The 72089-nt window shown below is 37.2% G+C and overlaps 1 protein-coding gene and 1 pseudogene across 3 annotated transcripts; both read right to left on the reverse strand.

Annotated features, from left to right (window-relative positions):
- Nucleotides 1–3284: 3284 nt before the first annotated feature.
- Nucleotides 3285–6895, reverse strand: LOC107804437 (ankyrin repeat-containing protein At5g02620-like). Of its 3 annotated transcripts, XM_075221362.1 has the most exons (5): nucleotides 6690–6852; nucleotides 6402–6446; nucleotides 5460–6032; nucleotides 4766–5175; nucleotides 3285–4293 (listed from the first exon to the last, which is right to left on the reverse strand). In XM_075221362.1, exons 3-5 carry the CDS (start codon nucleotides 5791–5793, stop codon nucleotides 3424–3426), a joined length of 1614 nt encoding a protein of 537 aa, XP_075077463.1. In that variant the 5' UTR covers nucleotides 5794–6032; nucleotides 6402–6446; nucleotides 6690–6852; the 3' UTR covers nucleotides 3285–3423. The 3 variants fall into 3 exon arrangements, with proteins under 3 accessions (XP_075077463.1, XP_075077462.1, XP_016483816.2); XM_075221361.1 differs by having other exon boundaries at nucleotides 5460–6446; nucleotides 6690–6895; XM_016628330.2 differs by having other exon boundaries at nucleotides 5460–6895.
- A 3585-nt stretch (nucleotides 6896–10480) lies between these two features.
- LOC107763674 (nudix hydrolase 9-like) lies at nucleotides 10481–44190 on the reverse strand (annotated as a pseudogene).
- Nucleotides 44191–72089: the final 27899 nt, after the last annotated feature.

Consider the following 72089-nt stretch of genomic DNA (forward strand, 5'->3'; position numbering starts at 1 on the left):
ATAAGGCTATTTCTCTCCAAGAATCACATGCAAAGATCTCTTTCCATATTTTTAAGCGTGATTAGCAATATTACATGCAAGATGAAAAGAAAATTTTCATGGATGAGGTAGCAAACAAGGTGATGAAAAAGAATATAAAAACCTAAGCAAAAATGGACCTTTTTCAATGGGTATGATTGAAATTCATTGAAAACATATAGGTGAGTCAATATTTAGTTTTGAGGAGGGTTGGAGGTGATTTGAAATTCTTCTGCGACAATGTATCACACACACAGATATACATGGATATACATGTGATACACATTTGGTACAAATATAATACATATGTGATACACAAATGATACACAGTGTGATACACAAATTATTTTTTTCATGTTTCATCTTCTACTTCGAATTTTCAATTCAAACCACCTCAAAACTCCGCCAAATCATCCCAAAACTAAGATTCAAATTCCTTAAGATGTACTCAATCTATTCTAATAACACCCACTCAAAAGAAAGAAAATTTGACCTTTTTTTGGTTACGAATAGTTAAGTGACTAATATTGATAACATTTAGCTAATATTAATCTATATCTATATTATATTAAAAGCATGAAGGCCCTTAGCGAAATGTCGTTCGCCTTTTTTATCCTTTTAAAATAGAGTTCACACTTGACAAAATAGTCATTTTACTATTTTCTTAATATTTAAGAATACTCATTTAAATATTCCCTACTCTTTAGGAATAATCATTTAATTAATTTCCTGCTATATAGAAATTGTCATTTAATTACTCCTTTAATATTTATAATATGGATCTTCAATTCTTTTTGGTTCTAGAATTTCAAGCACATATTGTAGGAAAGATTATCGGTCACGACATAATAGGAAATTTTCCGTCCAACTCCATTAATATTTAGGAATATTATTAAAATTATCCTTTTAACGCTCTTTTTTTAGTTAATAAAATTTTATTTCATTCGCACAGAATAGGAAGGTTTCGGTTCTTTTTAGTTAATAAAATTTTCACTAATTCACATACACTATGAAACTTTCGATACTTTCAACTATATTCAAATTTAGAAGTATTAAAACCGGAAAGTTTTTTTAGTAAACAAAATTTTAACGAATTCACATTTCATATACATATACTAGGAAAGTTTTGGTATAAATGTTTGACACTAATTTTTTATAAAATATATTAGGTGAAAACGAGCTCTTTCTGAATTTCTTTTATTAGAGTCTGTTGAATAAATTTTTAAACTATTATATACACAAGTACTTCTATAAAAGAAGTTATAATTATACCTTTTCATCATTATGAAACTTTGCCTTGTTGAAGCAGCAACTACAAAATTAAGGCTTCCATATTCTCTTTTCTTGAGTAAGTTTTTCTATTTTTTATTTTTTTATTTAATATTAGTAGTTGAATATTGCACATATATTTGTATTAGTAGTTGAATTTTGCTTTAACATATTAGTACTTGAATTTTGCATGCATGTATTCAACCCATATATCTTTATTTTGATGTTCTTGATTGTGAATCTTGATTGCATAGTCGCCTTTTTGCATTAGAGTGTATGCTTCAATTTTTTGTCAAGTTATTTCTTCTACTATTTTTTATGCTCTTATTGGGCCTTTTTCTCCGTTTTTAACAGCTTTTAATAGATTTTATATTAGACAAAAAATTATTTTTCTTAAAATTAACCAAAATTTTAGTTATTGGTTTTTTAATTATTTGAACTAAGTAAGAAGTAATAATATTTAATACGTTAAAATCAATTATGATTTTGCTTTATATAAATTCTTTCTTTGTTTAAACTATATAAAACTTATAATTTATTTTTAAAATCTTCATTATTCAATTAATAGGATAATGAAATGCGAATTCTCCACGTACTCTTCTCCACGTACTCTGATTTATAACAGTATGTGAATAAAATCTTTCGCTTATTTTCCGATAGCTATGTGACTAATGATTTTACTACTTCGAGTTCATACATGATTCAAGACTATTGCCGAAGAAATATCAAAAAGAGGATAAAATGTAGTTTTTCATTGGGATATTAAATCTTTTACAGAATCAAAGTTCTTTAAAAATAGCTTTTAAAAACTCTAAATCTTCAAAAGTTATGTGTTCTTGCTGAAACTTAAAAGAAATATGGCAACTTGTGAAACTTAAATTGAATTATAAAATTGGAATTAATTTTAAGTTACATATTGATTGAGATAATTTAGTACTTTTATGGGATAAAGTTTCAACCTTTATTGAATAACTAAATAAAACTAATAATTGATCATTTTAGAACGTAATTTTTTTTGAATTTTATTTTATAACTTAAATACAAATTCTAATATCGAGACTAGGCACACGCGCAACGCGCATATTCTAAGACTAGTAATATTTAATAAAACGAACAATTTTTGTAATATGCTACTTATAAATGGACATGGCTGATAGTTTCTATAACAATAAAGAGGATTTATTATAGTTAGATTTTATTTCTTCACTTTGAACATCAACCTACTACAAACCAGTCATTCGTCCGAATTTAGATCATCCATGCTCCGGAGGAGTATAGTGGACATAACATAATATAAAAATTAATTCCGAAAAAAACTTATCCTTTATAGTGAATTGTTGTTATATAGGGATGCTGTTATAGAGAGGGCAGAAAGGTCTGACTGTATGTTAATATGATTGTGTATATGATAAGTGAAAACATTAAACACATTAATACACTAGTTTGATAAGAAAAAAGACATTACAGCAAAGTTCATCATTTAACAATTATTGAATAATATTCATGAAAGTTTCAAAAGCCATTTAAAATAATATTATGAATGAAATGATATTGAACAATTTACAATGTCCCAAAATTGATAACGTTATCATATTAATTACACAGAAGGAGTCACAACTGACCCTTGCAACAACAGTTTTCATCACCATAGAAATTTCATCTTCTAAAAATATCTGGTAGATTATGTACCACCAACCGATAAGTTGAAGGTTCGCGTCGTATGAAGTGTCACGAAAGTACCACGATCAATACTCCCAAGGTCGGAAGGGGAAATAAATTGGGCAAAAATTATTTTTAGCCCGTGATCGAAACTATTTATATTCGGTAGTCGCAAAAGTATATAAAATTTATATATTTTTGTATATAACATACATAAATAAATACACACACACACACACACATATATATATATATATATATATATATATATATATATATATATATATATTATTTTTGTCGGCTATTATTTTGAGAGCGACTATACAGTATTAAAATAAAAAAAAAAATACAGCCTCAAAATTGTCTACAAACTTGATAAGTAGAAGTGTGGTTGTGTTTTTTTTGTTTTTGTTTTTTAAAAAAAATTTCAAATCCCACCTAACTTGAGGGGGAAAAAAAGGAAAAAAATACAATAGTTTATATAGCATATATTTTCTTGTATTCATCATTGTCATCAGAGAGGACTGAATCTGATAAATCCAATGACTTGCTAGCCATAGAGTTCTTTCTCATGCTCTTCTTGTTTGATGACTCAATCCTATGGCTTATAACCCAAAATAACATTACTCCAATTGTTGAAATCATTATAACTGCTCCAAGAATTGACACAATAATTGCCATCAGCCTATAACGTGTGCCAACAACAACAAATGACAGTGCCAAATATGCCACTGAAACAAGCACACAAGCCACCCACATTAGCTTGTTTATAATTGACATCAACTTCTTCTTTGCTTTGCTTTCAATGACCACAACTGTTGTCTGAACAACCACAACTGCAAGCGAGATGAATAACGCGATAGAGTCGAAGATAAAGAAAACGAGAAATACAGGGTGGTTCGATATGTTTGCTTCTCCAATTATATGGCCAGGTGGGAGGTTATCTGGATCCATATAGTATTGCCCCGGCACTTGAAATATTCCTGCAAAGGCAACTGTGGCGATTAGTACAGCAACGACAGTTGTTGAGTTGATCGCGTTGTTAAGGCCTTCTCGATGCATTTTGTGGAGGCGTTTGGCAATGCCTTGTATGCGTTTTTTTGTCTGTCGTGTGTGTTTTAACTGATCGTGCACCTCGTGTTTGATGTCACTAACGGTTTGCTTCAACTCTCTTGCTGGATTTATTGCCTGTGGTTTGAGAACTCGTGCACTTTCAACGCCATGTTCCTGTAGGATGGCTACAGTCTCAGCCTGTGACATTTTCTCAGCAGTGTCGAGAGCTGTCTCGTGGGACCTATTGATCACTTTTTTATCTGTTTCATTCTGCCCAAGTAGCAATTTAACAATCTGCAATATCAGTCAAAACAAGTCAGATCTCCATATGATCAACAATTCCACTTCAATTATCAACAATTTGGTTCATATATGAAGTAATAACTGGTACAAGTGGCCTAGCTATTTTTGGAAGAACATGAACATTTGAATATTCTGTCAATCGCGCAGCCCGGTGCACTAAGCTCCCGCTATGTGCGGGGTCGAGGGAAGGGCCGGATCACAGGGGTCTATTGTATGCAGCCTCACCCTGCATTTCTGTCAATGATATATAGATTTTTTACACTTCGTTACTAATAAGCACTAGCAGCATCATGCTCAGAGATGAAGCAACCAAATATAAAATTAGTCGAACATGTCTGTCAAAGTGATTGAACAATGTTATAGACTCTAACTAGAAACTGTTTTCATCTCTTTTTTTGGTAAACAAAGGACACTCATTAACTAAAATATCATCAATACAGCAGGAGTTTTAGATGAAACGTACCTCAGACCTCCCTTTCCGAGCTGCAATATGCAATGGCGTATTGCCCTTATTGTCAACCATGTTAATTAATGAAGGATCAGTTTTAATGAGCTCCTCCACAACCTCAAGGTTTTGTCCTTTGACAGCCATGTGAAGTGCAGTCTGTCCTTTATTATCCATCCGTGTTGCAATCCCTGGCTCCTTACTCAAAAGAGCCTTCAAAACCTGCAAATGTCCATTCCTTGCAGAAGAATGCAGTGCTGTTTTCCCGTTACTTTTAGCTATAGTGGCCAAACTACTCTGTTCCTCCAAGAAATAATTCACCACCTCTATATGCCCTTGGTTCGCTGCAGTATGCAAAGCTGTTGTATTTGCAACATCAACTGTCATCGCTAGCTCTGGATGTGCTTCCAGTAATACCTTCACCATATCTGCAACATTGCCAAAAATGAACAAACAACATCGACAATAACAACAACGCCTCAATCTAAAGCAGGTTGGGCTAAGCTATATAAATACTTATTGATCAGGTCGCTCCATTTAAGGTCATCACTGTCCAATAAATATTATACAAAATAAAAATAAAAAGTACTAGAAAGTTCTCTATATATAATCTCGAACAAACAAGTTCATCTAAATCTCATAAATTTGACATCAGAATATTGAAAGGCTAAAGTGATACTAGCAGTTCATATATAAATCATCAAAAGCTTACCTAAATCTCCTTGTTTGGCAGCAATATGCAATGCATCAAACCCGTTCCTCGCTTTGATGCCAGCTGTGACAAGATCATAATACATGATCATCTCCCTAACCACCTCATAATAACCATATTCAGCTGCAACATACAAGGGGGTCTCTCCTGCTGAATTTTGCTTTATCAACAACTCCGCTAATTCTTCCTCGCCCGTGTTCTTTATAGTCTCTCTTATTGCAACAATATTTCCAGCTCTAGCTGCCGAATGCAAGGCAGAATCATCACGTTTCCCCGTTAATTGTTTCGTCATCTTTTTCCGGGGTGTGGTTGGCTGAGCTGTTGGTGCCTCCATCTTATTAAAAGTGCCCAAAACCCCACTTCCTCTTCCCTCTCTATGCTAATCTTGAACCACAATCCTTTTTTTTCTTCCCTCAAACACTCAAATCAACAATCATATTTTTTAATTCTAATGAAGGCTCAAGAGCCAACATGAAAAACTTTATTCTATAATCACACTTCCCTCGATTCATCAAAGCGAAAAACTTGAATTTCACTCACATTCCTTTTCAAGTTTGAGCCAAAATCAATACCCTGGTAACAACAACAACATAAACAACAACCAACAACAACAAACCCAGTATAATCCCAAAGTAGGGTCTGGGGAGGGCAGTGTGTACGAAGACTTTACCCTTACTTGGAAGGTAGAGATGCTGTTTTCGATAGATTCTCGAAACAACATAAACAGCAAAATCTTTAAAATATTTCTTTTTCCACATGAAGAAAGGCATTCATTTTCAATTTTTGACCTTCAATTCATGATTTTCAATACACTATCTAGCCACCAGTAAACAAAATTGAAGCTTTGTTATCATATGGCTATTGTCTTCTCCTTCCTAAGTACATGCATAACACAATCAAAAGATTGCCAATTAAGATAAAGAAAAAAGGGAAAATATTTACCTGGATATGAATAAACTTCTGAAATTTCCAACTTTTTCCAGCTTCCTGATAAAAATTCAAGAACCCCACAATAACAAAGAATTATTTTTTTTTGGGTGATGAAAACAACCAATGTATATTGCTTTTAATAAATGGAAGAAAAGCTTCTAAAAAAGTATGGGGTGTCTATATAAGTTGGAACAAGGAAAATGTGTAAAATATACAATTGCTAGAGAAAAAGGGACATTAAAATGGCACATGCATTCAAAAAACAAAATTTCTGTATATATAATAAGTGAGAATCACTACCCTGAGTTCTTGAACAAAAAGAAAAAAGAACCACAAAAATGGAACTTTTTCTGAAGTTGGTGGTGATGATTTGAATTTTGAGAATCACATTTGAAATATTAATGGTTATTTTTTATTTTTTATTATTATAATTTTCTTTCAATAATTTGAGATGAAACAGAAGAAAAAACTAATCCCTGTGGTTGGTGAATAATTTCACTAACCATATTACCAGAAGGTCTAGAACCACACACATATATATTCTTTACAAAAGTAAAGTGCGTACCACGCGCTCTCAGGAGCTAGAAGCAATTTGTTTTACATTTGTGCATGTAATTTTTTTTTAGACATATCATTCCAGAAATAGAAAGACAGAGAGATTATGTTTTTCCAAAAATTGAAATACTTATCCTTAAATGGGGTTTGGCTTGATATTTTTTTTTTTGGTCGGAAACACAGAGAAAAGTTTCACTTAAAATTATTTTCACTCTCTTTGAAACAAATGCGACCAAGTTTTTCAGCTTCTTAAAAACTGAAAAAAAATAATCTTCTTTCTTAATATTTAGTTGAAATTTTTCTTTTGATTTTTAAAAAAAGTTTGATTGAGATACTTCTTGAAATTTTTTAAGCCAATATAACACAACAACAACAACGACCCAGTATAATCCCACAAGTGGGGTCTGGGGAGGGTAATATGTACGCAGACCTTACCCCTACCCCGAAGGGTAGAGAAGCTGTTTCCAGGAGACCCTCGGCTCAAAAAAAGCAACAGGAGCCGATATATTAGTACCATAAAAGTGCATAATAAAATAACAGCAATATAAGAGATATGAAATACAGAATACGAAATACGACATAGATGGCTGGTATAGTAAAACTAACAAGTAAAGCCCTGCATCAATAGACGACCAATGACATTCTTAGTCTAACTCCTAATTGGCTAGTCTCACTCTATTGTGCTGTAGAAATATTCACAATTTTCCACTAACCTACAACCTTAATGCTCGACCTCCATAATTCCCTGTCAAGGGCCATGTCCTCAGTAATCCTAAGTCGCGCCATGTCCTGTCTGATCACCTCTCCCCCATACTTCTTAGGTCGCCCTCTACCTCTCCGCGTGCCCACTACAGCCAGTCGCTCACACATCCTCACCGGTGCATCAGTGCTCCTCCTCTGAATGTGCCCGAACCATCTGAGTCTTACTTCCCGCATCTTGTCCTCCATGGGGGCCACGCCCACCTTCTCTCGAATATCTTCATTCCTAATCTTATCCATCCTTGTATGCCCGCACATCCACCTCAACATCCTCATCTCTGCTACTTTCATCTTCTGGATGTGTGAGTTCTTTACCGGCCAACATTCAGTTCCATATAACATTGCAGGCCTAATCAATGCTCTATAAAACTTATCTTTTAGTAACGATGACACTTTCTTGTCACACAAGACTCCCGACGCTAACCTCCACTTTTTAAGCCAATATAAAACGAACGAAAATCTTGAAAGTTTGTTCTTCAAGTTACTCGCTTTTTTTAAGAGGAGCTACCGGCTTTGAGCTCTAAAAATAAAACAACCTTTTGATATAAGGCACTTTATATCAAATCATCCGTTCGTTTACATTTAGTGGGCGTTTGGACACAAGAATTATAAAACTCCCAAAAAAAAGTGATTTTTTTTTAATGAAAATGGTATTTGAAAATTAGAGTTATGTTTGGACATGAATATAATTTTGGATTGTTTTTGAATTTTTGTGAGTGATCTGAGTAAAAATTTTGAAAAACAGTTTTTTGGAGTTTTTCAAATTTTCGAAAAATTCCAAAATTCATCTTCAAGTAAAAATTTATGGCCAACACTGATTTCGAAAAAAAGTGAAATTTTTTAGATAAAAATGTCCAAACGGGCTCTAAAACTCTATTTTCACAATATATATTTTCACTCTTATAGCACTACCAACTCTGAACATAAATTAGGTCAATAGTTCCTGCTTATCCAGTCAAATCAGATTCATCATTTGTCTTGATTTACCCTTCTAAAATAAAATACTAGTCATAGTAAATAATATTCTCCTGATATAATATTAAAACGAGACTAAAACATGCGTATAGCTGATAGAACGTGCATGAACGGCACAGTCAATGGTGTAAATAAGCTAAAGCATTTGTGTTATCCCTAAAGCAAGGGAGAGTAGATAATAATGAGAAATTTTCATAAAGCAGTATCTTTTAGTAGTAATTAGCTATCTATAGATACCGTTTGCTATATTACGGATTATAGATACCTTTTCTGAGGTTATAAGATGTATTTGATATATTTAAGCTATCGTATTCATGAAAACAGTAGCAAAAATAGACGTGAATCAGGGAAGTCCAGCTAATCAGTTGTTGTATTCGACTGTATTCATGGAGTGAAACATGAGATTACAGCTTGACAGATTATTGTATTCGACTGTATTCATGGCGTGAAATAGGGGATTACACTGTTTTTAAAACGGAAAGCGAATCAATTAACATAATATACTCCTAATATAACTCAACAAACTCAATTATAACACACAAATTTTGTATTTTTCAGTTATAAAAAAAATTCTCAACCGCAAAATACCCAAAAAATATAGCAATCTTCAGAGAAATTATATAATACATCTGAATACATAAATTATATTAATTAAAAAAAAACACATGAATACATTCATGGCATATAGCGAGACAATGGATACAATGAAATAGATAGAATACAGAGGGATACATTGAAATACAATGAGAAAAAAAGATACTGAATACAATGAAATACATGGAATACAACGAGATACATTGAATTACAATGAAAAAAAGATAGTGAATACAATGAAATACATAGAAATACAACGAGATACATTGAAATGCTCTTAAAAAAAAGGCAACAGAATCTTCAAATTGCTCAACCCCAAACTTCAGACGAACTATTTTAGTCGACAATTTTCCGACGACCCATCGGATTCCGACCATGATTCCATAAGCAACGATGAGAGAAAGACTAAGAAAACGAGAAATCACAGAAATCAGAAATCAGAGATTCCGATTTTGATATTCGTGGACATGAATAATACGCCAACTCCAGTATGTTTCTTCTTTTTCTTCTTCCTTTCCGATTTTGATTGTTTTCGTAAAATTCCGATTTTGATAAACTCCAAGGCTGTGATTTCTCCTTAATTAAATAGCATGCGGTTACGCCAAAATTTAGGCTTTTATCTTCTTCGTCTTCAATTACTTTGTTTGTGCATATTTGCAAGCTGGCTTATTAAGGTTTGATGGATTTTTGTTTCGTACTAAAATGCTGTTCCAATAATTAATATCAGTATTGCCTTTATTGGAGTTATTTTGGTTAAGAGGAAGAGATCCACGAAATTTTGGGAGAATGGAATGTATCAAAGTAGAGAGAGAAAGAAAAAAGTGTAACTGATTAGCGTATTTAGTAGCTTAGGGCTAGGGGGAAACCATAATTAAATATTTTGCTATAAACCTTAAAAGGTATCTATAGAATATAATTTTTTTAAATAGTATTTATTTAAAATAAATAAGGTGTTAACCTTTCCTATAGGAGGTAAAAATTCCGATAATACACAGGCGCATTAATATAGTGAGCCACACCTTTCAAACTAAGCTTTTATGCTGATCTATGGATTATAGTTAGCCATCCAATAAAAGGATTATACAGCACTATGTGCTTTATATTACTATATGATCATTATGAAAATGATATTTCGTATTCTTTTAACTCTCTCTCTCTATCTGTGCGCGCAGGGGGTGGGGTTGGGGAGGATCAACAAGCTATACGATGCAAGCCAATTATTGAACAAATCCAGAAGTGACAAAAATAAAACTGATCCAGCTCAATACATAGTAAAGTAAAGAAGCAAACTTGTGGTTCAATATGACAAAGAGAGTGTTTGGATTGACTTTTAAGATGGTCAAATCAGCTTTTAAGCTCTTTCTAGTTTTCTTTTCGGTATTTGATAAAGTTAAAAAGTACTTAAAATAAGTTAAAAACTGCTTAAAACAAGCCAAACGCAATAAGCTGAGCAACCCCAACTTATTGCTTTTTGGCATAAAAGTTATTTCTGCCGAACGGCTACTTTTTTAGCTACCATTTACGCCTTGTAACATTAATTTGTAGAGTGCAAAGCCTCCTCTGTGGCAGCCGGGCATTTTAGAAGCCATGTTCTCCAAATCACTCTGACAAAACCATAGGATAGATTTGCAATTATCACTTTCTATTACTCTCAGGCACAACAGCTAGTGCTATAGTTGCATATAAACAAAAGATTCTGAGAAAAATATAGACAGAACTCTAATTAATTAGAAAGAAGCATAATATGATTTATAGACTAGATTTTTTTCTTATTCCAAAGATTCAGTACACCAACTCAGAAATAAACTTCCTTGTACCATTAGTGTATTTATCGAGAAATTCAAAATAGAAAATCCCAATAAAATTGGGATGAATCAGACATTTTCAGAATGTTCCATGAACGACAGGAGTTCTGTACAGTTGCCAAGATGACGCTAATGCTAAAATTAGGGAAGGGATGTAAAAGAAAACATATAGTCCAAAATTAATTATTAAATTCAGACTCCAAATTTAACCGACTAGCTTCAACTGGTTCCAATTTTAACCAACTCCTGTAGCACTTACATGCCTTGTTAAGACAATTTTAGTTGCATTACATTGCTAGCATTGTGTGTTAGACCACAACCTCATGCTAGATGGTCCCTTTCCCTCCACATGGGACTCCTGCAAGGCTAAGCCATAGATTCCACAGAGCTCAGCAAAAGTGGATCCATATGGCAACTGAGCAAAAATTAATATATAAGACAAGTCACTAGAACTACTTTAACAATTTGTAGAACTAACCATTGAAACAGCATAAAGCTGAGTTGACTCGAAGCCATTTTGTGCGCTAGAATACAATTGTTGAATTTCATCCGACTGAAGATTGCATTTGATGAAGAAGAAAGCAATTGGCCTAACATTCAATACTCTTTGGGATATACCAATAAAGATGGGGCTGGACTGATATAACATCAAAGATAAAGAATAAAGAACAAGAGTTAGGTGTCTTCTACAAATATGATTCCTAAAACGATGCAATCTTATCAGAAATGAAACAACAATCTAAGGGTGCATGTAAAAACAGCCCCCTCAAGAGTTGCAGACTGTTGAAGTTTGGCAAAATGCCAAAGTCCCACATTGGTTGGGAGTTAAGTTTGGGGGGGATTTTTCCCCTATAAAAGAAGGCCTAATGTTTAGGATTGATACACACCTCTCATTTGCCTTCTCATCTGTTTAAGGCATTTGTATCTTCTCTCTTTAGTATTATTTCACTTGTATTTTTGGAGTGGAATAAAATATTTGGTTGTGTCCGAGGAGTAGGCAAAATTAGCCGAACCTCGTAAATTCTGGTGTTCCCTTTATTATTGCTTTATTGTCTTATTTATTATTTGGTGGTTGTCATAATTTTTGGTATAGTAGTTGTGACTTATTCACACTCTATACATTTGGCTTCCGCAACAATTGGTATCAGAGCCAAGGTACTGTCTAAGTATGCTCTGTGGTTGCAGCATAGTCTGATCTTCCACATCAGAAAAGATTTATCTTGGTAACTGAGTCAAGGTTCAGTCTGAGTATGCTCTGTGGTTGCAGCTCAGTCTGATCTTCCACACCAGAAAGGAAATAATCTTGATTTGTGTCGTCAGCTATTAAATAATATTTGTGTCAAAGATGGGAGACAATAAACAAGAAGAATCTACATCAAGTGTCAACAATACGTCATCATTGGCATCTTCGCTTATGACAAGAATTGTGTCAAATGCGAAATTTGCGGTCGAAATATTTGACGGGTCCGGACATTTTGGGATGTGGCAAGGCGAGGTTCTAGATGTCCTTTTTCAACAAGGGCTAGATCTGGCCATTGAAGAAAAGAAACCAGATGTTATTGGAGAAGAAGATTGGAGAATTATCAACCGTGTTGCTTGCGGTACCATTCGATCCTACCTTGCTAGAGAGCAGAAATATCCATACACAAAGGAAACTTCTGCAAGTAAATTATGGAAAGCACTGGAGGATAAATTTTTGAAGAAAAACAGTCAAAATAAATTGTACATGAAGAAGAGACTGTTTCACTTCACCTATGTTCCTGGTACCACGATGAATGAACATATCACCAGTTTCAATAAGTTGGTTACAGATTTGCAAAATATGGATACAACTTATGATGATGGTGACTTGGCCTTGATGTTGTTGGCGTCACTTCCTGATGAGTACGAGCACCTTGAAACTACTCTACTCCATGGAAATGACGAAGTTTCTCTCAGAGAAGTTTGTTCGGCTTTGTACAGCTATGAACAAAGAAAGCGAGAAAAACGGAAGGGCGGAGAAGGAGAAGCACTATTTGTGAGGGGTCGTCCTCAAAATCAAACGAGGACAAAGAAGGGAAGATCCAAGTCAAGATCCAGACCCAGCAAAGATGAATGTGCCTTTTGTCGAGAAAAAGGGCACTGGAAGAAAGACTGTCCGAAGTTGAAGAATAAGGCCAAACATAACAATGGAAAGGCCATTATGGATTCAAATGTAGCTGATTGTGATGATTCAGACTTCTCATTAGTTACAACAGAGTCATCAACATCATCAGACATATGGTTGATGGACTCGGCTTGTAGCTATCATATGTGTCCCAACAGGGACTGGTTCATGGAATTTCAAGAAGGAGAATATGGAGTCATCCACACAGCGGATAACAGCCCTCTTACCTCATATGACATTGGTTCAATACGATTAAGGAACCATGATGGAATGATCAGAACATTGATAGATGTTCGATATGTACCGGATTTGAAGAAGAATCTCATCTCTGTGGGAGCCCTAGAATCAAAAGGGTTCAAAATCATTGCAGAAAATGGAGTGATGAGAGTATGCTCCGGTGCACTAGTGGTAATGAAGGCTAATCGGAAGAATAATAATATGTACCGCTATCGTGGCAGTACAGTTATTGGGACAGCGACAATAACATCCAGTGACGACAAAGAGGCAGAAGCAACCAAGTTATGGCACATGCGCTTGGGACATGCTGGAGGAAAATCCTTGAAAACTCTATCAGATCAAGGATTGTTAAAAGGAGTAAAGGCTTGCAACTTGGAGTTTTGTGAGCATTGTGTCAAAGGGAAACAGACAAGGGTTAAATTTGGTACAGCGATCCATAATACTAAAGGCATTTTGGATTATGTACACTCTGATGTTTGGGGTCCTTCCAAAACACCTTCATTGGGTGGGAAGCACTATTTTGTAACCTTTGTTGATGATTTTTCTCGAAGAGTGTGAGTGTATACAATGAAAAACAAAGATGAAGTGCTGGGAATTTTTCTCAAATGGAAGACGATGGTGGAGAATCAAACAGGCAGGAGGATCAAGTGTATTCGCACAGACAATGGAGGTGAATACAAAAATGATCATTTCAATAAGGTCTGTGAAAATGATGGCATCGTCCGACACTTCACTGTTAGACATACACCACAACAGAATGGAGTGGCAGAACATATGAACCGGACCTTGCTGGAGAAGGTACGGTGTATGTTGTCCAATGCTGGCTTGGGCAAAGAATTTTGGGCTGAGGCAATTACATATGCATGTCACCTCATTAATCGTCTACCATCTGCTGCTATTGATGGCAAAACACCATTTGAAAAATGGTACGGAAAACCTGCTGTAGATTATAACTCTTTGCACGTGTTTGGCTCAACTGCATATTATCATGTGACGGAGTCAAAATTGGATCCAAGGGCAAAGAAGGCTATTTTTATGGGAATTACTTCTGGAGTCAAAGGATATCGCTTATGGTGCCCTATGACAAAGAAAGTAATATTCAGCAGAGATGTTACCTTTGATGAATTTGCTATGGTAAATAAGGTAACGGAAGATACCAAACAAAATGAAGGTGCTTCTAAGCAGGTGGAGTTTGAGGGAAAATTTATTTTTCCTACACAAGAAGCAGAGGAGGAAACAAATGAAGATTACCCTCTGGAAGGAGAGCCAGTAGAGGAGATTCCAACTCAGGAATCTCAACAACAACTTGAATCAATAGCAACCAGCAGGCCAAAAAGAACAATAACGAAACCTGTTCGTCTCATAGAGACGGTTGCTTGTGCAACCTCAATTGTAGCTGATGATGTTCCTACTACTTATAAAGACGCTGTCCAAAGTTCAGAAGAAGATAAGTGGAGGATTGCCATGAATGATGAAATACAGTCCCTTCATCAGAATCATACATGGAGATTGGCCAATCTCCCGAAGGGAAAGAAAGCAATTGGGTGCAAATGGGTATTTGCAAAGAAGGAAGGATTTCCTAACCAAGTAGATGTTCGCTACAAAGCAAGATTGGTGGCCAAAGGATATGCTCAAAAGGAGGGAATTGATTACAATGAAGTGTTTTCTCCAGTTGTAAAACATTCCTCCATTAGAATTATGTTGGCTTTGGTAGCACAATTGGATTTGGAACTAGTTCAGATGGATGTAAAAACTGCGTTTTTACATGGAAACTTGGAGGAGGAAATCTACATGACTCAGCCAGAAGGATTCAAAGTTGCTGGAAAAGAAAATATGGTGTGCAAACTTGAAAAATCGTTGTACGGATTGAAACAATCTTCTAGACAATGGTACAAGCGATTTGACGAGTTTATGTTGCGGCAAGGGTACAAGAGAAGCAAATACGATCATTGTGTGTATTTGCACAAGCTTAAAGATGGTTCCTTTGTATATCTTCTCCTATATGTTGATGATATGTTGATAGCTTCCAAGAATTCGGAAGAAATTGATAAGTTGAAGATTCAACTGAAGAAGGAGTTCGAGATGAAGGATTTGGGTGAGGCAAAGAAAATTCTTGGTATGGAGATAATTAGAGATAGACGTTCAAAGAAACTCTGTTTATCTCAAAAGGAATATTTGAAGAGAGTACTTCAACGTTTTGGCATAGATGACAAGACTAAGCCAGTTAGTACTCCACTTGCTTCCCATTTTAAGCTAAGTACTACTATGTCGCCAATGGATGAAGCTGAACGAGAGTATATGTCAAAGGTACCATACGCAAATGCTGTTGGTAGCTTGATGTATGCAATGGTTTGCACAAGGCCTGACATTTCACAAGCTGTTGGAGTTATTAGCAGATATATGCACAATCCAGGGAAGGAGCATTGGCAAGCTGTGAAGTGGATTCTATGGTATATTCATAATACTGTAGATGTCGGGTTAGTTTTTGAGCAGGAAGACAATCAGTTTGTAGTTGGATATTGTGACTCAGATTTTGCGGGTGATATGGACAAACGAAGATCAACTACTGGTTATGTGTTTACTTTTGCAAAGGCACCAGTTAGTTGGAAGTCTACTTTGCAGTCAACAGTTGCTTTGTCTACAACAGAGGCAGAGTACATGGCTATTACAGATGCTGTGAAAGAGGCAATTTGGCTTCAAGGATTGCTAAAGGAGCTTGGTGTTGAACAAAAAGGTATCACAATTTTTTGTGATAGTCAAAGTGCTATTCAATTAGCGAAGAACCAAGTTTATCATGCAAGGACGAAGCACATTGATGTTCGGTATCATTTCGTACGAGAAATCATAGAAGAAGGTGGAGTCACGGTGAAGAAAATTCATACTACAGAGAATCCTGCTGATATGCTGACAAAGGTGGTGACTGCGGTCAAGTTTCAACATTGTTTGGATTTGATCAACATTGTTGAACACTGAAGATTGAAGATGAAGACACAACCAAAATTTGTTATTGAGAGAGAATTGAAAATGTGGAATTTTGCCAAGGTGGAGATTTGTTGAAGTTTGGCAAAATGCCAAAGTCCCACATTGGTTGGGAGTTAAGTTTGGGGGGATTTTTCCCCTATAAAAGAAGGCCTAATGTTTAGGATTGATACACACCTCTCATTTGCCTTCTCATCTGTTTAAGGCATTTGTATCTTCTCTCTTTAGTATTATTTCACTTGTATTTTTGGAGTGGAATAAAATATTTGGTTGTGTCCGAGGAGTAGGCAAAATTAGCCGAACCTCATAAATTCTGGTGTTCCCTTTATTATTGCTTTATTGTCTTATTTATTATTTGGTGGTTGTCATAATTTTTGGTATAGTAGTTGTGACTTATTCACACTCTATACATTTGGCTTCCGCAACACAGACAGCCATATTCATAATTAGTCACCAGTCTCCAATGATCAGCTTACAAATGCAACTTTATTTTGTACCTGACAATCAATGTGTCCTACATTATACATTTAATAATTTTGGTGAATTGTTTGATTACAGTTTTGAGGTAGATCTTCATGTTATAGCTGGCAAATGAATTGAGAAATAAGAACGATGCATTACTCGAAATACAGTCATATTTTCCTATTAGGGCCACAAAAGGAAAGAGAAGAAAAAAATGTAGGTGCAGTTAAATGACTTTTGTATACAACAAATCGACAACACAATATGTTGAAGTTTGGCAAAATGCCAAAGTCCCACATTGGTTGGGAGTTAAGTTTGGAGGGGATTTTTCCCCTATAAAAGAAGGCCTAATGTTTAGGATTGAAACACACCTCTCATTTGCCTTCTCATCTGTTTAAGGCATTTGTATCTTCTCTCTTTAGTATTATTTCACTTGTATTTTTGGAGTGGAATAAAATATTTGGTTGTGTCCGAGGAGTAGGCAAAATTAGCCGAACCTCGTAAATTCTGGTGTTCCCTTTATTGTTGTTTTATTGTCTTATTTATTATTTGGTGGCTGTCATAATTTTTGGTATAGTAGTTGTGACTTATTCACACTATATACATTTGGCTTCCGCAACAATTGGTATCAGAGCCAAGGTACTGTCTAAGTATGCTCTGTGGTTGCAGCATAGTCTGATCTTCCACATCAGAAAAGATTTATCTTGGTAACTGAGTCAAGGTTCTGTCTGAGTATGCTCTGTGGTTGCAGCTTAGTCTGATCTTCCACACCAGAAAGGAAATAATCTTGATTTGTGTCGTCAGCTATTAAATAATATTTGTGTCAAAGATGGGAGACAATAAACAAGAAGAATCTACATCAAGTGTCAACAATACGTCATCATTGGCATCTTCGCTTATGACAAGAATTGTGTCAAATGCGAAATTTGCGGTCGAAATATTTGACGGGTCCGGACATTTTGGGATGTGGCAAGGCGAGGTTCTAGATGTCCTTTTTCAACAAGGGCTAGATCTGGCCATTGAAGAAAAGAAACCAGATGTTATTGGAGAAGAAGATTGGAGAATTATCAACCGTGTTGCTTGCGGTACCATTCGATCCTACCTTGCTAGAGAGCAGAAATATCCATACACAAAGGAAACTTCTGCAAGTAAATTATGGAAAGCACTGGAGGATAAATTTTTGAAGAAAAACAGTCAAAATAAATTGTACATGAAGAAGAGACTGTTTCACTTCACCTATGTTCCTGGTACCACGATGAATGAACATATCACCAGTTTCAATAAGTTGGTTACAGATTTGCAAAATATGGATACAACTTATGATGATGGTGACTTGGCCTTGATGTTGTTGGCGTCACTTCCTGATGAGTACGAGCACCTTGAAACTACTCTACTCCATGGAAATGACGAAGTTTCTCTCAGAGAAGTTTGTTCGGCTTTGTACAGCTATGAACAAAGAAAGCGAGAAAAACGGAAGGGCGGAGAAGGAGAAGCACTATTTGTGAGGGGTCGTCCTCAAAATCAAACGAGGACAAAGAAGGGAAGATCCAAGTCAAGATCCAGACTCAGCAAAGATGAATGTGCCTTTTGTCGAGAAAAAGGGCACTGGAAGAAAGACTGTCCGAAGTTGAAGAATAAGGCCAAACATAACAATGGAAAGGCCATTATGGATTCAAATGTAGCTGATTGTGATGATTCAGACTTCTCATTAGTTACAACAGAGTCATCAACATCATCAGACATATGGTTGATGGACTCGGCTTGTAGCTATCATATGTGTCCCAACAGGGACTGGTTCATGGAATTTCAAGAAGGAGAATATGGAGTCATCCACACAGCGGATAACAGCCCTCTTACCTCATATGGCATTGGTTCAATACGATTAAGGAACCATGATGGAATGATCAGAACATTGATAGATGTTCGATATGTACCGGATTTGAAGAAGAATCTCATCTCTGTGGGAGCCCTAGAATCAAAAGGGTTCAAAATCATTGCAGAAAATGGAGTGATGAGAGTATGCTCCGGTGCACTAGTGGTAATGAAGGCTAATCGAAAGAATAATAATATGTACCGCTATCGTGGCAGTACAGTTATTGGGACAGCGACAGTAACATCCAGTGACGACAAAGAGGCAGAAGCAACCAAGCTATGGCACATGCGCTTGGGACATGCTGGAGGAAAATCCTTGAAAACTCTATCAGATCAAGGATTGTTAAAAGGAGTAAAGGCTTGCAACTTGGAGTTTTGTGAGCATTGTGTTAAAGGGAAACAGACAAGGGTTAAATTTGGTACAGCGATCCATAATACTAAAGGCATTTTGGATTATGTACACTCTGATGTTTGGGGTCCTTCCAAAACACCTTCATTGGGTGGGAAGCACTATTTTGTAACCTTTGTTGATGATTTTTCCCGAAGAGTATGGGTGTATACAATGAAGAGCAAAGATGAAGTGTTGGGAATTTTTCTCAAATGGAAGACGATGGTGGAAAATCAGACAGGCAGGAGAATCAAGTGTATTCGCACAGACAATGGAGGTGAATACAAAAATGATCATTTCAATAAGGTCTGTGAAAATGATGGCATCATCCGACACTTCACTGTTAGACATACACCACAACAGAATGGAGTGGCAGAACGTATGAACCGGACCTTGCTGGAGAAGGTACGGTGTATGTTGTCCAATGCTGGCTTGGGCAAAGAATTTTGGGCTGAGGCAATTACATATGCATGCCACCTCATTAATCGTCTACCATCTGCTGCTATTGATGGCAAAACACCATTTGAAAAATGGTACGGAAAACCTGTTGTAGATTATAACTCTTTGCACGTGTTTGGCTCAACTGCATATTATCATGTGACGGAGTCAAAATTGGATCCAAGGGCAAAGAAGGCTATTTTTATGGGAATTACTTCTGGAGTCAAAGGATATCGCTTATGGTGTCCTATGACAAAGAAAGTAATATTCAGCAGAGATGTTACATTTGATGAATTTGCTATGGTAAATAAGGTAACAGAAGATACCAAACAAAATGAAGGTGCTTCTAAGCAGGTGGAGTTTGAGGGAAAATTTATTTTTCCTACACAAGAAGCAGAGGAGGAAACAAATGAAGATTACCCTCTGGAAGGAGAGCCAGTAGAGGAGATTCCAACTCAGGAATCTCAACAACAACTTGAATCAATAGCAACCAGCAGGCCAAAAAGAACAATAACGAAACCTGTTCGTCTCATAGAGACGGTTGCTTGTGCAACCTCAATTGTAGCTGATGATGTTCCTACTACTTATAAAGACGCTGTCCAAAGTTCAGAAGAAGATAAGTGGAGGATTTCCATGAATGATGAAATACAGTCCCTTCATCAGAATCATACATGGAGATTGGCCAATCTCCCGAAGGGAAAGAAAGCAATTGGGTGCAAATGGGTATTTGCAAAGAAAGAAGGATTTCCTAACCAATTAGATGTTCGCTACAAAGCAAGATTGGTGGCCAAAGGATATGCTCAAAAGGAGGGAATTGATTACAATGAAGTGTTTTCTCCAGTTGTAAAACATTCCTCCATTAGAATTATGTTGGCTTTGGTAGCACAATTGGATTTGGAACTAGTTCAGATGGATGTAAAAACTGCGTTTTTACATGGAAACTTGGAGGAGGAAATCTACATGACTCAGCCAGAAGGATTCAAAGTTGCTGGAAAAGAAAATATGGTGTGCAAACTTGAAAAATCGTTGTACGGATTGAAACAATCTTCTAGACAATGGTACAAGCGATTTGACGAGTTTATGTTGCGGCAAGGGTACAAGAGAAGCAAATACGATCATTGTGTGTATTTGCACAAGCTTAAAGATGGTTCCTTTGTATATCTTCTCCTATATGTTGATGATATGTTGATAGCTTCCAAGAATTTGGAAGAAATTGATAAGTTGAAGATTCAACTGAAGAAGGAGTTCGAGATGAAGGATTTGGGTGAGGCAAAGAAAATTCTTGGCATGGAGATAATTAGAGATAGACGTTCAAAGAAACTCTGTTTATCTCAAAAGGAATATTTGAAGAGAGTACTTCAACGTTTTGGCATAGATGACAAGACTAAGCCAGTTAGTACTCCACTTGCTTCCCATTTTAAGCTAAGTACTACTATGTCGCCAATGGATGAAGCTGAACGAGAGTATATGTCAAAGGTACCATACGCAAATGTTGTTGGTAGCTTGATGTATGCAATGGTTTGCACAAGGCCTGACATTTCACAAGCTGTTGGAGTTATTAGCAGATATATGCACAATCCAGGGAAGGAGCATTGGCAAGCTGTGAAGTTGATTCTACGGTATATTCATAATACTGTAGATGTCGGGTTAGTTTTTGAGCAGGAAGACAATCAGTCTGTAGTTGGATATTGTGACTCAGATTTTGCGGGTGATATGGACAAACGAAGATCAACTACTGGTTATGTGTTTACTTTTGCAAAGGCACCAGTTAGTTGGAAGTCTACTTTGCAGTCAACAGTTGCTTTGTCTACAACAGAGGCAGAGTACATGGCTATTACAGATGCTGTGAAAGAGGCAATTTGGCTTCAAGGATTGCTAAAGGAGCTTGGTGTTGAACAAAAAGGTATCACAATTTTTTGTGATAGTCAAAGTGCTATTCAATTAGCGAAGAACCAAGTTTATCATGCAAGGACGAAGCACATTGATGTTCGGTATCATTTCGTACGAGAAATCATAGAAGAAGGTGGAGTCACGGTGAAGAAAATTCATACTACAGAGAATCCTGCTGATATGCTGACAAAGGTGGTGACTGCGGTCAAGTTTCAACATTGTTTGGATTTGATCAACATTGTTGAACACTGAAGATTGAAGATGAAGACACAACCAAAATTTGTTATTGAGAGAGAATTGAAAATGTGGAATTTTGCCAAGGTGGAGATTTGTTGAAGTTTGGCAAAATGCCAAAGTCCCACATTGGTTGGGAGTTAAGTTTGGAGGGGATTTTTCCCCTATAAAAGAAGGCCTAATGTTTAGGATTGAAACACACCTCTCATTTGCCTTCTCATCTGTTTAAGGCATTTGTATCTTCTCTCTTTAGTATTATTTCACTTGTATTTTTGGAGTGGAATAAAATATTTGGTTGTGTCCGAGGAGTAGGCAAAATTAGCCGAACCTCGTAAATTCTGGTGTTCCCTTTATTGTTGTTTTATTGTCTTATTTATTATTTGGTGGCTGTCATAATTTTTGGTATAGTAGTTGTGACTTATTCACACTATATACATTTGGCTTCCGCAACACAATAAGCATGATAATTCTCAAGATTCGACGTGATTGTGCTATTTGGTATAAAAAACCCAGAATGAAAATCAGGCTGAGCCCTGATACAAGGTTGATTAGAAATTATATTTATCCAGCCTGCGCTATTGCTTATCAAGGTCCTTCTTCTTCTCCTTCCAGATTACAAAGTTGACCAAAAAAAAAAAAAGAACGGGGAAAAAACAAGCACTCTCCTTTCTCCCAATTTTGTGGTGAGTAAAACAAATCATCACTTACAAGGCTATTTGCAGGAGCTCCAGTTTCTTCAACAACTTCACAGACAATGCTGTCAAACATTTCTTGAGAAACTTTGCTGTTGTGACATTGATTCAGCTCATGGAAGCCGTCATGGGAGACTATTCCAACGTCTTGGGGCTGTTAAAAGCATAAATACAATCATGCCATGCATTGCTTATTATCCGGACATATTTGGGCAGTGAAGTAACAAAGGTTCCACAGCTTAATCTTGGTGCAAAAGAAAGTGATTTGCATAAAAGCAGTCAGACATTCGAAATCCCTTAGGTGATCTTCTAATTAAATAAACCTAAAACAAAGCTTACAATTGCAGAAAGCAATGTCAGATAAGGTCACACAAATTGGTAGTTACATTATAAACAGGTGAATTTAATGAACTTATAGAATAACAAGTTACCCAACTTAAAAACACTGTTTAGCTAAAGGTCTAAATGGTGAACAACGTTAAGTACCAATTGACAAACGGAAATATGGCAGTTGCTTTTTGCTGTCATAGCTCACACATTATTAAATATGAAAGGTTTTGAGTAGCTTGCTGGGTTACAACCATTTTTGCTCTCCCATTTTGAGTTGCGAAGCTTATATTTATCAGAATTTGTTGCCATTATCTCAAAGGTGTCCTTACAACATGAGATGAGATACCTCTGGATTACCTCCAGGAAAAGCAAAATATCCGGGGAATTCTCCAACTCTGTTACTTCTCTGAAGCACAAGTATTTTCTTATCAGAAGTTTCTACAACTGCACCATTACCCAGAGGACTTGATGCGTGCTGACACTGTATGCAATCATCTGCAGAAAACCAAGTCACATTTTTTAGCACAAACGAATTGTAGTCTCGCAAGCCGGAACATCAGTCAGAAGCATTTTCATCCCTTTTCATATACTTGAAGTGCCTGCTCTGTGCAATGTTATATGTGTTGCGGAAGCCAAATGTATAGAGTGTGAATAAGTCACAACTACTATACCAAAAATTATGACAGCCACCAAATAATAAATAAGACAATAAAACAACAATAAAGGGAACACCAGAATTTACGAGGTTCGGCTAATTTTGCCTACTCCTCGGACACAACCAATATTTTATTTCACTCCAAAAATACAAGTGAAATAATACTAAAAAGAGAAGATACAAATGCCTTAAACAGATGAGAAGGCAAATGAGAGGTGTGTCTAAATCCTAAACATTAGGCCTTCTTTTATAGGGGAAAAATCCCCTCTAAACTTAACTCCCAACCAATGTGGGACTTTGGCATTTTGACAAATTTCAACAAATCTCCACCTTGGCAAAATTCCACATTTTCAATTCTCTCTCAATAACAAATTTTGGTTGTGTCTTCATCTTCAATCTTCAGTGTTCAACAATGTTGATCAAATCCAAACAATGTTGAAACTTGACCGCAGTCACCACCTTTGTCAGCATATCAGCAGGATTCTCTGTAGTATGAATTTTCTTCACCGTGACTCCACCTTCTTCTATGATTTCTCGTACGAAATGATACCGAACATCAATGTGCTTCGTCCTTGCATGATAAACTTGGTTCTTCGCTAATTGAATAGCACTTTGACTATCACAAAAATTGTGATACCTTTTTGTTCAACACCAAGCTCCTTTAGCAATCCTTGAAGCCAAATTGCCTCTTTCACAGCATCTGTAATAGCCATGTACTCTGCCTCTGTTGTAGACAAAGCAACTGTTGACTGCAAAGTAGACTTCCAACTAACTGGTGCCTTTGCAAAAGTAAACACATAACCAGTAGTTGATCTTCGTTTGTCCATATCACCCGCAAAATCTGAGTCACAATATCCAACTACAGACTGATTGTCTTCCTGCTCAAAAACTAACCCGACATCTACAGTATTATGAATATACCGTAGAATCCACTTCACAGCTTGCCAATGCTCCTTCCCTGGATTGTGCATATATCTGCTAATAACTCCAACAGCTTGTGAAATGTCAGGCCTTGTGCAAACCATTGCATACATCAAGCTACCAACAACATTTGCGTATGGTACCTTTGACATATACTCTCGTTCAGCTTCATCCATTGGCGACATAGTAGTACTTAGCTTAAAATGGGAAGCAAGTGGAGTACTAACTGGCTTAGTCTTGTCATCTATGCCAAAACGTTGAAGTACTCTCTTCAAATATTCCTTTTGAGATAAACAGAGTTTCTTTGAACGTCTATCTCTAATTATCTCCATGCCAAGAATTTTCTTTGCCTCACCCAAATCCTTCATCTCGAACTCCTTCTTCAGTTGAATCTTCAACTTATCAATTTCTTCCGAATTCTTGGAAGCTATCAACATATCATCAACATATAGGAGAAGATATACAAAGGAACCATCTTTAAGCTTGTGCAAATACACACAATGATCGTATTTGCTTCTCTTGTACCCTTGCCGCAACATAAACTCGTCAAATCGCTTGTACCATTGTCTAGAAGATTGTTTCAATCCGTACAACGATTTTTCAAGTTTGCACACCATATTTTCTTTTCCAGCAACTTTGAATCCTTCTGGCTGAGTCATGTAGATTTCCTCCTCCAAGTTTCCATGTAAAAACGCAGTTTTTACATCCATCTGAACTAGTTCCAAATCCAATTGTGCTACCAAAGCCAACATAATTCTAATGGAGGAATGTTTTACAACTGGAGAAAACACTTCATTGTAATCAATTCCCTCCTTTTGAGCATATCCTTTGGCCACCAATCTTGCTTTGTAGCGAACATCTACTTGGTTAGGAAATCCTTCCTTCTTTGCAAATACCCATTTGCACCCAATTGCTTTCTTTCCCTTCGAGAGATTGGCCAATCTCCATGTATGATTCTGATGAAGGGACTGTATCTCATCATTCATGGCAATCCTCCACTTATCTTCTTCTGAACTTTGAACAGCGTCTTTATAAGTAGTAGGAACATCATCAGCTACAATTGAGGTTGCACAAGCAACCGTCTCTATGAGACGAACAGGTTTCGTTATTGTTCTTTTTGGCCTGCTGGTTGCTATTGATTCAAGTTGTTGTTGAGATTCCTGAGTTGGAATCTCCTATACTGGCTCTCCTTCCAGAGGGTAATCTTCATTTGTTTCCTCCTCTGCTTCTTGTGTAGGAAAAATAAATTTTCCCTCAAACTCCACCTGCTTAGAAGCACCTTCATTTTGTTTGGTATCTTCTGTTACCTTATTTACCATAGCAAATTCATCAAAGGTAACATCTCTGCTGAATATTACTTTCTTTGTCATAGGACACCATAAGCGATATCCTTTGACTCCAGAAGTAATTCCCATAAAAATAGCCTTCTTTGCCCTTGGATCCAATTTTGACTCCGTCACATGATAATATGCAGTTGAGCCAAACACGTGCAAAGAGTTATAATCTACAGCAGGTTTTCCGTACCATTTTTCAAATGGTGTTTTGCCATCAATAGCAGCAGATGGTAGACGATTAATGAGGTGGCATGCATATGTAATTGCCTCAGCCCAAAATTCTTTGCCCAAGCCAGCATTGGACAACATACACCGTACCTTCTCCAGCAAGGTCCGGTTCATACGTTCTGCCACTCCATTCTGTTGTGGTGTATGTCTAACAGTGAAGTGTCGGACGATGCCATCATTTTCACAGACCTTATTGAAATGATCATTTTTGTATTCACCTCCATTGTCTGTGCGAATACACTTGATCCTCCTGCCTGTTTGATTCTCCACCATCGTCTTCCATTTGAGAAAAATTCCCAGCACTTCATCTTTGTTTTTCATTGTATACACCCACACTCTTCGAGAAAAATCATCAACAAAGGTTACAAAATAGTGCTTCCCACCCAATGAAGGTGTTTTGGAAGGACCCCAAACATCAGAGTGTACATAATCCAAAATGCCTTTAGTATTATGGATCGCTGTACCAAATTTAACCCTTGTCTGTTTCCCTTTGACACAATGCTCACAAAACTCCAAGTTGCAAGCCTTTACTCCTTTTAACAATCCTTGATCTGATAGAGTTTTCAAGGATTTTCCTCCAGCATGTCCCAAGCGCATGTGCCATAGCTTGGTTGCTTCTGCCTCTTTGTCGTCACTGGATGTCACTGTCGCTGTCCCAATAACTGTACTGCCACGATAGCGATACATATTATTATTCTTCCGATTAGCCTTCATTACCACTAGTGCACCGGAGCATACTCTCATCACTCCATTTTCTGCAATGATTTTGAACCCTTTTGATTCTAGGGCTCCCACAGAGATGAGATTCTTCTTCAAATCCGGTACATATCGAACATCTATCAATGTTTTGATCATTCCATCATGGTTCCTTAATCGTATTGAACCAATGCCATATGAGGTAAGAGGGCTGTTATCCGCTGTGTGGATGACTCCATATTCTCCTTCTTGAAATTCCATGAACCAGTCCCTGTTGGGACACATATGATAGCTACAAGCCGAGTCCATCAACCATATGTCTGATGATGTTGATGACTCTATTGTAACTAATGAGAAGTCTGAATCATCACAATCAGCTACATTTGAATCCATAATGGCCTTTCCATTGTTATGTTTGGCCTTATTCTTCAACTTCGGACAGTCTTTCTTCCAGTGCCCTTTTTCTCGACAAAAGGCACATTCATCTTTGCTGGGTCTGGATCTTGACTTGGATCTTCCCTTCTTTGTCCTCGTTTGATTTTGAGGACGACCCCTCACAAATAGTGCTTCTCCTTCTCCGCCCTTCTGTTTTTCTCGCTTTCTTTGTTCATAGCTGTACAAAGCTGAACAAACTTCTCTGAGAGAAATTTCGTCATTTCCATGGAGTAGAGTAGTTTCAAGGTGCTCGTACTCATCAGGAAGTGACGCCAACAACATTAAGGCCAAGTCACCATCATCATAAGTTGTATCCATATTTTGCAAATCTGTGACCAACTTATTGAAACTGGTGATATGTTCATTCATCGTGGTACCAGGAACATAGGTGAAGTGAAACAGTCTCTTCTTCATGTACAATTTATTTTGACTGTTTTTCTTCAAAAATTTATCCTCCAGTGCTTTCCATAATTTACTTGCAGAAGTTTCCTTTGTGTATGGATATTTCTGCTCTCTAGCAAGGTAGGATCGAATGGTACCGCAAGCAACACGGTTGATAATTCTCCAATCTTCTTCTCCAATAACATCTGGTTTCTTTTCTTCAATGGCCAGATCTAGCCCTTGTTGAAAAAGGACATCTAGAACCTCGCCTTGCCACATCCCAAAATGTCCGGACCCGTCAAATATTTCGACCGCAAATTTCGCATTTGACACAATTCTTGTCATAAGCGAAGATGCCAATGATGACGTATTGTTGACACTTGATGTAGATTCTTCTTGTTTATTGTCTCCCATCTTTGACACAAATATTATTTAATAGCTGACGACACAAATCAAGATTATTTCCTTTCTGGTGTGGAAGATCAGACTAAGCTGCAACCACAGAGCATACTCAGACAGAACCTTGACTCAGTTACCAAGATAAATCTTTTCTGATGTGGAAGATCAGACTATGCTGCAACCACAGAGCATACTTAGACAGTACCTTGGCTCTGATACCAATTGTTGCGGAAGCCAAATGTATAGAGTGTGAATAAGTCACAACTACTATACCAAAAATTATGACAGCCACCAAATAATAAATAAGACAATAAAACAACAATAAAGTGGAACACCAGAATTTACGAGGTTCGGCTAATTTTGCCTACTCCTCGGACACAACCAATATTTTATTTCACTCCAAAAATACAAGTGAAATAATACTAAAAAGAGAAGATACAAATGCCTTAAACAGATGAGAAGGCAAATGAGAGGTGTGTCTAAATCCTAAACATTAGGCCTTCTTTTATAGGGGAAAAATCCCCTCTAAACTTAACTCCCAACCAATGTGGGACTTTGGCATTTTGCCAAACTTCAACAATATGCAGTTCTGTATCACATAAGAACCTTGTAACATAGCCCTCTTAGAATTCATAAGATATCAACTTAGCTGCAGGCCTTATGTTGGAAAGCGAAAGAGTATAGAAAAGGAAACTAAAAGAAATACTAAGAAATAGATTGCAGTTTAGGGTAGCAGATACATTAGAGATGTGCAGGGAACAGTCGTTACCTTAGGAAGAAGCAACTCAATAAACAATTGTATTTCATGGAAGTTTACCTTCAGATGGAACAAGATATCTTTCCCAAATAGGACTTAAATTTGTCCCCACAAAATCCCTGAGCAGAAAAGTCCAAGTGTAAGAATATTTTATTTGTATTTTCTATTTTGTTCCCTATTTTTGCTCTTCCTTTCGGGTAAATGCATGGCAAAATTACAGTGTTGACGGCACATTGCAGGTATACACAAATTCTCGTATTTCACCCAAGATTCTAGCGACACAAATAAAGAACAATTCATTTATAATTTACCATTTCGACATGCTGATATAAGTTTGGGATAGTAACATTAGCCTATCCAAATTGCACTGGACGGATATATGTTTTCCATTACATGCACATTAAATGGAAAAACATGTAGAATAAAGGAAGGCAGGAAGAAAGAAGACACAAGATAGAGAAGAACCTATAATCTGTCAGACCAAGCTAAAGGGAAACATGAGGCTGTTGCTTGGGATCATTTCCTACATCGAAAGTGTATCCTCCATACTGTAAAAGTATCAGTATATTTAACATTTTTTTTGAGAAGGAAATAATACAAAAATGCATATATCATATTTGGGTGTATCTGATAAACTATAAATGACTAACTAAACTCTCTTAAAAGTAATGGAGCTGCAACTGTGGCCATCAAAGTGACAACACTACATTGTCAAAATTCTAGACTGAACAGATATAGCCAAACTATCTATGTTTCAATATAAAAATTGAATGATAAATGCAATGGAAGAAGAGTGCAGCATACCCTAAACTTCGGCCTATTGTAAATTGATGAAAGTCGCTCTCTTGCTTCCCATTCCTAACAACATGAAAACAAGTTACGCCAATGAAAAGATTCAGCACAAATACCGGTTTTGCCTCAAGTGAATAATCATAGCCTTTTGATCTATCAGCCTAAACATAACGACAATTACCTAAAAAATTAGAGTTTGGTATTTGGTCTTTTTAATCAAGTGTGATTCTCACAATCCACAAAAGAAACAGCGGTATTTGCATAATATTAATTCTGCTTCATTTTACACAAAACCATTACTATTTAGAAATCAAACATTTTTTCTCAGACTATGATTTTTTCAAATGTTCTCTAAACATTTCTAATTACAAGATTGTCATTTAAAGTACTTGACCTCAAATTGCTAAAAGGAAGAGAATTAGAAACAAAACCTCGAAAATGGACTGCTCCAAAAAAGGGTCGGGATGGGGAATCCTGTCGTATGCTTCATTGAAAACAACTGACACCTTTTACCCAAAGCACATTCAGATTACAAAAAATGAGAATAATAAAAATGTAGAAAGCGAAGAGAGAAAACAGAGAATGAGCAAAGTAAGTACGTAAGTAACCTGTGAAGGAGATAGACCAGAAGGACATGAGAGCAACAAGAACGACGCAGTATAATCCCACAAGTGGGGTCTGGGAAGGGTAATATGTACGCACACCTTACCCCCACTTCGGAGGCTGTTTCCAGGAGACCCTCGGCTCAAAAAAAACAACTAGAGCCCAGAAGGACATGAGAGCAGCAGCTTGAATTCGTGAACACCGTCGCAGCTGCTTTTCTCCTCCATTTCTTCTACAGAGAGAGAGAGAGAGAGAGGATTTTTATCATGGGATTTAGTTAGTAAAATTACAAAGAGGAAAAGCTCCACTCCCCCTTCTTCTAATTTGATAATAATGGCAATTTCCCTACTGTAAAATTTGAGAGGGAGGGTCGTTGGCTATTTAATCAGGATTTTTTCCTTCATCTCTACTGTAAAAAACCTATAGGATTTTTCGTATTCTAATTTGCCATTTTTATATGAAAAGTTTCAAGATTTTTGTACATTAGTTTTGGACTTTGGTACAGATTCTTATCTAAAATACTTTTTATGTTGGATTTCTGCGGAATTAAGATACATGTGTTTTCATTATAGTGGCTAAAAAATGGTAAATGTCACGATTCAAAATCCACTACAGGTCGTAATGGCGCTCAACACTGCTGTCAGGTAATCCAATATTAATTTTATGTTGGATTTCTGCGGAATTAAGATGCATGTGTTTTCATTATAGTGGCTAAAAAATGGTAAATGTCATGATTCAAAATCCACTACAGATCGTAATGACGCTCAACACTGCTGTCAGGCAATCCAATATTAATTTATCAATTAGATTACCCATTTTATTACTTTTAAATTCCTAATTTCCAATAATTAAACAACATAAAATAGAATTTATAGGGTAAATAATGATAATTACGTGATCTATAATAACAAACAATCAGTAAGAACTCCTAGAACCCGGTGTCATTGTTAGTAAACTGTATTTAGAAAATAATTCTGGAAAATATAAACGAACATAAACAGAAATGAAAAACAGAAACAAAATTTTAATCCGAGCCTACTGAATTCACATTATTTCCTTAAGTAATTTAATCCCCTCCTAGTACCCAAGGTTGTGGATTATTTCCTCTCAGGATAGAATGAATTATACACTGGTGTAGTGGTCCTTCAAACCCCAGTGTTTCAGCGAACACAAAGTTCGGTAGCAAATCACACTTACTATTGCTTTATTTGATGTTAAAAGTATGCAGAAGAAGGAGGAGAAACTCAGAAAATCGTATGGAAATTCTGAGCAGAATAATCTTGTATTTATAGCCAAAGTTTGGGCTGAAATCTAAAGAGGTGCAACTCTTCAGAATGACTGTTTATGCAAAACGGTCACATCATAAATGCCATAACATAAATGGCTATTTACTCAACAATAAAGAGGGAAAATAAAGAGGAAAAATTGAAGAGTGTAGTTTAATTTTCAGTTACACAACTGAAAAACGGATTGAATTTAATATTAATATTTATTTTAATATTAATATTCTGTTATTAAAACAAATATTTAATAACATTTTTGTTAATATTTTACTATTAACAAATAAATTTGGTCTAAAAAATTAATCAATCAATCATTTGACCAAATCCAAATCCGAAGCCGAAGCCGAGCCGAGCGAGCGGCCTGCTTCTCAACTCTTTAAGAGCTAGAAGAAGATCAATTGCTTATATACCCATAAAAAACCTCTTCCTCTTCCAATATGGGACAATGTTCCTTTGCCAAAGGGGAAAACTTAAAATTTCACTTAAAATTTCATTTCCCTCCATTTTTCATTCACCTTATTTTAAGCATATCATATACTTAAAATCCCAACAATCCCCCACATGAATGGGGAATGGCTATATCACGAAAATATGCATGAAAAACTGTGTGATTCGCAAGCAAGGATTAATTGCATCTGGATAAGTAGGTTTCCCTTTAAACTTTTCGTAGTGAACTTACGTCGGATATACTCGGTCAATCGGTAGATTTGATATCTTTGAACCGTCGAACTTTGGGTGTATATCTAGACAACCATAAGTCACACAACCAACCCTTAATCGTCTTTGGTTTTCATTGGTGTGTTCATTTCAGCCATGATACCGCCTGGTTTCATAAGTGCGTAGAGAATTGGCCTTACAAAGTTCTCCTTGAAGCGGCTAACACTTCACACTTACATAGGTGATTCCTAAACGTATCATCTCTTAGATACACTATTTGATATATCCCGTATCAAATTTAGAAATCATTAAAAAACCTTAATACTTTATCCTTAGTACTGAACATTGTCTCATCACGAGAATGGACCAAAAGTTTAGTTGACAATGTTGAACCGTCATTAAAGATTTTGTTTAATCTCCTTGAACCTAGATCTTGGGATCTACAGTCTTCTAGGTAGAGTTACCGCCACTATGGCTTGTTCTCGGCCACAATCCCATTTCCCTTGATGATCCAACTACCTCTCTAGTTAGGCCTTTTGTAAGTGGATCCGACACATTATCACTTGACTTTACATAATCAGTCGTGATAATTCCTCTAGAGAGTAATTGCCTAACGGTTTTATGTCTTCGTCGTTTATGACGAGATTTACTGTTATACATAACGCTCCCAACCCTTCCAATTGTCGCTTGACTATCGCAATGTATGCATAGTGGTGCCAACGGTTTGGCCAAAAATGGAATATCTTTCAAGAAATTCTGGAGCCATTCAGCTTCTTCACTAGCTTTATCTAAGGCTATGAATTCAGCCTCCATTGTAGAGCGAGCAATACAAATTTGTTTGGACGACTTCCAAGATACCGCTCCTCCACTAATAGTGAATACATATCCACTTGTGGACTTGGAATCAGTTGATCTGGTGATCCAATTTGCATCACAGTATCTCTCAATGACCGCATGATATTTACTGTAGTGCAAAGCAAAGTCCTGGGTATGTACTAAATACCCCAAAACTCGTTTCATGGCCATTCAATGAGATTGACCTGGATTGCTCGTATATCGACTCAATTTACTTATAGTACAAGCTATATCTGGTCGTGTACAATTCATGATGTACATTAAGCAACCCAACACACGAGCATAATCCAATTGTTATATGTTTTGGCCTTTGTTCTTTGCTAATGCAAGATTCACGTCAATTGGAGTCTTTGCAACTTTAAAACCCAAGTGCCTGAATTTTTCAATTTCGGAATTCGATTTCGGGCTTGGGACCTCGGAATTCGATTTCGGGCATATGCCCAAGTCCCATATTTTTCTACGGACCCTCCGGGACCGTCAAATTACGGGTCCGGGTCCGTTTATCCAAAACGCTGACCGAAGTCAAATTAGCTCATTTTATAATCAAAACTTATCATTTTTCACAGATTATCTTGTTTAAGCTTTCCGGCTACGCGCCCGGACTGTGCACGTAAATCGAGGTGACTCTAAATGAGATTTTCAAGGCCTCAGAATACATAAGTTTTATTTTAAAACAAGTGATAACATTTTGGGTCATCACAATAACAAAAGAAAAAAAATCTATTGATTGGAGAGAAAATAAAGAAAAATTGTCAATTACCAAAACAAAAAAAGGAAAATCAAAAGTTTAATAAGAGGAAAGAAAAAGTAGAGTTTCTTTTATTATTACATATCGTTTAATAGTTAATTTAATTTGAATATTTTACTCATCAATTTGCTCTAAAAAATGCTCCAGGTAAAATGGCTTAGATTTCGATTAGAGTTTTCTATTAATATTTTACTTTAGTTCTTTTAATTTTAGGATAATATAAGGCAGATGAAATTATCTTCTACTACTTTTAGAATATTAACCGCTTCTAGAAACTTATTGTAGCAGATATATTTGGTTGAATTTCTCAAATAGTAATTCTATTATATATATTCTTATAAATAAATTTATATGCTTTTGAGTAAATGATTTTTAGGTGGATATTTAGTTTTATTTCTTTTATCTGAAATTTAATTTTTATACATGTAATATAAGATCTACAAAAGAAAAACAAAGTTAATCAAAGTAGAAAAACGAATTAATCAAAGTAGGAAAAAAATATAAAAACAAAGAATGCCAAATTTGCATGTTCAAAGAGAATTGAACTAAAATAATTCATGTTGTAATTTTGATTTTCTTTATTTTATTTGAACCCTAATTTGTATACACGTGATGTAAGATGTGATTTTTTTTTTATCCCAAAATTCTCAAAGTTTTTTTAAAATAATTAAAGTACAAAAAAATAAAAGAACAAACAATGCCAAATTTCCGTGTTAAGATAGAATCGAACAAAAAACATTCATGTTGTAGTTTTGAATTTCACTCTTCTATTGTTCTTTATTACACTAAAAAAAGATAGAATTTTATCACAATATTGTAATACCAATAAAATCTTTTTCTGTCTTCTAGCTACTACTAATAGAAGTGCATGATAAATATATTTTAAATTCTTTACATTCCATTCACCAAAAAATTTTACTATAACTACGCATTACTCACTTTTTTTTATAGAGACAAAAGCTTCGCTCACTAAATAAAAAATCAAGTAAGAGAAAGATATGGGAAAGGAAAAAGAAAAAGAGGAAAATAAGAAACTATTTAATATTCCTTTCTATTTCTTGTGAAATTAGACCTGAGTGAAGCCTATTTTCTATTTCCTTACAAGAAAATTCAGCTCAACCGAAATTCCCCTCAAAATACTAATTTTGAAACAACTCTAATAATATCTTTAAAAATTAAACAATCCAAATCCAATAAAATTAACCTTCAATGACAACCAACTTTATATTTATATATAGATTTATATATAGATTGATAGGACTGCTCTTCCCTTAATCAGAAGTCTCGGGTTCGAGCATTGGGTATGAAAAAAATCCTTGAAGGGAGTGCTACCCCTCGAATGGGACCGTACGAATTCAGATATAGTCGAGCTCCATTGCAGAGCACTGGGTGGGAAACCAAAACAAATCTATATCTATATATAAAGGTGGGGATGGAAGAGGTAATTTGACATCTCTCTAAAGCTAGGATTCTTATTTATCTTTTTTCTTGAATTTTTGGGTTTTCCCCCGACTTTTTGGTTATTTAAATTAAAAATATTAATTAACAAGTCCACAAATCACCTCCTTAAAGCAACAATGCAACGTTTCATGTCCAAAAGTCGCACCATTTAAGAACCGATAAAACCGTTCGTTTGATTTCCCTCAAATCGGCAGCAGTTTTAGCAACAATACTAATTTATTTTACTGCATTTATCATGTCACTATCTTTTCTGTTACTTTTTCCTTTTGATGCCTTTTTGTATTCCATGCTCAAAGGGGTCGGTAAATAAATTTGGCTATATTTGGCCAATCTGAGTATTGTATTCCGTGCATTTGTAAATTGATTTCCAAGTTCTCGCCTCTATAGGCGCAATCTTCAAAATTAAATCTACCTAACCACGAAAGTTAGGAACATGTTCCACATCTCCCATGGTTGCTACAAAAAGCCAAAAAGAGACGAGATTAGAAAAGAAATCAAAATTCTTAAAAAATAGATACGGTAAGAAAAAGAAAAACTTACGTGCAAAATTCCACTTCTCAGGGAAGGGAATGTTTGTTTCACCCAACAAATCCACCGTACGTACATCAACGTAACGACAATAATAGCCTCGATCCTTGTCATCTTCGGGGTTTACCAAAACCTTCTTGCTTCTTGCAGTCAAGGTAAAAACTCCATGGCGGAATAATTTGGGGTGGTATAGGTAAATAAGATGGGAAAAGGTAAAATTAACATTGACTTTGGTAGACAAATACCTTAAGCAAGCCACAGCTCTCCAAACAAGAGGACCTACTTGTGCTAAGCAAATTTTGAAAAAGCGGCAAAATTCAAGTATAACTAGGTCAATGGCAGGATTAAATCCCAAAGTAAAGGGATAAGTATAAACGAAAGAGAATCCAATTCTGAAAGAAGAAATTCTCTGGTTTGGGGCAGGAATCATCATACGAAGATTATCTCTCCAATTACAATCTTTCCTAACAGTGGGAATCACAAGTTCAGTTATTAAAGAATGATATGTGTCAGCTTTTTCTAAATTTTTAACTTGTTCCTGGAGAGATCTTCTATCATTCCCAAAAGATAAATTATTGGGTACGATTTCTTCAACTAAAGGTTCCTGAGTAGGTTCAGAAAGTTCTTTACCTTTAGAAGAAGGGGTCTTTGGGATAGAACTCCTAATACCAGAAGAAGAAGAAGCAGAACCAGATGAACCACCACGAGTGGATCCTAGGATCAAGCTCCGAAGCCTACCTCCTCTGCCTCTCCTATGTCTTACGGGGGCATTGGGGAAGTGATCTAGAATTGGAACTTTTCTAGGGTTAGGGTTTGGAGATGACATTGTTGAAGAAGGATGAACTAAAGGGGAGAAAAAGCAAAAGTGAATAATAAATTGCTTGTTGAAGATCTATGAAGAAGAAGACAAAAGAAAGAGGGTTAAATATGTTTATAATGACAACCGTCAAACTTAGAAGTGTAATGATGGAAAGCCTATAATAAAGGCAACTATCACTTCGTGAATAGTGGGAATAAAGAAGCCTTGAAAAAAGGGCGCAGAATTGCAGAACCAATCAGAAAGTGACACGTGTGTAGAGCATTAAATAAAAGGTGACACGTATGCAAATCATTAATTAGAAGAGACAATTGAAGCGTCAGTACTGCCATAGAATTAATTACGACAAAAATTCCCTTTTTATGAAGATCCACTTCCCAGATATTTAATTGATAAATAAATGAAAAGTGGAGGGACTATCTGTATTGGGAAAAAACTGAATTTACATTAAAAGTGATGTGGCATGACACGAGGAATGGTCAAAACATGATGATCAGTTAAGAGGCACGAGTGACAACAGATACGGGGAAAGGAAAGCTAAATAGGCACGAGAGGCAATTCGAATAATACAAGCTTCGTACCTATTTAGGTCATTTAAAGCCAAGAGATCAGAAGGCATTGAAGACATGGATATGATGACGAAAAGGAGTCCAAATTCAATATTAAATACCCAATACGTTAGAGAATTGGTATTAAATAGGAATGATTGTGTAACGTCTTATTTAATGTCATTTATTGCTCATAATTGTCTCATTAAGACTAAGGTATTACTCCTTTACTTAGAATCAACTATAAAAGGAGGAGGTCTCGTCATTTGTAAGGACAAAGAATATCATCAACAATACATTGGAATACAAACCTATTTACTGCTTATTTGTTACTCTCAAAAAGTCTATTATTTCTTTTTCGTCTCCTGATTATCAGTAGCCTGAATTTCTATTTGTCTTTAGCTTTGACCAAAGAATCATATTTTTGGTTAAATAAATTGGTTTCGTTATCAGAAATCTGATAATCTTTTCTTTGAAGCTACGTTTTATTTGTCTTTATCAACATGTCAAACAACAACAATAATAACAATGATAACACATTGTGAAACCATGAAAATCAAATCCATCAAAATCAAGGAGACCTACCGAACATTGACGTGGTTCCCTCCCCTCCAGATTTACCACGTCAATCTCGTGAAGGCACTCCTGCTCCTGAATCCCGTGCTGATCAACAAAACAATCTGAACATTTTGAAGGAGGTGCAAATGAAGCTTTACAAAAGCTAATTGATGCACAGGTCGGCAAAGCTCTTCAGGCTCTAGTTAGTCGATTGCCTGCTGCACCACCCACACCAACTCCTAATAATAATACATGGGAGAATCCTCATTTTTGTCTTGTTAATTCCGGAAATGGAGGAACCACCAGTGACCCACAGGAAAGGGGACCAGGTAATTCAAATAATTCCTATTTGCAAAATTTAGTACTAACCTTGCAGAAACAGATTAAGGAACAAAATGAGCGTATTAAGCAAATCCCTGGAGTTTCGCCTATAATAAAAGGAGTAGACATGGATAAATACTCAAAACAACCTTGGAAGCCAAGTGCTGCTCCCCTTCCAATTCCGAAAAAGTTCAAAATGCCTGACATCTTGAAATATGATGGTACTACAGACCCACGTGACCACGTGACTGCATTTACAACAGGTGTGAAAGGCAACGACTTGACCAAACAAGAAATTGAATCAGCACTGGTCAAGAAATTTGGAGAAACACTCACCAATGGTGCATTAACCTGGTATTCTCTTTTATCTGAAAATTCTATAAATTCTTTTGTTGAGCTTGCAGATTCTTTAATTAAAGCACACTCGGGAGCTCAAAAGGTTGAGAAAAGAATGGAAGATATTTTCAAAATCAAACAAGGGGATTCAGAGTTGCTCAGAGACTTTGTTGATAGATTCCAGCGTGAAAGAATGACTCTACCCCGTGTACCTGACAACTGGGCTGCAATAGCTTTTGCAAGTAATTTAAATGATAAAAGTTCTGAAGCCACGAGAAGACTCAAAGAAAGCCTTCGAGAATTCCCTGTAACCACGTGGAATGATGTTTACAACAGGTATAGTACGAAGCTGCGAATTGAAGAAGATACCGTACCTAGGTTTCATCATGTAGAAAGGGGTGGTTCCAGAAGATCAAAAACCGAAAAAAGATCAGGTAAAAATAGGTACGATCCATATATGGGACCTGCAGGAAAAGACTGACAGTCAAAACAATATAGCCAGCAATATGATCAAAAATCGAGGAACAGGTAATCTGGTTCTTCATCAAGATTCAGAAATGATCGGAACAGACAAGAGTCACGAGATGATGACAAAAGTTTAAAGGTAAGGTTTGACGGATATAACATTAATGTCACTACCTCCGAGCTTGTGGCTGTTTTGAGAAGCATGAGAGATAAGGTACGATGGCCAAAAGAGATGCGGTCAAATCCAAATAGACGCAATCCAGATCATTGGTGCTAATTCCACAATGATCACGGGCACAAAACTTCAGAATGTAGATTCTTGCAGAGTGAAGTGGATCATCTATTGAAGCAAGGGTACCTCACTGAGTTATTTAGTGAAAAAGGTAAACAAGCCTATATGAAAAATAGGCAAGAGCTACCAAAGCCTCCTTCACCCAAGAGAACAGTGAATGTGATAAGTGGGGGAGAAGATATTCACGGCATAACCTACACAGCTTCCAACAAGGTTTCTAAAGTAACAATTACACACGGGAAACAGGTACGACAGGTTTTAGAAAATGAAAGTATTTCATTCGATGATGCAGATACCGAAGGAGTGATAACCCCACATAATGACGCACTGGTAATATCTTTACTTGTACATGATACTAATGTAAAACGAGTTTTGATTGATCCAGGGAGTTCCGTAAATATTATACTACTAAGGGTATTACGTGAAATGCAAGCTGAAGACAAAATGATACCCAAGGCGCATACCTTGTCAGGCTTCGACAATTCAAGTGTGGTAACAAAAGGAGAGGTAATTCTAACAACTTTTGCTGCAGGTGTTGTTAAAGAAACTAAATTTCAGGTAGTTGATATGGAAATGGCCTACAATATGATCATGGGGAGGCCTTGGATCCATGATATGGATGCTGTTCCATCAACTCTACATCAAGTTATTAAATTTCCATCATCGTGGGGGATTTGTCAAATTCGAGGGGATCAGCAAATAGCCAAGAGTATCAACGCTGTAACAGATACGAGCACCGTAAACAAAGAAAAATAGCAATTACAGGAAACAGTTGAAGGTGTCAGTAATCAAACCTCAACTAAGCGAGAGAAAACAGATTTAGACTCGAGCTGATACAATTCAAGAACCTGGGGAGAATGAAAATATCAAAACAACCATCGAAGAACTCGAGGCTGTGATATTATTTGAGCAGTGGCCTGAACGAAAAGTTTATGTTGGAGATAATTTAAACTCAAACATGCGAAGTATGTTAATTGAATATCTAAAATCTAACGTTGACTGTTTTGCTTGGTCCCATGCTACATGACAGGGATACCATCGGATGTAATGACTCACAAATTAAACGAAGACCCATCCTTTACACCAATAAAGCAAAAGAAAAGAAAACAAGGGGCTTTCAAAAATTAGGTGATTCAAGATGAGGTCCAAAAGCTATTAAAAATTGGGTCAATCCACGAGGTAAAGTACCCTAATTGGTTAGCCAACACAGTTGTTGTACCTAAGAAAAATGGTAAGTGGCGAGTCTGTGTAGATTATACAGATCTTAATAAAGCTTGTCCAAAGGATTCTTTTCCTTTACCACATATAGATCAATTAATTGATGCAACTGCAGGCCATGAACTTTTAAGTTTTTTAGATGCATATTCAGGGTACAACCAAATTAAAATGGACCCTAGTGATGAAGAAAAAACTTCTTTCATCACAGACAGGGGGACTTACTGTTATAAAGTAATGCCCTTTGGTCTCAAAAATGCTGGGGCAACCTATCAAAGGTTGGTCACCAAAATGTTCCAAGAACATTTAGGAAAGATAATGGAGGTATATATAGACGATATGCTCGTCAAAACCTAGCAGTCTCATGATCATATTTCTCATCTATCTGTTACATTTGAAATTTTGCGAAAGTTTAATATGAAACTCAACCCAAAAAATGTGCATTTGGAGTTGCATCAGGTAAGTTTTTGGGTTTTCTTATTTCTAACCGTGGTATTGAGGTAAATCCTTCTCAGATCAAAGCAATAGAAGAAATCCCTAATATCCTTACTAATAAAAAGGAAGTTCAAAGATTAACGAGAAGAATTGCAGCTTTGGGGAGATTTATTTCCAAATTTTCAGAAAAGTATTTTAAGTTTTTCTCTGCACTCAAAAAGCAAGATCATTTTGAATGTAATGAAGATTGTCAACAAGCCCTTAGAAATTTGAAAGCTTATTTGTCAAAACCACCGTTATTGGCAAAACCAAAGGTGGGAGAAAAACTTCTCATCTATCTGGCTGTGTCTGAAGTTGCGGTAAGTGATGTTTTAGTCCGTGAGGACCAAGGTAAACAATCTCCTATTTATTATGTAAGTAAGTCCTTACTAGATGCTGAAACACGATACCCACAACTAGAAAAGTTAACATTAGCTTTGATCATGACATCTAGAAAATTAAGACCTTATTTTCAATGCCATCTCATTGTTGTAGTTACTGCTTTTCCGCTTCGAAATATTTTGCATAAACATGAACTGTCAGGAAGATTAGCAAAATGGACTATAGAACTAAGTGAAGATTAGCAAAATGGACTAGCTGATTTCGTGGCTGATTTTAGTCAGGGATGCATTTAGAAGCAGAAAAAGAATTACAAGTTTTTAATGGTGCAAACTCGGGGACTTGGGTTTTATTCACTGATGGTTCATCTAATATAAAAGGAGCAGGTCTGGGTATAGTTCTCATACCACCTACGGGTGAAACTATTAAGCAAGCTATAAAATGTCATTCTATAACTAACAATAAAGCAGAGTACGAGGCTGTAATTGCAGGTTTAGAATTGGCAAGAGAACTCAACATAACACAAATTATAATCAAGAGTGATTCTCAACTCGTGGTCAATCAAATGCTGGGGACTTATACAGCCAGGGAAACTTGAATGCAAGAATATCTCGAAAGGGTACGGGAACTAATAAAGCAATTCCAAACTTGGAAGGTAATACAGAACCCAAGAGATGAGAATGTGGAGGCAGATGCTTTAGCTAATCTCGCATCTGCAGCTAACGTAGCAAATGACGCAAATGCTTCAGTCATACATTTATTTCATTCAGTTCTCGAACCTGATAAGAATGATGTAAATTTTAATCATTTAACATGGGATTGGAGAAATGAAATTATTGCTTTTTTACAACACAAAACCGTGCCTAATGACAAAGTAAAGGCTCACGCGCTTCGCAAAAAAGTCGCTCGATATTGTTTATATCAAGGAAATCTTTATCGAAAGATGTTTGGTAAACCACTAGCAAGGTGTTTCGGACCCTCTCAAACAGAATATGTGATGAGGGAAGTGCACGAAGGACATTGTGGAAATCACGCAGGGGGAAGGTCACTGGTAAGAACATTGATTTGAGCAGGATATTATTGGCCTAAGATGGAAGAGGAGGCAAACCGTTTCGTGTCCAAATGTGATAAATGTCAAAGATACGACAATAATATGCACAGACCAGCTGAGTTACTACACCCTGTTATAGCCCCGTGGGCCTTTATAAAATGGGGAATGGATATCGTAGGTCCACTATCACAAGCAAAGGGTCAGGTAAAGTTTCTACTTGTACTCACAGATTATTTCACTAAATGGGTAGAAGTAGGAGCATTTAAACAGGTACGAGAGAAGGAAGTTAAAGACTTCATATGGCGAAATATAGTATGCCGCTTTGGAGCACCAAAGGAGATCGTTTCTGACAATGGACCACAATTCATAGGATCTTAAATCACAGAATTTCTTCAAAGTTGGCAGATTAAAAGGATAACATCTACGCCATACCATCTAGTGGGTAATGGACAAGCGGAATCCACAAACAAAGTCATTATCAACAACTTGAAGAAGAGGATACAGGATTCAAAAGGTAATTGGCCTGAGATATTACCTGGAGTACTATGGGCTTATCGTACAATGACAAAAACAAGCACTGGAGAAACACCATTTTCAATGGTTTATGGTGCGGAAGCCTTAATTCCAGTTGAAATAGGTGAACCGAGCACACGGTATGTTCAGGCAACGGAGGAATCTAATGATGAAGAGATGCGGGTCAACCTTGATTTGCTTGAAGGAAGAAGAGAAGCTGCATTGATAAGAATGGCAGCACAAAAGCAAGTAATTGAACGATATTACAATAGGAAAGCACGCCTAAGATTTTTCAAAATTGGGGACTTCGTGCTTAAAAAGGTGTTCCAATCTGCAAAGGCTGCTAATTTAGGAAAGCTAAGTCCAATGTGGGAAGGACTATACAGAGTTCGTGACATTGCGGGAAAAGGAGCATACGAGTTGGAGACAATGGACGGCAAAGTTTTACCCTCACATTGGAATGCCATCCATTTAAAGAGATATTACTTCTGAGAAAGTACCCACGGTCAGGTATCACCATGTTAAAATTTTTCTTTTGAATTATTAAAGTTTTACTAACGATTTTAGATGCTAGGCAAAAACCCTAACTCGTGCCAAATGATAAGTCACGACCTGCAAGGCAAAATGGAGTATTCTAAAATTCCCAGCCCAGGGTTACAATTAATCTGATGGAAATACACATGAGTTAGGCAGTCTTCATCTATAATCGCACCTCCGAGTCCCGTATATTTTTCTGTTTCAGGAAAAGGACCAAATTGAAAGAAATAAACAAGTGCTTGAGGCTTCATACTTCACCGCTCAAATACTTGGGGGACTACATATTATACACAGATATGTGTAGAAAAACAGATACGAATATCGAACAAAAGTCGGCCACAAAAAGACAAGTGTTGAGAAAAAGTTACGAAGTCTTCAGCATTCATCATCGTGTTCAACAAACACAAGACATTCATCATAATGTTTTTCCCATGAGAACAACAGAGTCATCTCTTAAACTCATAAACGAAATCACCTCTCAAACCCTTCCTAATATATAAAGATAGGGTCATGACTATGTACTGAAACAGGTTATGAAGAAAAATCTTGTTTATTTTATATTATGTAAAAATCTGTTACAAGAAAAACAGTTACGAGAAAGTTATAGATGTATTTTAATACATGTAATAGTCAAAATACTTGTTAAAGTTCATGAATAAAAACTTGTCAAAGTTATTTCATACAAAACATGTGTATTCCTATTTCTTTCATCGTATTATAACACCATTATGAAGTTGAGACGTCTTCTTCATTAAGTGTCGATAAAATAAAAGGGCCCTCTTTTATAAGCCTCATGTTGATAATCCATGAGAAGAATCATAAAGCATTTTCAAAGGATAAAAATGATAAGCTATTCTATAAGTCCTAGATAAATAGGCAAGAATAGAATATACAGAAGTACCGATAAGACTTCTTAATATAAAAGACTAAGTACAAACTTAGTCAGCAAAATATTTGTTTTTCTTACAAATGCCCCATTATGATAACTGGGGACTTCATCAAAAAATCCCTTAAAGTTGCCAAGGGATAACACCACCAATTAATAAAAAAAAAAACAGTAAAGTTTGAAATACATTCAACTAGTCACTGAAGGGGTTGGAACATCAGAAGTTGCAATCTCATTTTCAGGGGCAGTCACAGGCACGGTAACAACTTCTAAGGGAGTAGCAATAGGAGCGGTTTCAGCTGGGCCTGGAGTGTTAAAATCACCGAGGGAAGCAAGAGTCACGGGAGCTTCAGCTTCCATGGACTGTGTCATAGAAGTTTCACCCTCGGGAGCCGGAATTGCAACTCCAATTGCCGCAGTAGCCACTTCTTCATTTAAAATCTCTTCTGCCCCAGGAGTTCCAAGTGCAGGAGAAGGAGTATCAAATGGTTGTTGGCTTTTTTCAATAGTGTCTAAGACTTTGGCTAATTCAGATTGCAAATCAAAGTTTTCTTGAGTAGCTTCCATCAAAGCATCACATCGAGATTTTAGAAAAGCCCAACTTACCTCTATGTTGAAGTTCTCCTCAAGAAGTCCATACTCCCTTTCCCACATAGCAAGATCGTTCTTCAATATCTGGTGTTCAGCTAAGTGGAAATCAAGGGAAGCTTCAAGGGAGGCATGGGAACTCTTCAAAGCACGTATCTCGTCAGAGGAGATCCTTAAGTCAGCCTGAGCTTGAGTCAAGCTTTGCACTAACTCCCCTGCATATTCTTCTTTCTTCTCCACAAGTGTCTTAAGCTCTCTAATTTCTTCACTGGACTTTGATAATTGTTCTGAAAATGAGCACTCCAAAATCTCCTTGTCTTTTTCAAATTGGCTTGAAGAAGCCTTGGCAATTGCTAGCTCAGAAGTCAAACCACGCTTTTGCTGCTCCAAGTGATTTCTACTTTCTTACAACTCCTCTATGGTCCCCTGAGCATTCTCAAACTGCTCCTTCCAGTTTGCTGCCTCAAGCTGGGTTTCCTTGGCTATTCTCCTAGCCTCAGAGATAGCCTTCGCAGACTCTCGATCCTTTTTCTCTAGAGTGGAGATTCTTCCCATTAACTCAGTACCAATAAGATTAGCCTACAAGGGAAAGGCATAAAATGTGAGAATATAGAGAGATATAAAAAAAAACTTGTAAGTTAAAAGAGAAGTACCGTCAAGGTAGAATGAACTATGTCATTCATCAGAGTCAAGCAACTGTGGCTCTCCATCTTCTTCTTCTTCTCAATATCTCCGATTAGAGGTTCGAGCCAAACATCAGCTCCACCAGTCTTTCTCAAAAGGCTATGATTGGCAGGAACTTCAAGAGTAACACTTCTCATAGTCGTGCCTCTGCTGCTAGAACCCGCCTCTGTATGCTGAACAGAGGGAGGGGGAACAATGGAAGGAGTAGTAGTAGAAGAGGCAAAAACAATGGGAGCTGTAAGAGTCAAAGCAGGGACAGTAGGAGCAAATATGGGAACCAAAACAGGTAAGGAAACAGGAGTCGATAAAATAGGCAAAGAAATACTCGTGGTTGTCAAACGAATAGAAGGAATAGAAGAAGAGAAGGGAGTTTCATCAAGAACTGGTCCAAACTCTCCACTCTCAAAAACACTAACAAAGAGACGTCGAATTTATTCATTAGAGCCTCTTGGAGTGGTATCCTCATCATAAAATATTTGAACAGGCTCGGAGATAGAGGCCCGAGCAGGAGTATCTTCAACTTCATCTCCATCAATGACGTGTATCCTGGCTCTTGGCCTAGCTATCAAAGAGCTATTCTCTTCTTCCTCATTCTCAGAACTTTCTTCTACAACTTTTCTTTTTGGTAGCATGGCCTGAGTCTTTTCCAAATCAAGTGAAGCGGTTGAAGATGCTCGAATGGCAACAGCTACCTCAGCTGTCATACCCCTGATACCAAATCCTGATAAAAAGAGGGATAAAGAATTAAAATAAGAAAGAATTCAATATACGGCAAAGCATAAGGAAATACATACCATGGGTCTTCACTTTCCAACCATTCAAAAGAGAAATTGATTTCCAAGTTCTCGCCTCCATAGGCGCAATATTCAAAATTGAATCTACCCAACCACGAAAGTTAGGAACGTGTTCCACATCTCCCATAGTTTCTACAAAAAGCTAAAAAGAGACGAGATTAGAAAAGAAATCAAAATTCTTAAAAAATAGATACGGTAAGAAAAAGAAAAACTTACGTGCAAAATTCCACTTCTCAGGGAAGGGAATGTTTGTTTCACCCAACAAATCCACCATACGTACAACAACGTAACGACAATACCACCCTCGATCCTTGTCATCTTCGGGGTTTACCAAAACCTTCTTGCTTCTAGCGGTCAAGGTAAAAACTCTATGGCAGAATAATTTGGGGTGGTATAGGTGAATAAGATGGGAAAAGGTAAAATTAACATTGGCTTTGCTAGACAAATACCTCAAGCAAGCCACAACTCTCCAAACAAGAGGACCTACTTGTGCTAAGCAAATTTTGAAAAAAGCGGCAAAATTCAAGTATAACTATGTCAATGGCAGGATTAAATCCCAAAGTAAAGGGATAAGTATAAACGAAAGAGAATCCAATTCTGAAAGAAGAAATTCTCTGGTTTGGGGCAGGAATCATCATACGAAGATTATCTCTCCAATTACAATCTTTTCTAACAGTGGAAATCACAAGTTCAGTTATTAAAGAAGGATAGGTGTCAGTTTTTTCTAATTTTTAACTTGTTCTTGGACAGATCTTCTATCATTCCCAAAAGATAAATCATTGGGTACGATTTCTTCAACTAAAGGTTCCTGAGTAGGTTCAGAAAATTCTTTACCTTTAGAAGAAGGGGTCTTTGAGATAGAACTCTTAATACCAAAAGAAGAAGAAGCAGAACCAGATGAACCACCACGAGTGGATCCTAGGCTCAAGCTCCGAAGCCTACCTCCTCTGCCTCTCCTATGTCTTACGGGGGCATTGGGGAAGTGATCTAGAATTGAAACTTTTCTAGGGTTAGGGTTTGGAGATGACATTGTTGAAGAAGGATGAACTAAAGGGGAGAAAAAGCAAAAGTGAATAATAAATTGCTTGTTGAAGATCTATGAAGAAGAAGACAAAAGAAAGAGGGTTAAATATGTTTATAATGACAACCGTCAAACTTAGAAGTGTAATGATGGAAAGCCTATAATAAAGGCAACTATCACTTCGTGAATAGTGGGAATAAAGAAGCCTTGAAAAAAGGGCGCAAAATTGCAGAACCAATCAGAAAGTGACACGTGTGTAGAGCATTAAATAAAAGGTGACACGTATGCAAAGCATTAATTAGAAGAGACAATTGAAGCGTCAGTACTGTCATAGAATTAATTACGGCAAAAATTCCCTTTTTATGAAGATCCACTTCCCAGATATTTAATTGATAAATAAATGGAAAGTGGGGGGACTATCTGTATTGGGAAAAAACTGAATTTACATTGAGGGTGACGTGGCATGACACGAGGAATGGTCAAAACATGATGATCAGTTAAGAGGCACGAGTGACAACAGATACGGGGAAAGTAAAGCCAAATAGGCACGAGAGGTAATTCGAATATACAAGCTTCGTACCTATTTAGGTCATTTAAAGCCAAGAGATCAGAAGGCATTGAAGACATGGATATGATGACGAAAAGGAGTCCAAATTCAATATTAAATATCCAATACGTTAGAGAATTGGTATTAAATAGGAATGATTGTGTAACGTCTTATTTAATGTCATTTATTGCTCATAATTGTCTCATTAAGACTAAGGTATTACTCCTTTACTTAGAATCAACTATAAAAGGAGGAGGTCTCGTCATTGTAAGGACAGAGGATATCATCAACAATACATTGGAATACAAACCTATTTACTGCTTATTTGTCATTCTCAAAAAGTATATTATTTCTTTTTCGTCTCCTGATTATCAGTAGCCCGAATTTCTATTTGTCTTTAGCTTTGACCAAAGAATCATATTTTTTGTTAAACACCACTACCAGCCACCTCTACAAACCACCGCACTAGATATTACAGCACAACCATTACCATCAGCCATCATCGTCAACCACAAACATCACCACCTCATAATAGCTAACTTTTAGTGTGTAATTCATCAAACAAACAGTTTTTACCACGACATATAAATTAATATTTTTTCAAACATTGCATTGGTACCCCATCCCCAACCTATGACCGAAGTTCCAAAGATACATTTTTCCTTTTTGGGGTCCTACTACCCCCTTCCCCCCTCGCCGAACTATTTTAAAATGAAATTATTATCTCCCTAAATGTTTAAGTGGCAAAGTGAGTATATTTCGCTCTCTTTAAGAGAGTTAGCAACAAAAATATATTGAAATTTTATTTTTAATATGCCTTTTATTAAATATATACAGGTTTTAGTTTTTCTTTTCTTTTCCGTTTCTATCTCTTTTTTAATTTCTTTTCTTCCTCCACCCGACTAGCAACATGGCTGATGCCACCATCGCGTCGCAACCCCCAAATTTCTCCGACACTATCACAACCCCCAAATTTCAAAATCAACAGTAAGTCACCAAAACACCATTGAAGCACCAAGTTGAAGATAGTGTAACTAGCTTTTTAAGAAGACAAAAATTATTTAAATAACTTAGTAATTGCATATTCATTCTAAATGATTTGAGAAATAACAAATCTACGAAATTCATAGTTGTAGAAAATATTCCTATTATCGGTCCATAAATTTGCAAGAAAAATAACTAGGTTGTGAAGGAAGTCCCTCGCCAGAAAGTTTACTGACCACCGAAATCCATTTTTTCTAGCCAAATTTTGCAGAACTTTAATCAGCAAGTCCATCATATTAACAGTAAATCCACAATTTATGATTATATTCTTCTTGCATAATGATGAGGTTGTGGCCTTTCAAGGGTGTAATCGTTTCATTTTAAAATAGTTCAGGGGGTAATAGGACCCCTGAAAAGAAAAAGTGTATAATTGGACTTCGATCATAGGTTGGGGGTACTTATGCATTTTCCCTAAAATTTTATAATAATTTTATTTGAACTTAATATTGATTAATTTTCAAATAAAGAGAAACTATATACATTCAAATGTTAAGAATTTAAATTATTTTAGTTACTCAACATTCAGGTTTAAAGACAATATCTTAATAATGAGATAATAATGAGATTTGGGCATCTTATTCTTCATAAAGACAAATGATGTCTAATAAAACAACTATACTAGTCGATGGATGCTTAAACTAATGTGAATACAGTCAAACATCTCTATAACAATCTTATTTTGTCCCCCTTTTTTGATATGTTATAGCAATTGGCTATTATACTGTTATACACCTATAATAATATTTGTTTAGATATTTAAGTTCATCAATTTGAAATTTCAAAAGATATTCAAGTTCTGCCACGATCTGGATTTTCTGCCCTCGGAAGTCGTGATGGCGCCTACTAATGAAAGCTAGGCAAGCCAACCGTTTGAACAAATTACTTTTTTCCCATTTTAAATCCTTTAACAATTATGAACCAACATTTTATAAACCGCGGAATTTAAACAAGCAGAAGAAACAAATAAAACCATTTAAATATCTCCAATATAATTTCTTAAACAAAGACTACCCAGAACTGGTGTCACAACTTAACAGACGGTCTAGGAATACTACAAACTGAAAATTAAATAGAACACTGTTTTTGAAATACATAAATGAAATAGGATGAAAGGATAGAGGGAGACGCCAGGGTCTGCAGGACTACCTTGGATCTCCGTATGGACTGAAGGCAGCCACCCCAAGCTAAGGTCCAAAAGCTGCTACACCGGTATCTGCATAGATTGCAGAGTGTAGTATCAGCACAACCGACCCCATGTGCTGGTAAGTGCCTAGGCTAACCTTGGCGAAGTAGTGACGAGGCTAGGACCAGACTACCAAATAAACATGTGCAGTTAAATCATATACAACAGAAAATAAAAGTAGGAATTTATAGTTAAGAATGGGAGGGGGAAAACATGCTGCGAGGATACATCGAATGATAACAGAAAGACAATAGGTAAATATAAGGAACACCATAACTCAATTATCAACAAGAATCAGAAATCAAACAAGTGCACGACATCACCCTTCGTGCTTTTACTCTCGTCCTCACCATAAGAATCAATATAATCTGCACGGCATCACCCTTCGTGCTTTTACTCTCGTCCTTACCATAAAATCAATATAATCAGCATGGAATTGTACATCGTGCGACACGGCATCACCCTTCGTGCTTTACACTCTTCCTCACAAAATCATACATGGCATCACCCCTCGTGCTTTAACACTCTCTCGCCAAAATAATACAAGGCATCACCCTTCGTATTTTAATACTCTTCCTTACCCAAACAACAATCGCAAGCAATAAGGCAAGGAAATAAATAAAATTACAATAAAATCCCGGCAAGGGAACAATAGGTCAACAATCAAATCCCGGCAAGTGAACAATATCAAAAGCATCAACATCCCGGCAAGGAAGATAGCATTAAAAGCAATAACATCCCGGCAAGGGAGACAATATAATAATTCTCTTCTCTTTTTTATTTTTACTTCACAACTCACTTCACAACTTGAGTCAATGCTCTATGAAGTTCAATTGCTAATTATATCTCCACAATTCATTATACAACTTGAGCCAACGCTCCTCAATGTTCAAATATCACTATTACTTCCACAAGCTTTGCTCAATAATAGAAATCATCACATAAGGCATGAACAATACAAACGGAGACTCACGGGCATACTTAATACCAACATATAGATACGCGTCACCATGCCTATACGTCGTACTCAACAAATAACACGTAGCAAATAGGACACAACTCCTAATCCTTCAAGATAAGGTTAGACCAAACACTTACCTCGATGCCACGAACACAATTCAAGTCTCAACTATCGCTTTACCTCTTAATTCCACCACCAATTCGCTCGTATCTAGCTACAAGTTACTTAACTATATCAATAAATGCTAAATGAATCCATTCCAATGCATGAAAATAGGTTTTCTAAAGTTTTTCCCAAAAAGTCAAAAATTGCCCCCGGACCCACATGGTCAAAACCCGAGGTTTGCACAAAAACCCGATTACCCATTCCCCCACGAACCCAAATATATAATTTATTTTGTAATCGAACCTCAAATCGAGGTCCAAATCCCAAAAATTTGAAAAACCTAGGTTCTACCCAAAACACCCAATTCCCCCCATGAAAACCTTTGATTTAGAGTTGAAATCATGAGAAAAGAACAAGTTAGAAATGACTTACTATCGGTTTGGAAGAGTACTTGTCTTTGAAAAATTACCAAGAGTGTTTTGGTTTTGAAAGGGTTTGAAAATGAAAGATTTTCGGCTAAGTTATGAATTTGCAGGTCGCAGATGCTGCAATTGCGACCAGGGTTTGCAATTGCGAACCCTTCAGAAGTCTGCTATCGCATTTGCGAAATTGCAATTACGAAGTCGCTTTTGCGATGGGATTGTTGCATTTGCGACGGGGGGGGGGGGGGCATTTCTGGCCCTCTTCGCTTCTCTCACATTTGCGATGGTCTACTCGCATTTGCGAGCCAGGCTTCGCAAATGTGAAGCCTGCAGACCTGAAACTTACCAGCTAAAAACCTGCAACATCCAAGGTTAAATTTCCACTCTGTGGCCTATTCAAAACTCACCCGAGCCCTCGGGGCTCCAAACCAAGCATGCACACCAATCTAAAAACATAATACAGACTTGCAACCAAATCATGAAAATAACATGTAAAACTATGAATTAAACTTCAAAACTCATCACTTTCATCAAAAACACTTTAAAATTCATAACTCTTCGACCGAAGGTCCAAATCACGTCAAATAAACTCCATTTTCACCAAATTTCACAATTATCATTTAAATACTTTAACAAGTTTGTACCGGGCTCTGGAACCAAAATACGGGCCCGATACCAATGGTATCAAATATTAATTCTTTTCTTTATTTCATAAATAACTCTACAGAACAATTTCTTTCAAAAATTGATTTCTAAGGCTTGAGACCTCGAAATTCATTTCCGGGCATACGCCCAAGTCCCATATTTTATTGCGGACCTCCCGGGATCGTCGGAACACATATCCGAGTCCATTTGCTCAAAATGTTGACTAAAGTCAACCACAATTAAATTTTAACTCTAGAAATTTCTATTTATCATATTTTCACAAGAAAGGCTTTCTCGATATAGGTCCAGACCACACATGCATATCGAGGTATGGTAAAAAGGAGGTTTTAAGGCTTTGGAACACAAAATTTGTTTCTAGAACAAGTGATGACCTTTCGGGTTATCATATCCTCCACCTCTAAAACAATCGTTCGTCCTCGAACGGACATAAGAAGAAAGTACTTGAGTCGGGGAAAAGGTGGGGATATCGGTTCTACATATCAGACTCGGACTCCCAGGTCGATGCCTTAGCAGGCTGACCTCTCCACAGAACACGAACAGAAGGGAAACTCTTCGATCTCAACTAATGAACCTTCCGGTCTAGAATAGCTACCTGCTCTTTCTCATAGGACAAGTCATTGTCCAACTGGACAGTGCTGAAATCTAACACATGGGATGGATCACCGTGATACTTCCGAAGTATGAACACATGAAACACTGGTGCACGACTGATAAACTCAACGGCAACGCAAGTATGTAAGCCACCTCTCCCACTTGATCAAGAATCTCAAACGGGCCAATGAACCTAGGGCTAAGCTTGCCTAATCTCATCACGCCCTTCATAGGCGACACCCGAAGCAATACCCGCTCACCGGCCATGAATGCCAAATCACGAACCTTACGGTTGACATAACTCTTTTTCCTAGACTGAGCTATATGAAGCCTATCCTGAATGATCATGACCTTGTCCAAGGCATCCTGTACTAGATCTGTACCCAACAACTGAGCCTCTCCTGGATCAAACCATCCAACCGGTGACCGACACCACCTACCATATAAAGCCTCATAAGGAGCCATCTGGATACTCTACTGGTAGCTGTTGTTGTAGGCAAACTCCGTTAAAGGTAAGAACTAATCCCACAAGCCTTCAAAGTCAATGACACAAGCTCGGAGAATATCCTCTTAAATCTGAATAGTTCGCTCGGATTGCCGGTCCGTCTGAGGATGAAACGCTGTGCTCAACTCAACTTGCATGCCCAACTCCCGCTGAACTACTCTCCAAAAATGTGAGGTAAACTACGTACCTCGGTCCGAAATGATAGACACGGGCACACCATGAAGACGAACAATCTTCCGGATATAGATCTCAGCTAACCTTTCGAAAGAATAGGAGACTGCCACCAGAATGAAATGTGCTGACTTGGTCAGCCTATCAACAATAACCCATACTGCATCGAACTTCCTCTGAGTCCGTGGGAGTCCAACAACGAAGTTCATAGTGATATGCTCCCACTTCTACTCAGGAATCTCAATCTTTTGGAACAAACCACCAGGCCTCTGATGCTCGTACTTAAACTGCTAACAATTCAAACACCGCGCCACATATGCAACAATGTCCTTCTTTATTCTCCTCCACCAATAATGCTGTCGCAAATCCTGATACATCTTAGCGGTGCCCGGATGAATAGAGTACCTGGAACTATGGGCTTCCTCTAAAATCAACTCCCGGATCCCATCCACATTATGCACACAAACTCAATCCTGCAGCCTCAAAACTCCATCATCTCCTAAGGTAACCTGCTTGGCATCTCCGTCCTGCACCATGTCCCTAAGAACACACGAATAAAGTTCATCATACTATCGATCTTGGATACGCTCCAATAATGAAGAACGAGCGACTGTATAAGTTAACACATGGTTGGGCTCAGAAACATCCAACCTCACGAACTGGTTGGCCAAAGCCTAAACATCCAAAACAAGCGATCTCTCACCGACCGGAATATAAGCAAGACCGCCCATACTGGCTGACTTCTTACTCATAGCATTGGCCAACACATTGGCCTTTCTCGGATGATATGAGATGGTGATATCATAGTCTTTCAATAGCTCCAACCACCTTCTCTGCCTCAAATTTAGCTCCTTTTGCTTGAACAAGTACTGCAAACTCTTGTGATCCGTGAACACCTCACATGACACACCATATAGATAATGCCTCCAAATCTTCAATGCGTGAACAATGACTGCTAACTCCAAATCATAGATTGGATAGTTCTTCTCATGAATCCTCAACTGCCGTGAAACATAGGCAATGACCCTGCCATCCTGCATCAACACCGCATCAAGTCCAATACGAGATGCATCACAATAAACTGTATATGGCCCTGAACTTGTGGGCAAAACCAACACTAGCGCCGTAGTCAAAGCTGTCTTGAGCTTCTGAAAGTTCACCTCACACTCGTGTGACCACCTGAAATGGGCACCCTTCTGGGTCTACCTGGTCATCGGGGATGCAATAGACGAAAACCCCTCCACAAACAGACGATAATAGCATTATAAACCCAAGAAACTCTGGATCTCTGTAGCTGATGCTGGTCTAGGCCAGTTCTTAACTGCCTCTATCTTTTTGGATCTACCTGAATACCCCTACTGATACAACGTGACCCAAGAATGCAACTGAACTCAACCAGAAATTAGACTTGGCATACAACTAACTATCCCTCAAAGTCTGGAGGACCACTCTCAGATGCTGCTCATGCTCCTCCCAACAGTGGGAATAGATCAAAGTATCATCAATGAAGACTATTACTAATGAATCCAAGTAAGGCCTGAACACTCAGTTCATCAAATCTATAAAAGCTGTTGGGGCATTTGTCACCCTAAATGATATCACCAAGAACTCATAATGCCCGTACCAAGTGCGGAAAGCTGTCTTAGGGACATCAGACGCCCTAATCCTCAACTGATGGTAGCCAGATCTCAAGTCAATCTTCGAAAATACCTTGACACCCTGAAGCTGATCAAACAAATCATTAATCCTCGGCAATGGATACTTATTCTTGTTTGTAACCTTGTTTAGCTGCTGGTAATCTATACACATTCTCATCGATCCGTCCTTTTTCTTAACAAACAACACCGGCACACGCCAAGGAGAGACACTAGGTCTAATGAAGCCTTTTTCAAGCAAGTCTTGCAACTGCTCCTTCAACTTTTTCAACTCAGGCGGGACCATATGATACGACAGAATATAAATGGGTTGAGTGCCCGGAGCCAAATCAATGCAGAAGTCAATATCCCCATCGGGTGACATACCCGGCAAGTCTGAAGGAAATACCTTAGGAAACTCGCGAACAAGAGGCATAGAATCAATAGAAGGAACCTCGGCACTAGAATCATGAACAAATGCCAAATAGGCCAAATACCCCTTCTCGACCATACACCAAGCCTTCATATATGATATAACACTACGGGTAGAATGACCAGGAGTCCCTCTCCACTCTAAACGAGGTAAACCCAACAAGGCCAGAGTCACAGTCTTGGGATGATAGTCCAAGATAGCATGGTAAGGTGATAACCAGTCCATTCCCAGTATGACATCAAAATCACACATGTCCAAAAGTAACAAATCTACACGAGTCTCAAGACCTCTAATCACAACTATACATGAATGATGGACACGATCTACCACAATAGAATCATCCCACCAGTGTAGACACATATACATGAGCACTCAAAGAATCACTAGGCATGACCAGATACGGTGCAAAATAAGATGACACATAGGAGTATGTAGATCCTAGATCTAATAAAACTGAAGCATCTCTACTACAAACCAGAACAATACCTGTGATAACTGCTTCAGAAGCCTCAGCCTCAGGCCTGAAGAGCATAACATCAGGGCTGGGCCCCACCACCCTGAACTACATCTATGGGACGACTGCTGTTGGCTGGCCTCCACCTCTAGCGGCCTGACCTCCACCTCTAATACCTCTACCTCCACCTCTATCACCCCTACCTCTACCTCTAGCTGGCTGAGCAGGCTGTGGAATACTTAGTGCTTGAACCATGGCACGGGAACCTTGATGCTGAGAGCTGTTCGATGCTCGAGGGCAAAACCTAGCAATGTGACCCATATTACCACAAGTATAGCAAGCCCTCGGCTGTTGAGAGTACGGACCTTAACAACCTGGATGACGACCTTGGAAACTGTGAAGCGGCAATGCACTGATAGGAGCTGGTGGTGCACTGTAGGTCTGTTGATCAGAATACTGCATATGAGAACTACGGTCACCTGAAGCACCGTGAGAAACCTGAAGTGCTGACTGAAAAGGCCTAGGAGGATGGCCTCTACCATACGAATCCCTGCCTCCAGACGAGGCGCCACTGAATCTGCCTAAATGACAAGGTCTCTTGTCAGATCCCTGAACACCACCCTACGATAGAACTATCTCAACTATCCTAGCCACATTGTCCGCCTCTTAAAAAGAAATCTCACTCCCCATCTCCTTAGCTATCTGAAGTCGAATATGCTGAATGAGCCCCTTAATGGACCTCTTAACTCTCTCTCTCTCAGTGGGGAGTATAAGTAGAGCATGACGGGCCAAATCGATAAACCTGGTCTCGTACTGAGTAACAGTCATAGAACCCTGCTAGAGACGCTGAAACTGCCTCCGATAGATCTCTCTCTAAGTGACAGGAAGAAACTTCTCCAAAAACAGCTGAGAAAACTGATCCCAAGTCAAAACTGGTGACCCAACTGGTCTAGCCAAGCAATAAGTTCTCCACCAAGTCTTGGTGGATCCAAATAAGCGCAAAGTAGCGAAGTTGACCCCATTGGTCTCCAATATACCCATATTCCTGAGAACCTCATGACAACTATCTAAATAATCCTGGAGATCCTCAGAAGATGCACCGCTGAAAGTGGTAGTGAAGAGCTTGGTGAACCTGTCCAACCTCTACAAGGCATTGACAGACATAACTGCTCCATCGTCGGTCTGAGCTACCACACCCGGCTGAACTGCTCCAACTAGCTGAGCTGTTGTTAGTCTGAAATTGGGGAGCCATTTGCTTCGGAGTGCGAGTAGCAGAAGTCTGGACTCCTCCTCCAGCTTGAGAGACGTCTGGTTCTACAGGAAGCAAGCCTACCCGGGTGACACTCTCCATAAGGCCTACTAGACGGACCAGAGCATCCTAGAGTACTAGGGTAACAATGAACCCCCCGGGACCTGAGCTGGGCCTACAGGAACTGCTTGGGCTGGAACCTCACCATCAAACTCAACCTGAGGCTCTGTCGCTGGTGCTGCTGCTCTGGGCTGAGCTCTGCCCCTACCTCGGTCTCTAGCATGGCTTCGGCCTCGCCCTTTGCCCCTCATAGAAGCTGCTACTGGGGGCTCGGGCTGCTGATCAGTGGATGAGGAAGCGCATGTTCTCGCCATCTGCGAAAGAACAGAGTAGAAATTCAATTAGCATTGAGAAACCAAACCGCACGACAGGAAAGGATAGATGAGAAGTTTTTCCTAACTCTGTAGTCTCTAGGGGATAAATACAGACGTCTCCATACCGATCCCTCAGACTCTACTAAACTTGTCCGTGAATTGTAAGACCTATGTAACCTAGAGCTATGATACCAACTTGTCACGACCTGAATTTCCCGCCTTCGGGAGTCGTGATGGCGCCTACTAGTGAAAGCTAGGCAAGCCAACCGTTTGAACAAATTATTTTTTTCCCATTTTAAATCCTTTAACAATTATGAATCAACAGTTTATAAACAACGGAATTTAAACAAGCGGGAGAAACAAATATAAGTGTTTAAATATCTCCAATACAATTTCTTAAATAAAGACTACCTAGAACTGGTGTCATAACTTCACAGACGGTCTACGAATACTACAAACAAGGTCTGAAAATTAAATACAACACTGTTTCTGAAATACGTAAATGAAACAGGATGAAAGGATAGAGAGAGATGCCAGGGCCTGCGGACGCCTGCAGGACTACTTTGGATCTCCATATGGACTGAAGGCAGCCACCCCAAGCTAAGGTCCAAAAGCTGCTGCGCCGGGATCTACACATAATGCAGAGTGTAGTATCAGCACAACCGACCCCATGTGTTGGTAAGTGCCTAGCCTAACCTCGGCGAAGTAGTGACGAGGCTAGGACCAGACTACCAAATAAACCTATGTAGTTAAATCATATATAACGGAAAATAAAAGCTGAAATGTACAGTTAAGAATGGGAGGGAGAAACATGCTGCGAGGATACATCGAATGATAACAAAAGGACAATAGGTAAATATAAGGAACACCATAACTCAATTATCAACAAGAATAAGAAATCAAACAAGTGCACGATATCACCCTTCATGCTTTTTATCACGACCCTAAACCCGGACCAGGTTGTGATGGCGCCTCTCGTGAAAACAAGGCCAACCGACACTTCCCATTATCCGATTATTAACAACTAAGCATTAAGAAACAGTAATAAGCACAATCGATTAAACCAAGTTTTAAGTAGTTAATAGCATAAATCGCGGAAAATAACCCAACACATCCCGATACCGGGGTATCACTATTCATGAGCATCTATAAATCCTACTACAAATCTGATAAGTCTATAAACTATTACAATTGTCTGATCAGAAATAAAAATGATGAAGAGGGAGAAAACGGGTCTACGGATGTCTATCAGCTACCTCGTGAACTCCGAATGTCCGCTGGGAGCTCTCAACTCGCACTGGTAGGATCTGCAATGCTTGAATCTGCACAAAAGGGGTGCAGGGAGTAAAGTGAGTACTCCAACTCAGTGAGTAACAAATGTAAATAAAGACTGAAAGAAAGAAATCAGGTAAGGCACAAAGCATTCTATAAGGAAGCAGTAAAACCATTTAAAAATTCAGTGAAAAAGCCTCGCGTTCGTGTAGCACAAAAATTCCGTTGACCAAAATTCTTCTTCGCGATCACGATCACCCCATCATGAACACAATGCTTTACCTAGACAGACCTTCACAAACGCGCTCCCTCGCCCGCGGATGCGATGAACAAAATATCTCAAAACCCAGCTGGACAATTCCTTCTATGCGAACGCGGAACAGACATCGCGAATGCGATGCATCGTTTCCCACTCCATCGCGAATGCGAAGGCCAAAGTCTCAGCCTTCTTAAGCTAACCCTTCATGATCGCAACTCCCCTCTCTCGAACGCGAAGAGCATTTGTCTGCAATACTGAGCAGTAGATTTCTGCAATTTTAAACTTCATGAAATGGTCTGATTGACCACCCGAGGCCCTCGGGACCTCAACCAAACACGCCAACATATCCCATAACCTCATTCAAACTTGTTCCAATCTTCGAAATGCTCAAAACAACATCGAAACACTAAATTCGCATCAGATTCAAGCCTAAGAATTCCAAAATCTTCTAAATTACGCTTTTGATCAAAAGCCCAACCAAACCACGTCCGAATGACCTAAAATTTTGCACACACATCCCAAATGACACAACGCAACTATTGCAACTCTCGAAATTTCATTCCGACCCCTAGATCAAAATCTCGCCTACCAATCGAAAATCGCCAAAATATCAACTTCGCCAATTCAAGCCTAAATCTACTCCGAACCTCTAAAACTCATCCCGATCGCGCTCCTAAGTCCCAAACCACCTCCAGAAGCTAACCGAACCATCAGAACTCACATCCGAGCCTTCTAACACATAAGTCAATGTCTGGTTGACTTTTCCAACTTAAGTTTTCTTAACAGAGACTAAGTATCTCAAACCTTACCAAAATCATTCCGGATTCGATCCGACCAACTCGATATCACATAACACGGATAAACAAAGCATAAAGAAGCAAAAATGAAGAAAACGGAGTGGTAACACATGAGACGACTGGCCGGGTCGTCACACTTTTACTCTCGTCCTCACCATAAAAATCAATATAATCTGCACGGAATCACCCTTCGTGTTTTACTCTCGTCCTCACTATATAATAAATATGATCGGCACAAAATTGTACATCGTGTGGCATGGTATCACCATTCATGCTTTACACTCTTCCTCACAAAATCATACACGGCATCACCCTTCGTGTTTTAACACTCTCTCACCAGAACAATACACGACATCACCCTTCGTGCTTTAACACTCTTCCTCACCCAAACAACAATCACAAGCAATAGGGCAAGGAAATAAATAAAATTACACTAAAATCCTGGCAAGGGAACAATAGTTCAACAATCAAATCCCGATAAGGGAACAATATCAAAAGCATCAACATCATGGCAAGGGAGATAACATTAAAAGCAACAACATCCCGGCAAGGGAGATAATATAATAATTCTCTTCTCTTTTTCACTTTTACTTCACAATTCACTTCACAAATTGAGCCAATGCTCTATAAGGTTCAATTGCCAATTATAACTCCACAATTCATTATACAACTTGAGCCAATGCTCCTCAATGTTCAAATATTACTATTACTTCCCCAAGCTTTGTTCAACAATAGAAATCATCACATAAGGCATGAACAATACAAACGGAGTCACATTGGTCATAAAATAAGTCTCATGAACATGCTTGACACCAACGTATAGATACTCATCACCATGTCTATACGTCGTACTCAACAAATAACACGTAGCAAATAGGACACAACTCCTAATACCTCAAGCTAAGGTTATACCAAATACTTACCTCGATGCCACGAACATAATTCAAGTCTCAACTATCGCTTTAGCTCTTGATTCCACCACCAATTCGCTCGTATCTAGCCACAAGTTACTTAACTATATCTATAAATGCTAAATGAATCCATTCCAATGCATGAAAATAGGTTTCTAAAGTTTTTCCCAAAAAGTTAAAAATTGCCCCTAGGCCCATATGGTCAAAACCCGAGGGTCGAACCAAAACCCGATTACGCATTCCTCCAGGAACCCAAATATATAATTTTTGTTGAAATCAGAGCTCAAATCGAGGTCCAAATTCCCAAAATTTGAAAAACCTAGGTTCTACCCAAAACACCCAATTTCCTCCATGAAAATCTTTGATTTAGAGTTGAAATCATGAGAAAAGATGTTAAAGATTAATAAAAACAAGTTATAAATGACTTACAATCAGTTTGGAAGAGTACTTGTCTTAGAAAAATCGCTTAAGAGTGTTTTGGTTTTGAAAGGGTTTGAAAAATGAAAGATTTTCGGCTAAGTTATGAAATTGCAGGTCGCAGATGTCGAAATTGTGACCAGGGTTCGTAATTCAGAAGTCTGGTACTGTCGCATTTGCGACTAATGATCGCAATTGCGAAGTCGCTTTTGCGATGGGATTGTCGCATTTGTGACGGGGGGAATTTCTGGGCCTCTTCGCATTTGCGAAGAAGTGATCACATTTGCAATCAGGCTTGCCCAGGCCTTCTCTCGCATTTGCGATGGTCTACTCGCATTTGCGATCCAGACTTCGCAAATGCGAAGCCTGCAGACTTGCAACATCCTAAATTAAATTTCCACTCCATGACCTATTCAAAACTCACCCGAGCCCTCGGGGCTCCAAACCAAGCATGCACACCAACCTAAAAACATCATACGGACTTGCTCGTACAACCAAATCATGAAGATAACATGTAAAACTATGAATTAAACCTCAAAACTCATCATTTTCATCAAGAACACTTTAAGGTTCATAACTCTTCGACCGGAGGTCCAAATCACGTCAAATAAACTCCATTTTCACCAAATTTCACAGTTATCATTTAAATACTTTAATAAGTTTGTACCGAGCTCCGAAACCAAAATATGGGCCCGATACTAATGGTTTTAAACATTAATTCTTTTCTTTATTTCATAAATAACTCAGCAAAATAATTTCTTTCAAAAATTGATTTCTAAGGCTTGGGACCTCGAAATTCATTTCCGGGCATACGCCCAAGTCCCATATTTTATTGCGGACCTCCCGGGATCGTCCGAACACAGATCCAGGTCCATTTGCTCAAAATGTTTACCAAAGTCAACCATAATCAAACTTTAACTCTAGAAGTTTTTATTTCTCATATTTTCACAAAAAAGGCTTTCCGAATATAGTTCCGAACCAAGCACGCAAATTGAGATGAGATAAAAAGGAGATTTTAAGACCTCGGCATACATAATTTGTTTCTAGAACAAGTGATGACCTTTCGGGTCATCACAAGTTCACAAGAGCTTTTGTGTCCCAACTTCCTCCGAACTTACAAATTTTTTTAATAGTGTGCCTTTAATAAAATATAGTAAATACATTACTTTTTTGGTATCATAAAATAATAATTAATACTGTAAATCGTTATTTGAGTAAGGTTGTTAGATACGTAATTTTTCAAATAGCATACTGTAATATAAATGGTTAAGTTGCTGTTATAAGTAACAGACTAGTAAAGAGGTAAAATAAGATATGACAAATTAGATCCAACGAAAACTTGCAAGTTATAGTAAAATGATGATCCTATTCCATAATAGCATATATTCCAAACTATGTCATGAGATTTTATGCTCTCAATTTAGGAACAATGACCGTGAAAATGATATAAAAAAATGTATTCATTTGGAAAAAAATAAATAGCTGTCAAAATCTGATCCTTTTCGCAATTATGGGAAAAGGAAAAAAAGGCATAAAATCTTATATTAGCTTTATTGAGAACTAATTCCTTCCTCAACTGTCTACAATTTTGACATGAAATTTATGATTGTAAGCAGAGGTAGACATATTTATTCCGCACAAAATCAAGCAATTAGAAAAATAAATTCCTACACTATGTTCTAAACCAATGGAGAACTTCCTCTATATTCACCTTTTGATGTCACTTATTTTCTCTATTCTATTTGCAGTTTTGGGCAATGAAAAATCTCCTTCACCCCTTAACTCCACTTATATTAAGCAAGCTAAAGAAAGATTTATGTCAATTGATCCGACTAAGCAAATTCGAAAAAAAACGACCACAAAAAGCGACCAAAGTTGGTCGTTTATGGCCCAAAAAGCGACCAAACACGCCTGGTAGCTATATTGATGGTCCCTTTTATGTAGCGACCAAAGTTGGTCGCTACTTTGGTCTCTAAGCTAAAAGGGCCAAATATTCTGATTTTGACTTTAGTGACCAACTTTGGTCTCTATATTAATTTAATAATATAAATTTGGCGACCAAAGTTGGTCTCTACATATGAAATACGTTGTTTTTAATTTATTATTAATCATTAGAAAGCGACCAACTTTGGTCTCTAATCCAAATATTATATTTTAAAATCTGGACAATAGAGACCAAAGTTGGTCGCTAAATTCAAGATTTTTTTTTAAAGATAAGCGACCAACATTGGTCGCTATATTTCCAGAAATTGTATTCTTTTAATAGAAATCTGGGCAGGTAGCGACCAAGGGTGGTCGCTATTTCCCAGAAAATTATTTTTTTTATAGTGAAAAGCGACCAAATAGAGACCAAAGTTGGTCGCTTTTCTTGGTATATTTTTGGCAGAAACTGTCTGTTTTGGCAGCTACACCACCCAGCTTACCAAACATCCTAAACAGACATTTTATGCGAGCAACAACAACAACAACAATTAAAAGCAACAATCAATAGAACTAACACATTAAGCTAACAAAACTAAGTTAACGCTTATTACAAGCACATTCGAACTAAAAAGAACTAACACAATAGAACTAAGTTTTTTTGTCTAGTTCAAAGTATATAAAGTACTCAAGGAGTGTTCTTTCAGCATCCTCGTCCGAAAGCTGGATTGCCTCGCTCGATTCATTAGGTGGTTGACTGCGTATGAATTCCCCCACGTCAGTTGCATGTGAAGCGAACCTATATGAAAAATTATATATATTGAATTAGTATTTCAAAATTTATATAAAAGTAAATCAAAATACTTAATGAAAAGTAAAAAAACTTACATGTATATAGTCGAGTCTCGACCCTCCTTTCTGAATCAGTCTCTTTCTTCTTCTTTACAATACGAGTTTCATTGAATAGTTCATCTTGCTTCATTGACATCATAAAGCTGTCTGGTGGCTTTGGTGATTATCCTCGTGGTACTATTACTCGGGATGAACTTGGATACAGAGAATAACTTGGATACAGTACCTGACAGGGTATGTCTTTGATCAATTGTTGATCTCTATATCTACAATGATAATGAGAAGGCAACGACATGTGTTTCAAAATAGTGATGGTGTAGGTAGGATTTTAACATTTCCTAAGTAGATAAAAGAGGTTATAGAGGAATTCTCTACTTCACTTTCCAAGAGGAAAAGAAGTTTGATTGATAGTGACAACGTTGATGAAGACGGAATGTTTTCCGTTGGTCGTGGCAGTTCCCATAAAGCGGGGATCATAAGACTCTATGATGACAAAGATTATAGGAAGTTTTGTTCTAAACTTTCTTCCAAGTCTGATCCGTACAAGCTTAATGTGATATTGGTGATATTTCTTCGGATTCAGACAATGATTTGACCGACAAAAGTATGGAAATGCTCTTAAAAAGAATTAAAAGTAAAACGTTTTTCTTGGTAGAGAAGGATGCTGAAAAGATTTTACCTTTAATTCTTTTTAAGAGCATTTCCATACTTTTGTCGGTCAAATCATTGTCTGAATCCGAAGAAATATCACCAATATCACATTAAGCTTGTACGGATCAGACTTGAAAGAAAATTTAGAACAAAACTTCCTATAATCTCTGTCATCATAGAGTCTTATGATCCCCATTTTATGGGAACTGCCATGACCAACGGAACACATTCCGTCTTCATCAACCTTGTCACTCTCAATTAAACTTCTTTTCCTCATGGAAAATGAAGTACAGAATTACTCTATAAGCTCTTCTTTTATCTACTTAGGAAATACTAAATTCCTACCTACACCATCACTATTTGAAACACTTGTCATTGCCTTCTCATCATCATTGTCGCTAATGAGAAGAACAATTAAAGGCACACTTTGCTAGGTACTGTGTCTTAGTTATTCTTGGTGGAAGTTCTATTGCATGTCTAATAACGTCATCAACCTCTTCTAATAATCCTCCGGAAATCTAAAATTCCAAAACATAAACTAAAAGTTCAATTCATATTCTAAACCTTCAATTCATATCCACAAAAGTTCAAGTCATATCCTAAAGGTTCAACTCATATCCTAAAAAGTTCAAGTCATATCGTAAAATTTCAATTTATATCGTAAAGTTCAATTCACAAGAACAAAACCTAAAAACTAAAAGTTCGTCAATTCTTATCCTACGAGTTTAAACATAAACTAAAAGTTCAATTTATATCCTAAAGGTTCAATTCATATCCACAAAAGTTCAAGTCATATCCTTAAATTTCAATTTATATCCTAAAAATTCAACTCATATCCTAAAATTTCAATTTATATCCTACAAGTTCAATTCACAAGAACAAAACCTAAAAACTAAAAGTTATATTCATATCCTACGAGTTTAAACATAAACTAAAAGTTTAAGTCATATCCTAAAGGTTCAATACATATGCGAAAGGTTCAATTTATTTCCTAAAAGTTCAACTTATATCCTAAAAGTTTCAATTCATATCCTAAAAATTCAACTCATATCCTAAAATTTCAATTTATATCCTACAAGTTCAATTCACAAGAACAAAACCTAAAAACTAAAAGTTATATTCATATCCTACGAGTTTAAACATAAACTAAAAGTTCAAGTCATATCCTAAAGGTTCAATACATATGCTAAAGGTTCAATTTATTTCCTAAAAGTTCAACTCATATCCTAAAAGTTTCAATTCATATCCTAAAAATTCAACTCATATCCTAAAATTTCAATTTATATCCTACAAATTCAATTCACAAGAACAAAACCTAAAAACTAAAAGTTATATTCATATCCTACGAGTTTAAACATAAACTAAAAGTTCAAGTCATATGATTCCTTGCTTATACAGGGTCTTCTACAATAATTTTTAGGATAAGTTGATGAAGAATGATCCCAAAACAAAATTTTTATATGGCCAAGAATTATTGGATTCATTTCTGCACATATCCAATTATATTCAATTACTCCCCAGAAGACAATATTTGACGACAGCTCAATCAGGCATATTGCTAGACGAAACTCTGTTCAAGAAGGAGATAAGACACAATTAATAAATAAATATCTGGAAGAAGTAAAAAGAAATCTACTTCAAACTATAAACCAGACTGAAAGGTCAGACACATCAATGCATAGTAAAACAAGTGGCGATGATATCGCAGAAGAAGATTCCCAGCCAATACAACCGGAAGTGATATTATCCGACAAAAACATGGACAAGGTGGAAAATTTCCTCCAACAAATGAATGATTTAGACAGAAGAGGACTTTGACTAAAAGCCGCCAAAGACCCCACACAACAGTAGATACACTGTTCTCAACAGTAGAAATAATATATAGGGACCCAGATGTGGGACCCAATTTACTATTTAAAGATTCTTTATGTTTCTTTTTTCTTTATTTAAATAGAGGAGCTCTTCATTTGAAGAGGTAGATTGTAAAAACCCATCTCTCTCTATTGTAAAGGCTTTTAGCTTCTTAGCTTCTTCATTTTGTAAATCAGTTGAAGTAAATAAAGTTTCAAAGTTCAGTTCACCATCTTCAGGGCCTTGCATCCCGGCCTTAAAGGTATTTGTTTATTTTAATTTTTATAAGTATTTAATTACTTTGTTTCTCTCCCCAGCCTTGACTATGTCCGGCTAAACGAATTCATATATATGTTGAAGAAATAATTTCTCTTGCATATTAACCATGAAGAATCCAGACTCTTTCAAAATATAAAGGAATTTTAATATAGTTTCTTGGCTTGGTTCCAAGATTGTGGTACAGTCGACTCTGGTACTACTCTTATTGGCTTTGCCTTAGTGGCTACGTCTAGCCAGCTGTGATATTAAAGCCCGCTGAAGTTATCAAAAGGGCTATCCCTTTCACAGTTAGAACTGCTAGACACATGAGCTAAATAAGAGTATGTATCGGACCTAGACAGGCCCCTTGCTTGGGTAAAAGGATAAGATCCTTCCATACAGTCATTAAAACTATAATAAAATTCCCGTATATTTTGAATCTTTACTGGTCGTGTGGACTACCGCCAACCTTCAAAGGTACTGAAACAGCTAGATCTGGATGGCCGTGCGGACTACCGCCCGCCTACCCTGATCCTGGTGTGAAATGGTATCAGAGCCTAAGAACTTTCATGGTAAATATGTAATAGATATGAAATATTCAACATAGATATGAAGCTTTTGGAATGGATCTGGGAGAAACAAGTACTAAAAGTACTAGACTTGAAGAGGTAGTTATACCTCAAAACCTTGGTTTGTTAAATAAATGGACGATTCCTAAAGTTTCTATAAAAACCATTTATGATTATGGTTGGTTTTATAAACTTTCTTCAAAACAAATGATAAAAACGACTGAACAGTCTTTGGCGTTAAATTCTTCTGAACAGACTATTCGTTTGTTAAACAAACACGATATTGACTTATACAAACATCATTATCATTACTTGCATATTGGTATGGTTCAAATTGCGTTTAAACCTTTAACCCTTAAAGGTTACCAGAGACCTTTTTTGGCAGCTCTTAGAGATGCTAGAAATCTGAATTTCAGACAATCTCTGATGGGTTCGATTGAATCTACTGTGGCCTATGGTCCAGTATATTTTAATTCTCAACCCAATCTGCAACTATCTCTTTCTGATGTTAATATTCTTGATGCCTTGACTTTAAATGTGAAAACGCATGGTTATAATTATGCGCCTGGTTATGAACTTATATGTTTGTCTTATAGGATTTATTTTAAATTATTATCTACTTTGAATCCTAGATGTAAGTTATACGATACATCAGATCAGACCATACTGGTAGAAACCAATTTTGCAAGGTCCAAGGTCACCACTAGGAGACCTATTAGGTGGGAAGAAATTAATTTCCCAACTACTTGGACTTTAAATTCGATTATATCCCCAAGTCAGATTACTAACGACTTGTCAAATACTGAATTTTCGCATGTTACTGAAAATCCAGATGGTAGGATTTGTATTCAATTTGATGATAAGTCTACTCTTTATAATATGCATTCATTCTCTAATCATAGACTTCTACCTGCTATTCAACATATCTCTCCTGTTGAACCAGTCTACGGTCCAGCTCGCAATCGAGCGGCTTCTTTACACACTTTTACTAGTAAAGTTAGTAATAAGCCTGTTGAAAGGGTTGAAAGGGTTAAAGTTAACCCTCAAACAAATATTGTTCAGGACAATGATAATATTTCTGATAAGGATATTCCTTCTGTATCCGAGATGGATTTCGACCTCAAAAGTACTTAATGATTCCACACCAAATTGATTTTAGCCCCGGTTCTCGGGCACGAAAATATATTCAAAAGGAATTTTTTAGTGATAAATGGAGCCAGTTTAAAACGTTGTTTTTCGATGCTTATAGCAAAGATAATTTGAATAGTATTTCTCAAAAATTTTATGAAACTTGTGCTTTGCATAATCAAATTATGTATTTTGTTCCTTGGTTTATAACATCATATTTGCCTCTTTATATAAAGGTATTAGAAAGATCTTATAAAGATGGAAGTGGTAATATTACTAAAGCCATTTATCCTCCTCAGACCCCCTTTATTTTACCTAATAATACTGGTATTACCTTCACTGCCTTTCAAAAATTTATTGATGATAATGTTGCAACTATCAGTATAGCAGAAATTAATAAATTGATTTCTCAAAACAATTATTTGGGTTTATATGTAAAAATTTTAGGAGAACATATCGATTCTCTTGATAAAAAACTTGATGATTTGACTGTTTTAATAAAGGAAATGACTATTAAGAAATGACCAACTGATGTTGCCTCCACTTCAGGAAGTAAAATAGGTTATCAAGCTATTCTTACTCATGTTCAAAGACCTCCTGAGATTCAGGATTTTAAATTTAAATCTCTTGATGACTTGACACAACTCCTTGATAAAAAGCTTTCTGGTTTGAATGTTAAACCAATTGATTTATCTCAAAATTTTGCTGATAGAATTGATACCGTTTCTGATTATAAAACTGAGACATGGTCAAAGTTTAATAAACTCAAAGGTTTAATTAAACCCAATAGTAGGTATGCTGACAAGCCTAGGATGCAAACTTACTATTATCCCCGTCCTACTCCTCAAGATGTGTTGATTGAGGAACACGACTGGAATCAGACTAATACGTCTTATAGCGGCATCAATGGCAAGTGCACGACATCAATGGCAAGTGCACGTCTTATAGCAAGGAACACGAAAATTCAACTATAAGAAAGAATAAGGAAATCAATGGCAGGTGCACGACATCACCCTTCATGCTTTTACTCTTGTCCTCGCCATAAGAATCAATATAATCGGCACGACATTACCCTTCCTGCTTTTACCTCACATAATCATGGCATGGAATTATCCTTCGTGCATTATCACTCATATCATGACACAACATTGTACATCGTGCGGCAAGGCATCACCCGTCGTGCTTTTACCTTACAATATCGACACGACATCACCCTTCGTGCATTAACACTCTCAAAATCACGCACAACATCACCCTTCGTGCTTTACACTCTTTCTCACCCAAGAAACAATCACAAAGCAATTTGAGCAAGGGAATCAATAATATCACAATAGAAACCCGGCAAAGGAACAATAGTATAACAAAAATATCCCGGCAAGGGAAACGATATCATAAGTAATAACATCCCGACAAAGGAGATAATATCAAAAGCAATAACATCCCTGCGAGGGAGACAATATCATAAACCTCTTCTCTTTTCCACAATTACTTTACAACTCAATTCTCAACTTGAGCCAACGCTGTACAATGTTCAATTACCAATAATATTTCCACAAGCCTTGTTCAAAAATAGAAATCATCATATAAAGTATCAGCAATATGAAACGGAGTCACATCAATCATAGTATAAGACTTTCGGGCACGCTTGACACCGACGTATAGATACTCGTCACCACACCTATACGTGGTACTCAACAACTAACACATAACAAATAAGACACAATTCCTAATCTCTCAAGCTAAGGTTAGACCAAACACTTAACTCAATACCATGAATACAATTCAAGCCTCAATTACCTGTCACGATCCGAATTTCCCACCCTCGGGAGTAGTGATGGCGCCTAATCGTGAAAGGTAGGCAAGGCGCGTAATATAGAATCCCTAACTCTTTTATTAGCCTTTTTAACAATTTAAACTAACATATGATTAACAACGAAATATTAACGATAAAAAGATACAAGCGGAAGACTTAATCTAGTACGTTAACCATAAACAATACAGCAGTGCCAACGTACCTCTCTACCCAGAATCCGGTGTCACAATATCACGGACTGTCTACGAGTTACTACATACAAATGTCTGAAAGGAAAGTACTTTCTGTCTCGGAAGCAAATGAAAATAGAATACATATAAGAATAGAAGAGAACGTCGGTCCTGCGGACACCTGTAGGACTACCTCGGGATCTCTGGCTGGACTGAAAGCTGCTCCGGGATCTGCACATAGTGCAGAGTATAGTATCAGCACAACCGACTCCATGTGCGGTAAGTGCCTAGCCTAACCTCGGCGAATTAGTGACGAGGCTAGAACCAGACTACCAAACAACCTGTGCAATTCAACTATATACAGCAGAATAGAGGAACAAAAATAAACTGTCAAATATGGAAGGGGTGGCATCTGCGGGGGAGATATCAATTAAGAATAGAAGACAACAGGTAATTGAAAGAAACAATACATCTCGGATATCAATAAAGAACTAAAAATCAATAAGTGCACGGCATCACCCTTCGTGCTTTTACTCCCGTCCTCACCAAAACAATCAAGTAATGAAAATGTGCACGGCATCACCCTTCGTGCTTTTACTCTCGTCCTTACCAAATAATCAATATAATCGGCACGAAATGGTACATCGTGCGGCACGACATCACCCTTAGTGCTTTACACTCTTTCCTCACAAATCATATACGACATCACCCTTCGTGCTTTAACACTCTCTCACCAAAATAATACACGACATCACCCTTCGTGTTTTAACACTCTTCCTCACCCAAACAATAATCACAAATAATAGGGTAAGGGAATAAATGAAATTACAAGAAGAGTCTTGGCAAGGGAACAATATTTCAACAATCAAGTCCTGGCAAGGGAATAACATCAAAAGAAACATCAACATCCCGGCTAGAGAGATAATCATTAGAAACAACAAATTCCCGACAAGGGAGATAATATAGTGATTCTCTTCTCTTTTTCACTTTTATTTCACAACTCACTTCATAACTTTGAGCCAATGCTCTAAAAGGTTCAATTTTCACTTATACTTTCACATTTCATTGAACAACTTGAGCCAATGCTCCTCAATACTCAAATTTCACAATTACTTCCACAAACTTTGCCCAACAATAGAAATCATCATCAAAGCATGAATAATACAACGAAGCCATAATAATCACAATATAAGACTCACAGACATGCTTGACACCATCGTATAGATACTCGTCACCATGCCTATACGTTGTACTCGACAATTACCACATAGCAAATAGGACTCAACTCCTAATCCCTCAAGCTAAGGTTAGACCAAACACTTACCTTGATGCCACGAACACAATTCAAGCCTCTACTATCGCTTTACCTCTTGATTTCACCGCCAATTCGCGTGTATCTAGCCACAAGTTACTTAAGTACATCAATAAATGCCAAATGATTCAATTCTAATGCATGAAAATAAGTTTTCTAAAGTTTTACCCAAAAAGTCAAAAATCGCCCCCAGGCCCACATGGTCAAAACCCGAGGTTCGAACCAAAACCCGATTACTCATTCCCCCACAAAATTCATATATATAATTTGTTTTGAAATTGGACCTCAAATCGAGGACCAAATCCCCAATTTTTGAAAAACCTAGGTTTTACCCAAAACACCCAATTTCCCCCATGAAAATCATTGATTTTTAGTTGAAATCATGTGAAAAGATGTTAATGATTGAAGAAAGCGAGTTAAAATTAACTTACAATCGATTTGGAAGAAGAAGTGTCTTTGAAAAATTGTCCAAGTGTGTTTTGGTTTTGAAAGAGTGAAAAATAAGAGTTTTTTGGCTAAGTATAAAAATTGTAGGTTGCAGATATGGGAATTGCGACCAGACCGATCTTTGCTATGTTCGCATTTGAGCACAAAATGTCGCATTTGCGAACAAAATGTCCCATTTGCGACCAAGTGGATTTTCTCGTGTTCTT

The sequence above is a fragment of the Nicotiana tabacum genome, chromosome 9, assembly GCF_000715075.1.
Source record: "Nicotiana tabacum cultivar K326 chromosome 9, ASM71507v2, whole genome shotgun sequence".
Lineage (NCBI taxonomy): Eukaryota > Viridiplantae > Streptophyta > Magnoliopsida > Solanales > Solanaceae > Nicotiana > Nicotiana tabacum.

Excerpts from the sequence above, each read along its gene's own strand:
- LOC107804437 (XM_075221361.1), bottom strand. The coding sequence starts at position 5,793 with ATGGAGGCACCAACAGCTCAGCCAACCACACCCCGGAAAAAGATGACG. Across the intron at positions 5,176-5,459 it reads TGCCAAACAAGGAGATTTAG|ATATGGTGAAGGTATTACTG; the intron begins GTAAGCTTTTGA and ends GCAATGTTGCAG. Across the intron at positions 4,294-4,765 it reads CTCGGAAAGGGAGGTCTGAG|ATTGTTAAATTGCTACTTGG; the intron begins GTACGTTTCATC and ends CTGATATTGCAG.